The sequence below is a fragment of the Entelurus aequoreus genome, linkage group LG10, assembly GCF_033978785.1.
Source record: "Entelurus aequoreus isolate RoL-2023_Sb linkage group LG10, RoL_Eaeq_v1.1, whole genome shotgun sequence".
Lineage (NCBI taxonomy): Eukaryota > Metazoa > Chordata > Actinopteri > Syngnathiformes > Syngnathidae > Entelurus > Entelurus aequoreus.
Genome location: NC_084740.1, coordinates 72,712,006 through 72,784,094, shown reverse-complemented (window position 1 = coordinate 72,784,094; position 72,089 = coordinate 72,712,006). Strand labels below are relative to the sequence as shown.

At 38.7% G+C, this 72,089-nt stretch overlaps 4 protein-coding genes across 8 annotated transcripts in view; 2 read left to right on the top strand and 2 right to left on the bottom strand.

Moving 5' to 3' along the window:
- The window catches only part of lcmt2 (leucine carboxyl methyltransferase 2), a 19,433-nt gene extending 12,314 nt beyond the window's left edge, over nucleotides 1-7,119 (top strand). The window contains exons 8-14 of one of the 3 annotated variants that reach the window (XM_062061631.1): nucleotides 2,305-2,392; nucleotides 2,458-2,826; nucleotides 3,593-3,690; nucleotides 4,220-4,407; nucleotides 6,573-6,708; nucleotides 6,769-6,929; nucleotides 6,987-7,119. In XM_062061631.1, the coding sequence (XP_061917615.1) occupies nucleotides 2,305-2,392; nucleotides 2,458-2,826; nucleotides 3,593-3,690; nucleotides 4,220-4,407; nucleotides 6,573-6,708; nucleotides 6,769-6,929; nucleotides 6,987-7,104 (1,158 nt within the window). In that variant the 3' untranslated portion in view covers nucleotides 7,105-7,119. Of the gene's footprint in view, nucleotides 1-2,304; nucleotides 2,393-2,457; nucleotides 2,881-3,592; nucleotides 3,691-4,219; nucleotides 4,408-6,572; nucleotides 6,709-6,768; nucleotides 6,934-6,986 lie in introns of those variants that run through there. The other 2 variants (XM_062061629.1, XM_062061632.1) reach the window with 2 other exon arrangements.
- Nucleotides 7,120-8,937: 1,818 nt separating this feature from the next.
- Nucleotides 8,938-15,900, bottom strand: crygs2 (crystallin, gamma S2). Its single transcript, XM_062061628.1, has 3 exons — nucleotides 15,747-15,900; nucleotides 13,969-14,211; nucleotides 8,938-9,238 (listed from the first exon to the last, which is right to left on the bottom strand). Exons 1-3 carry the CDS (start codon nucleotides 15,753-15,755, stop codon nucleotides 8,966-8,968), a joined length of 525 nt encoding a protein of 174 aa, XP_061917612.1. The 5' UTR covers nucleotides 15,756-15,900; the 3' UTR covers nucleotides 8,938-8,965.
- Nucleotides 15,901-19,494: 3,594 nt separating this feature from the next.
- On the bottom strand, nucleotides 19,495-55,730 carry tbccd1 (TBCC domain containing 1). Of its 3 annotated transcripts, none has more exons than XM_062061625.1 (9): nucleotides 55,594-55,730; nucleotides 34,839-34,903; nucleotides 34,494-34,760; nucleotides 34,261-34,419; nucleotides 29,570-29,686; nucleotides 29,243-29,492; nucleotides 28,982-29,168; nucleotides 22,605-23,126; nucleotides 19,495-19,921 (listed from the first exon to the last, which is right to left on the bottom strand). In XM_062061625.1, the coding sequence occupies exons 1-9, from the start codon at nucleotides 55,610-55,612 to the stop codon at nucleotides 19,705-19,707; spliced, it is 1,803 nt and encodes a 600-aa protein (XP_061917609.1). In that variant the 5' UTR covers nucleotides 55,613-55,730; the 3' UTR covers nucleotides 19,495-19,704. The 3 variants fall into 3 exon arrangements, with proteins under 3 accessions (XP_061917609.1, XP_061917608.1, XP_061917610.1); XM_062061624.1 differs by lacking the exon at nucleotides 55,594-55,730 and adding an exon at nucleotides 37,269-37,456; XM_062061626.1 differs by lacking the exon at nucleotides 55,594-55,730 and adding an exon at nucleotides 35,118-35,136.
- On the top strand, nucleotides 41,097-59,377 carry dnajb11 (DnaJ heat shock protein family (Hsp40) member B11). The gene is made up of 10 exons (XM_062061627.1): nucleotides 41,097-41,303; nucleotides 41,591-41,747; nucleotides 45,552-45,649; nucleotides 45,748-45,880; nucleotides 45,945-46,087; nucleotides 49,420-49,502; nucleotides 51,198-51,255; nucleotides 51,319-51,430; nucleotides 55,607-55,766; nucleotides 55,849-59,377. The coding sequence occupies exons 1-10, from the start codon at nucleotides 41,230-41,232 to the stop codon at nucleotides 55,911-55,913; spliced, it is 1,083 nt and encodes a 360-aa protein (XP_061917611.1). The 5' UTR covers nucleotides 41,097-41,229; the 3' UTR covers nucleotides 55,914-59,377.
- Nucleotides 59,378-72,089: the final 12,712 nt, after the last annotated feature.

Sequence of the window (72,089 nt, the reverse complement as noted above, 5' to 3'; positions counted from 1 at the left end):
TCAGTCGTAGTAATTTTAGCACGTTTTTTATGTAATACTTCAACTTTATGCTTTTTTTTTCTTAAAATTATAACTTTGTTGTAAACCTACAACTTTTTCTCATAGAATATTTTTCCCCCCCTAATATGACTATTTTAATCATGTTTTGAATTTATTGTTGTAAAATGACAACTTTATTGTTGTAAAATTTAATATTTTTTCTCATAAGATAACATTATTTTCGTAATATAATGGCTCTATTTGGATCTATATTTTGAATGTATTCTCATAAAATGACATTTATTGATAAAATCACCACATTGTTGTATAATCACAATTTTTTTTTACTGTTATGACTGTATTTTGATTATATTTCACATTTATTTTCAAATAATTACTGCTGTTTCTTCGTGAAGTGGTATTTTTACAATGTAAAAAATTAAAACACAGCTGCGGGCCGGAAAGCACCTCAATTTGGTCACTTCTCAATTATGTTGATCCAAAAGCCCAAATACAATTATTTGGTCGAAAGTTTATTTTTTTTAACTTAATGGTTTGGACTGTATGAGAAAGTAACAAAAAGACTTATCTTTGATCACAAATAACAGTATTAGCACAACAGAACCAGTGTCGTAAACTGCTGAGTCAGCGTGAGCAGCTCTTACTTAACATGTCACTAATTAGCAGTGTTGGGTTAGTTACTGAAAAACAGTTACTAGTTACTTTATTTCAAAAGTAACTCAGTTACTTACACCAAAAAGTAATGCGTTACTGTGAAAAGTAACTATTTAGTTACTTCATCCATCCATTTCTACCGCTTGTTACTTCTTTTTTTATTTTATTTTTAAGGCTCCCATTAATGCCTTTTTAGCCTTCATTTCAGTACTGTTATTGCACTGGAGAATAATACAATCTGTTGATCAACTTGACATGCATTTGCATCACTGAACTCTGCTAAGCAATGTGGTCTACATACAACACACGAAGACAAAGATATGTTTCAAAGGGCCAATTTATTTTGGGCCAGAACAAGTTGACAAAACTATTTTAAATAGCTGCAACATAACCTACATAAGTAACAACAAACTGTATAATAACATGTTACAACATAGCTGTAAACCTGGCTTCACCCAAGGAAGGCACACATGACATGATTATATGTCATGTCACTATATACCGCACACATACTGCTATACACACGCCTAACCAGGCCTTTTTTTCTTTCAAGGAATTGTGAAATAAAATCATGTCTTCAGTGAAGCCCAGAACACTCTACGCATTTCCCCAGTTTTAGTTTAGAGAAAAGGAAAGATTGGCCTGGCCCACTAGCATCCCTCTTTGTTTGTGAACTTTATAGTTTATACATTTAGAGTGATGTGATAATCAAACACTCTAGAAGTATAGAATGAAAGAGTATATAAGAGAATTGACAGTGTGTGTACCTTCAGTGATGAATGATGAGCAGAGGCAGAGTTTGGAGTGTCTTCTTTAGCTTGCTTTCCATTGTTATGTGCTCACTGTCCACTGTGTCCAGGAACTTGGAAAATGTTTTCGTGCCATTTGCTGTTTGACGCCCGCTATCATGCTAATTAGCTGCCTGAAATCGGGTGACTCCACTGTAGAAATAGCCTGCATGTCTTCTAGCACATACCCTGCAATGGCTCTATCAATGTTGTCCTGGCGAGCAGTGCCTCCGTTAAAATCCTTAGGTGGTGGTGGAGCCGAAGTGAAGTGTGTCTCTCTTTACTAGCTTTGTCGAAGCATGTTGCTTTTTTAGCTGTTTCAGCAGATTTGAATTGCTGTTTTGGGCAGTAGATAGGATCTTTGATCCAAGACACAACTTACATTTTACTAAAATTGTATTTTCTTTGTGCTGTACAAAAGAAAAGTAGTGAGAATATCTCCATGTTACTCTGCTTCGGCTCCACCATGATGTCTTGTTAGTAAACACAGACACGCACCCCCCCACACAGCGCCTCTTCTCTTCCTTGTGACACAGAAGGACGACACTGCAGCGCTCCAATAAAACACACTCAGATCTTCTGTTTCTAGCCGATACTACATAAAAAATAACGTAAAATAACGCGTCATGTAGTAACGGTAACTGAGTTACTGAATATAACAAATAATGCGTTAGACTACTAGTTATTGCCGAAAATAACTTTGTAACGTGTTAGTCCCAACACTGCTAATTAGTGATCCTGGTAGTTAATTGCTTTTGTCAATCACACACACCTGGCAACTACAGAAGATTGCTTTAAAATAATTACAGGTGTTCATTGGAATATCTTTGGTAATAACTGCCTTTTTTCCATTTTTTGCCAGGAATGGCACCAGAAATGCTGTCACTACTTCATCCTCACAGCATCTCGAGGTTCTGTCTTAGTGCCGTCCTTGCTCGTCCATCCTCCAGGTGCTCATTATCTCTTTCTTTTCTTTAATGCCTTTGCAGCATAAACTGTGAATTCTTCCCCTCAGTGACCCTAAAAAGTCTGTCTTGGAGCCCCGTTGCCCTCCCAGTGAGGACACTCCCGGTCCGAGTGGAGGGTCTCAGCATGGCCTCCACCTGCTTGGACGTAGGACACGTCCTCCTCACTGGCGGCTCCTGCAGACGTGGCAGAGGAGCTCCAAGTCGACTCCTGCTCAAAGGCCCTGGAGGCTGGACATGTGTGGGTGTCGAACCTTCCACGCATTTGGGTGTCCGCCTGTACCACACGGTCACCTCCACTCCAGGAGGAGGTGCGGTCGTATACGGCGGTCGATGCTCTCCTCTCAAGCCGATCGAGGGCCTCGTCAAAGTGGGCCATCATGGTGGGTCACTTCAAGAGGAGCAGATGGTCTGCACAGGTGAGCGTCCTCCGCTCAGGTGGAGACACACTGCTACTCTGCTCTCTCATAAAGGTAACCCCTTATTTATCTTTTTAATTATTTATTAATGAGAAACTGAATTATGTTGTAATTAGGGATGTCCAATAATGGCTTTTTTGCCGATATTCCGATATTGTCCAACTCTTAATTACCAATACCGATATATACAGTCGTGGAATTAACACATTATTATGCCTAATTTGGACAACCAGGTATGGTGAAGATATGGTTCTTTTTTAAAAAAAATTAATAAAATGAAATAAGATAAATAAATTAAAAACATTTTCTTGAATAAAAAAGAAAGTAAAACAATATAAAAAACAGTTACATAGAAACTAGTAATTAATGAAAATGAGTAAAATTAACTGTCAAAGGTTAGTACTATTAGTGGACCAGCAGCACGCACAATCATGTGTGCTTACGGACTGTATCCCTTGCAGACTGTATTGATATATATTGATATATAATGTATGAACCAGAATATTAATAACAGAAAGAAACAACCCTTTTGTGTGAATGAGTGTAAATGGGGGAGGGAGGTTTTTTGGGTTGGTGCACTAATTGTAAGTGTATCTTGTGTTTTTTATGTTCATTTAATAAAAAAAAAACCATACCGATAATTTTAAAAAACGATACCGATAATTTCCGATTGTACAGGCCGATATTATCGGACATCTCTAGTTGTAATTGTATGCATGTTCGAAATAAAGTGACACCTTAACCATAATTATGTTTTTGTACATAGGAAAAAACCTGCTATTTGTCTTTGGTGGTAAAAATGAGAGTGAAGCGGTGTTGGGCGGTGGCTACTTCCTGGATGTTGATCAGCAGCACTGGGTTGAGGTGAGCCCGGTACATATTGTACATAATTTGCTTTATTTTCATCTTCATATTAGAATGTTTTAATGTATTATTCCGTGATGTCTGAGTGATTTTGTTCCAGTTGGAACAACAAACTGTCGGCAATCGTATTTATTTATTTTACACGTTCGATAATCAACAAAGGCGCTGGCGACCTGATTGTCACATGACCCGAAACAACCAATGGAGGAGCAACCTGACTCAAGGCGGAAGTAAAGCGCATAACTAATCGATACAAGCTAACAATTGTGGAAATTAGTTTTATAAAAATGGAGTTGTGGGGAATATACATGTTTACTTAAGTGTGCCCCACAAGGATGACCACCAACGTGTTGGCAAGAAATAACCACCACAATGAAGTTAGCATGGAAGCTAACAGTTAGCAAAGCTTCTTCTGTGTAGATTTCCGACTGTCTTTAGTGCACAGCGGCGCATTGCTGCCTCCCACAGGCCAGGCCGGGTGTTACATCAACATGTTGAACGTGTAACGTTCAACCTGCGTTTGTTTCAGGTGCCGGTAGAGGGCGCAGCACCAGAAGACCGCCATTCCCACTCGGCGTGTCTCTACCAGGGAGGAGTGGTGGTCTTTGGGGGGCTGGGAAGAAAAGGAGAGCCGCTTGGGGACACCACCATACTGAAGCCCAGAGAGGGAGGCTTCTGCTGGGAGAGGATAGACGTGCAGCCCCCGCCTTGTCCCAGGTGTGTTCATCACAAGGATGATTATTATCAATCTAAATCAGTGGTTCTTAACCTTGTTGGAGGTACCGAACCCCAGCAGTTTCATATACGCATTCACTGAACTCTTCTTTAGTGAAAAACAAAATGTTGTTTTTTTTCAAATTCAAGACAAAGTTATATGTTTTTGGTAACACTTTAGTATGGGGAGCATATTCTAAGTAACAAAGACTTAATTTAGAGTTTTTTGTTAGGGTCAGGGTTAGAGGGTTAGGGTTATAATAAGGCCATGCCGAATAAGGCATTAATAAGTACTTAATAATGACTAGTTAAGAGCCAATATGTTACTAATTTGCATGTTAATAAGCAACTAATTAATGGTGAATATGTTCCCCATACTAAAGTGTTACCATGTTTTTTTTACTGGTGCATAAAATGAACCGTGCATGAACATCACATCTCTCGTTTATGTTTTACTTGGTAAACACTTGAACACAACATTCTTACTATTGATGTACTTGATAGACATTTGAACGCAACAATCTCGTTAAGGTTTTACTTGGTAAACACTTGAACACAACATTCTTACTTTTAATGTACTATGTAGACATTTGAATGCCACACTATTATTTTACTTGGTAAACACTTGAACACACCATCCTTACTATTGATGTACTTAATAGACATTTGAACGCAACAATCTCGTTAATGTTTTACTTGGTAAACACTTGAATGCAACATTTTTACTATTGATGTACTTAATAGACATTTGAACGCAACACTCCCACTATTATTTTACATGGTAAACACTTGAACACAACATTTTTACTATTGATGTACTTAATAGACATTTGAACGCAACACTCCCACTATTATTTTACATGGTAAACACTTGAACACAACATTCTTACTATTGATGTACTTGATAGACATTTGAACGCAACAATCTCGTTTATGTTTTACCTGGTAAACACTTGAACGCAACATTCTTACTATTTATCTACTTAGTAGACATTTGAACGCAACACTCTCGTTTATGTTTTACTTGGTAAACACTTGAACGCAACATTTTTACTATTGATGTACTTAATAGACATTTGAACGCAACAATCTCGTTAATGTTTTACTTGGTAAACACTTGAACACAACATTCTTACTTTTAATGTACTTAGTAGACATTTGAATGCAACACTATTATTTTACTTGGTAAACACTTGAACACACCATCCTTACTATTGATGTACTTAATAGACATTTGAACGCAACAATCTCGTTAATGTTTTACTTGGTAAACACTTGAATGCAACATTCTTACTATTGATGTACTTAATAGACATTTGAACGCAACACTCCCACTATTATTTTACATGGTAAACACTTGAACACAACATTCTTACTATTGATGTACTTAATAGACATTTGAACGCAACACTCCCACTATTATTTTACATGGTAAACACTTGAACACAACATTCTTACTATTGATGTACTTAATAGACATTTGAACGCAACACTCCCACTATTATTTTACATGGTAAACACTTGAACACAACATTCTTACTATTGATGTACTTAATAGACATTTGAACGCAACAATCTCGTTAATGTTTTAATGTTCAAACAACAAAACCAACACAGTACATAAACTCACAACAAATGACACACCTGCAAATCAGTCTGACTTCTGCTGTTGTCGTATCCGTAATACGCCGATAGGGAGAAGTTTGTATTTACACGATGAGTCGGGTGTGTTTTGACCTCCGCCGAACCCCTGAGCCGACTCACCGAACCCCTAGGGTTCCATCGAACCCAGGTTAAGAACCACTGGTCTAAATCAATGCTGCAAACTTTCTTTTAGAGGAGGGTGTTGAACCATGTGACTTCTCACAGCCAATCAGCAAAGACTGCTTTTAATTCAATACAATGAAAGGCATTTGTAGGTTTATCATTAAAATGTGTACTTTTAGTGTAAAATGTATACAACAACAATGTAGTATATATTTATAATATACTATATAGTATGTGTGTGTGTGTGTGTATGTTTTGAGTTTAAATGATTTGAATGAGGAGTGCAGTACTTGGCAGCAACCAGCAGAGGCAGTGTTGATTCAATCTCAAACTAGTTTGCTTTTGTTTAGCAGAATTTGCTTGGAGAAGAAAACAAGTGTTAGATTTGTGTGTACTTTCAGGTACTCTCATTCCGCCCACGTGCTCGGTGAGCAGCTGATTGTGGTGGGCGGAGTTTGGCTGCATTCGGACGGCGTGCCGGGTGTGGCCGTGATGGGGCTGGACACGTGCTGCAGCATGGAGTTCCGTCTGGACACGGTGAGGTTGAAAAGGTTAAAACAGTCACAGCTGGACAGCGAGTGAAAGTGTTGTCCTTAGAGCTCAGTGCCGTACCCGCTGATGTTGCACTCCTTTTGCTCCGAGCTGACGGACCAGAAGGAAGCTGAGCTGCTGCTTATTGGCGGAGGAGGAAACTGTTTCTCCTTTGGGACGCATTTCAACCCTCAGCTGGTTTCTGTGGACCTGCAGCCTGCGATCAGGTAGTGCACCTTTTTAATTAACACATGTGGTTTGTTTCATGCTAACTGTGGTGCTAGTGCACCATCTAGTGCACTGCTTCTTAACCTGGGTTCGGTGGAGGTCAAAACACACCCGACTCATCGTGTAAATACAAACTTCTCCCTATCGGCGTATTACGGATACGGCAACAGCTGACTGATTTGCAGGTGTGTCATTTGTTGTGAGTTTATGCACTGTGTTGGTTTTGTTGTTTGAACAAGGTGATGTTCATGCACGCTTCATTTTGTGCACCAGTAATAAAACATGGTAACACTTTAGTATGGGGAACATATTCACCATTAATTAGTTGCTTATTAACATGCAAATTAGTAACATATTGGCTCTTAACTAGTCATTATTAAGTACTTATTAATGCCTTATACAGCATGGCCTTATTATAACCCTAACCTTCTAACCCTGGGCCTAACCCTCTAACCCTGGCCCTAACCCTAACCAAATAACTCTAAATGAAGTCTTTGTTACTTAGAATATGTTCCCCTAGTGTCCAAATAACTCTAAATGTAGTCTTTGTTACTTAGAATATGTTCCCTAAGTGTCCAAATAACTCTAAATTTAGTCTTTGTTACTTAGAATATGTTCCCCTAGTGTCCAAATAACTCTAAATTTACTCTTTGTTACTTAGAATATGTTCCCCTAGTGTCCAAATAACTCTAAATTTACTCTTTGTTACTTAGAATATGTTCCCTAAGTGTCCAAATAACTCTAAATTTACTCTTTGTTACTTAGAATATGTTCCCCTAGTGTCCAAATAACTCTAAATTTACTCTTTGTTACTTAGAATATGTTCCCCTAGTGTCCAAATAACTCTAAATTTAGTCTTTGTTACTTAGAATATGTTCCCCTAGTGTCCAAATAACTCTAAATGTAGTCTTTGTTACTTAGAATATGTTCCCTAAGTGTCCAAATAACTCTAAATTTACTCTTTGTTACTTAGAATATGTTCCCCTAGTGTCCAAATAACTCTAAATGTAGTCTTTGTTACTTAGAATATGTTCCCCTAGTGTCCAAATAACTCTAAATTTACTCTTTGTTACTTAGAATATGTTCCCCTAGTGTCCAAATAACTCTAAATTTACTCTTTGTTACTTAGAATATGTTCCCCTAGTGTCCAAATAACTCTAAATGTGGTCTTTGTTACTTAGAATATGTTCCCCTAGTGTCCAAATAACTCTAAATTTACTCTTTGTTACTTAGAATATGTTCCCCTAGTGTCCAAATAACTCTAAATGTAGTCTTTGTTACTTAGAATATGTTCCCCTAGTGTCCAAATAACTCTAAATTTAGTCTTTGTTACTTAGAATATGTTCCCCTAGTGTCCAAATAACTCTAAATTTACTCTTTGTTACTTAGAATATGTTCCCCTAGTGTCCAAATAACTCTAAATTTAGTCTTTGTTACTTAGAATATGTTCCCCTAGTGTCCAAATAACTCTAAATTTACTCTTTGTTACTTAGAATATGTTCCCCTAGTGTCCAAATAACTCTAAATGTAGTCTTTGTTACTTAGAATATGTTCCCCTAGTGTCCAAATAACTCTAAATTTAGTCTTTGTTACTTAGAATATGTTCTCCTAGTGTCCAAATAACTCTAAATTAAGTCTTTATTACTTAGAATATGTTCTCCTAGTGTCCAAATAACTCTAAATTAAGTCTTTATTACTTAGAATATGTTCCCCATACTAAAGTGTTACCAAAAACATATAACTTTGTCTTGAATTTGAAAAAAAAAACATTTTATTTTTCACTAAAGAAGAGTTTGGTGAATGCGCATATGAAACTGCTGGGGTTTGGTACTTCCAACAAGGTTAAGAACCACTGCTCTAGTGGAACTGAAGTTGAAGTGGTAGAGAAATTACAATCCTGTTACGTGAGCGTAAATGAACTTGAGTCAGAAACAAGATCATTTGCATTTTGAACAGGCTTTTATTTTGCTGACCTCAGGTCAGAATCCTAAGACTTGTCATTTCCTGTCATAGATCCTAGCCCCTAAGGGTGGACTTATTCGGTGAAGCGCCTAAAGGACTGGACTGCAGCGCTGGCCGCGCCCCAATCGCCCGGCTTGCGGTACTCGCCCTTCTCCAGGAAGTATTGGCGGCCGCGGTAGTTGGGATGCTCATAAAAGACCCACCAGCCATCGAAGACTTTGCACGAGTTCACTTCCCTCCAGCGGAACTTCTCCAGGAGCGAGGGACAGTCCTCCGTGGCCTCGAAGGCTTTGCCGCCAAAGTCAGCCTTCTCGTAAAGCTGCATCTTGTAGATGGTCCCGCTAGTCTGGGAGGATGCAAGACATGGAGAGTAGGTGGTTTTTAAGGACAAACTGCAAAAATCTCTATATTCTTCTTTACTACACCCTAATCAAAGATCCTCTATTTGACAAGAGTCCTTTGCTGATTTTTCAAAAGAGACAAAATTCTAATCATCCATCCATTTTCTACCGCTTGTCCCTTTTGGGGTGCTGGAGCCTATCTTAGCTGCATTCGGGCGGAAGGCGGGGTACACCCTGGACGAGGTGACAGGGCCAATCAAAGATCATATATTAAAGTGTTTCATTATTAAAACTGTAGACTAAAGCGCCAGCATCATACTGCTGGATTTGGAAACTAGGGCCAAAAATGGCAGTTAAAAATCATCTATTTGACAGAAGCTTTCTGCCAAAAACAGTAATATTTAGGGGGAAAAAACACACTCAAAGATCATCTATTAGAAAGTAGAGTCAAGCTGGCTTTAAAAACAAGGGCAACACAGTGCAAACTAAAGATCCTGTATTGAACAGGAACATTCAACTGGTTTTGAAAACTAGGGCCAAAATGGAAACCAAAGATCATCTATTAAACAAGAGCATCCTCTACTGGTTTTGAAAACTAAGGCCAAAACCCTTAAATATCCTTTCATAACTGGTTCAAAAACAAGGGGCAAAATGGAAACCAAAGATAATCTATTAAACAAGAGCATCCTAATGGTTTTGAAAACTAAGGCCAAAATGGAAGCCAGAGAGCATCTATTAAACAGGAGCATCCTACTGGTTTTGAAAACTAAGGCCAAAATGGAAGCCAGAGATCATCTATTAAACAGGAGCGCCCTACTGGCTTTGAAAACTTAGGCCAAAATGGTAACCAAGGATCATCTATTAAACAAGAGCATCCTACTGGTTTTGAAAACTAAGGCCAAAATGGAAGCCAGAGATCATATATAAAACAGGAGCATCCTACTGGTTTTGAAAACTTGGGCCAAAATGGTAACCAAAGATCATCTATTAAACAGGAGCATCCTACTGGTTTTGAAAACTTGGGCCAAAATGGCAAAGATCATCTATTAAACAAGAGCATCCTACTGGTTTTGAAAACTAAGGCCAAAACCCCTAAATATCCTTTCATAGCTGGTTCAAAAACTAGGGCCAAAATGGAAACCAAAGATCATCTGGAAATAGTGTCAAAGCGCTTTGAGTACCTTGAAGGTAGAAAAGCGCTATACAAGTATAACCCATTTATCATTTATTATTATTAAACAGGAGCATCCTACTGGCTTTGAAAACTAGGGCCAAAATGGAAGCCAGAGATCATCTATTAAACAGGTGCATATACTGGCTTTGAAAAGTAGGGCCAACATCAACAGCCAAAGATCCTCTGGTTTTCAAACATAAGGCAAAACAGTGCAAAGCAGATATGGTCAATGATTAAATGATGTTGTACTTGTTCTACAGCTGTTCTACTTTCAAAGCACTTTGACACTACTTCCACATTCACACACTGATGGCGGGAGCTGCCATGCAAGGCCCTAACCACCACCCATCAGGAGCAAGGGTGAAGTGTCTTGCTCAAGGACACATGACGAGGTTGGTAGAAGGTGGGGATCGAACCAGGAACCCCCAGGTTGCTGGCACGACCACTCTCCCAAGCAGCCCTCTATTAGACAGGAGGCTGGTGTTAGTGACTGAGCACACAATCAATGAGTTGCTAATGAAGTGGCTGAGAGCAGATTGATTGATGGTGGCTGCAGGCAGGAGGTCAGCTGATGTTATTTATGATCACATGACCTGTGAGGGACTTTTGTCTCTCATTCACAATCCTGATGGAGGACAAGCACAGGATTTATTGATGCTAAAGTCAGCTAACAATGGCAGGAAAAGGAGTCGCTCCATTCTGACGTTAAACCTCCGTTTGATGTACTCGCTGTAAGTATACATGTCATGTAGTAATATTCATAATAACATGTAATATATACATGATGTAAGTATACATGTCATGTAGTAATATTCATAATAACATGTAATATATACATGATGTAAGTATACATGTCATGTAGTAATATTCATAATAACATGTAATATATACATGATGTAAGTATACATGTCATGTAGTAATATTCATAATAACATGTAATATATACATGATGTAAGTATACATGTCATGTAGTAATATTCATAATAACATGTAATATATACATGATGTAAGTATACATGTCATGTAGTAATATTCATAATAACATGTAATATATACATGATGTAAGTATACATGTCATGTAGTAATATTCATAATAACATGTAATATATACATGATGTAAGTATACATGTAATGTAGTAATATTCATAATAACATAATATATACATGATGTAAGTATACATGTAATGTAGTAATATTCATAACATGTAATATATACATGATGTAAGTATACATGTAATATAGTAATATTCATAATAACATAATATATACATGATATATAGTAATATTCATAATAACATAATATATACATGATGTAAGTATACATGTAATGTAGTAATATTCATAACATGTAATATATACATGTAATATAGTAATATTCATAATAACAATATATACATGATGTAAGTATACATGTCATGTAGTAATATTCATAATAACATGTAATATATACATGATGTAAGTATACATGTCATGTAGTAATATTCATAACAACATGTAATATATACACGATGTAAGTATACATGTCATGTAGTAATATTCATAATAACATAATATATACATGATGTAAGTATACATGTCATGTAGTAATATTCATAACAACATGTAATATATACACGATGTAAGTATACATGTCATGTAGTAATATTCATAATAACATGTAATATATACATGATGTAAGTATACATGTCATGTAGTAATATTCATAATAACATGTAATATATACATGATGTAAGTATACATGTAATGTAGTAATATTCATAATAACATAATATATACATGATGTAAGTATACATGTCATGTACCAACCCCGTTTCCATATGAGTGGGGAAATTGTGTTAGATGTAAATATAAACGGAACACAATGATTTGCAAATCATTTTCAACCCATATTCAGTTGAATATGCTACAAAGACAACATATTTGATGTTCAAACTGATCAACTTTTTTTTTTTTTGGCAAATAATCATTAACTTTAGAATTTGATGCCAGCAACACGTGACAAAGAAGTTGGGAAAGGTGGCAATAAATACTGATAAAGTTGAGGAATGCTCATCAAACACTTATTTGGAACATCCCACAGGTGAACAGGCAAATTGGGAACAGGTGGGTGCCATGATTGGGTATAAAAGTAGATTCCATGAAATGCTCAGTCATTCACAAACAAGGATGGGGCGAGGGTCACCACTTTGTCAACAAATGCGTGAGCAAATTGTTGAACAGTTTAAGAAAAACCTTTCTCAACCAGCTATTGCAAGGAATTTAGGGATTTCACCATCTACGCTCCGTAATATCATCAAAGGGTTCAGAGAATCTGGAGAAATCACTGCACGTAAGCAGCTAAGCCCGTGACCTTCCATCCCTCAGGCTGTACTGCATCAACAAGCGACATCAGTGTGTAAAGGATATCACCACATGGGCTCAGGAACACTTTAGAAACCCACTGTCAGTAACTACAGTTGGTTGCTACATCTGTAAGTGCAAGTTAAAACTCTACAATGCAAAGCCAAAGCCATTTATCAACAACACCCAGAAACACCACTGGCTTCACTGGGCCTGAGCTCATCTAAAATGGACTGATACAAAGTGGAAAAGTGTTCTGTGGTCTGACGAGTCCACATCTAAAATTGTTTTTGGAAACTGTGGACGTCGTGTCCTCCGGACCAAAGAGGAAAAGAACCATCCGGATTGTTATAGGCGCAAAGTGTAAAAGCCAGCATGTGTGATGGTATGGGGGTGTATTAGTGCCCAAGACATGGGTAACTTACACATCTGTGAAGGCGCCATTAATGCTGAAAGGTACATACAGGTTTTGGAGCAACATATGTTGCCATTCAAGCAATGTTACCATGGACGCCCCTGCTTATTTCAGCAAGACAATGCCAAGCCACGTGTTAGAACAGCATGGCTTCATAGTAAAAGAGTGCGGGTACTAGACTGGCCTGCCTGTAGTCCAGACCTGTCTCCCATTGAAAATGTGTGGCGCATTATGAAGCCTAAAATAGCACAAGGGAGACCCCCGGACTGTTGAACAACTTAAGCTGTACATCAAGCAAGAATGGGAAAGAATTCCACCTGAGAAGCTTCAAAAATGTGTCTCCTCAGTTCCCAAACCTTTACTGAGTGTTGTTAAAAGGAAAGGCCATGTAACACAGTGGTGAACATGCCCTTTCCCAACTACTTTGGCACGTGTTGCAGCCATGAAATTCTAAGTTAATTATTATTTGCAAAAAAAAAAAAAAAAGTATGAGTTTGAACATCAAATATGTTGTCTTTGTAGCATATTCAACTGAATATGGGTTGAAAAGGATTTACAAATCATTGTATTCCGTTTATATTTACATCTAACACAATTTCCCAACTCCTATGGAAACAGGGTTTGTAGATGAGTATTGTTGGTGCTTGTTCAAGAGTTTCTATACTCCCGTCAGCCACCTTGTACTTGACGTAAATGACAAGTTCCAATGCGTTATAAAAAGTCTTCTCATCTTAAATAATGAATAATAGGCAACATTTAAAAAGGTGCACTTCCCCTTTAAGAAGAAAAAGGAGCATGTGACTTACAAAGTGGACCATCTTGCAGGAGCTGAGGCGGTCGTTGAGTCCCATCCAGCGCTGATACTCGGGGTACTCACCCCTGGTCAGCACGTACTGGTAGCCCAGGTAGTTGGGCCGCTCGTACACCACCCAGGCACCGCTCTCCACCCGGATGGAGTTGCAGCGACTCAGGTAGGTGTGGAAGTCGGAGCAGTCGCTGTCACACTCGTAGCGACGACCCTGGAAGTTCTTGTCCTCGTAGAAGACGATCTGCACCACACAGCACACCTTCAACACTTTCTCTTCTACTTATCTTGCCCACGCTCGCTGGAGTCTATCCCAGCTGACCTGCTCACCAGTGTTCTACACCTGGATCATCTACTTTTCTAGCACTTTCACCTTAGATGCTGGAGTCTATCCCAGCTGACCTGCTCACCAGTGTTCTACACCTGAATCATCTACTTTTCTAGCACTTTTACTTTAGATGCTGGAGTCTATCCCAGCTGACCTGCTCACCAGTGTTCTACACCTGAATCATCTACTTTTCTAGCACTTTTACTTTAGATGCTGGAGTCTATCCCAGCTGACCTGCTCACCAGTGTTCTACACCTGAATCATCTACTTTTCTAGCACTTTTACTTTAGATGCTGGAGTCTATCCCAGCTGACCTGCTCACCAGTGTTCTACACCTGAATCATCTACTTTTCTATCACTTTCACCGTAGATGCTGGAGTCTATCCCAGCTGACCTGCTCACCAGTGTTCTACACCTGAATCATCTACTTTTCTATCACTTTCACCGTAGATGCTGGAGTCTATCCCAGCTGACCTGCTCACCAGTGTTCTACACCTGGATCATCTACTTTTCTAGCACTTTTACTTTAGATGCTGGAGTCTATCCCAGCTGACCTGCTCACCAGTGTTCTACACCGGAATCATCTACTTTTCTAGCACTTTCACCGTAGATGCTGGAGTCTATCCCAGCTGATCTGCTCACCAGTGTTCCACAGCTGGATCATCTACTTTTCTAGCACTTTCACCTTAGATGCTGGAGTCTATCCCAGCTGAACTGCTCACCAGTGTTGTACACCTGGATCATCTACTTTTCTAGCACTTTCACCTTAGATGCTGGAGTCTATCCCAGCTGACCTGCTCACCAGTGTTCTACACCTGGATCATCTACTTTTCTAGCACTTTTACTTTAGATGCTGGAGTCTATCACAGCTGAATTGCTCACCAGTGTTCTACACTTGGATCATCTACTTTTCTAGCACTTTTACCTTAGATGCTGGAGTCTATCCCAGCTGACCTGTTCACCAGTGTTCTACACCTGAATCATCTACTTTTCTAGCACTTTTACTTTAGATGCTGGAGTCTATCCCAGCTGACCTACTCACCAGTGTTCTACACCTGAATCATCTACTTTTCTAGCACTTTCACCTTAGATGCTGGAGTCTATCCCAGCTGACCTACTCACCAGTGTTCTACACCTGGATCATCTACTTTTCTATCACTTTCACCTTAGATGCTTAAGTCTATCCCAGCTGACCTGCTCACCAGTGTGCTACACCTGGATCATCTACTTTTCTATCACTTTCACCGTAGATGCTGGAGTCTATCCCAGCTGACCTGCTCACCAGTGTTCTACACTTGTCTCATCTACTTTTCTAGCACTTTCACCTTAGATGCTGGAGTCTATCCCAGCTGATTTCAAGCTGACTATGGAGTGGAAATAATTCTACAAAGTACAAGCATGAGAGTGGAGGCTGGAGCCTACACTTCTACAACAAAGGAGGATGAACTCACTCTGCCCATGTTGGAGGAAGGACTTGTGGGTGGTGGTGGTGGTTGCTTCTCCCCGCAGGTGTGGATGCAGCGCGGGGATGGCGGGCGCTGCCTTTTATAGCGCTGCCTCGCCACGCTTGGAAGGCGAAAGGGGCAACAATCGCTTTGTCATGAAAGTGAGATCCAAAAATTGAGTCAGTGATTCTAGCGCTATTCAGTTTTTCCAGAAAAGCGAGGAAGGATTACGGCATAAAGGCCGGGTGTCGGGTTGGCGTCCAATGACCCCCCCGCACCCCCGCACATGCCAGCTTGCCCCCACCTGGCGAGGGAGGGCCTGCCAAGTCAGGACTTATTTACGTGACTGCAATGGCCGCCATCTTTTTTCTTCCTTCAAAATCTCACATTGGTTTCGAAATGTCAAGTTATTATGCAATCTTTGAAGATGGTAAAAAGTAGAAAAGTCCTTAAATTAAAAACAATATAAAATAATAAAAATATCTTTATTGGAGGAATTTATGTTTAAAATCAGCCCAGTTTTTTATTTACCGTATTTTTCGGAGTATAAGTCGCTCCGGCCAAAAATGCATAATAAAGAAGGGAAAAAACATATATAAGTCGCATTTTTGGGGGAAATGTATTTGATAAAAGCCAACAGCAAGAATAGACATTTGAAAGGCAATTTAAAATAAATAAAGAATAGTGAACAACAGGCTGAATAAGTGTACGTTATATGAGGCATAAATAACCAACTGAGAACGTGCCTGGTATGTTAACGTAACATATTATGGTAAGAGTCATTCAAATAACTATAACATATAGAACATGCTATACGCCAGACCTGGGCAAATTAAGGCCCGGGGGACACATGCGGCCCGTTGAGCTTTTCAATCTGGCCCGCCAGACATTCCCAAATAATTTGTTTAGATGTTTAAGATGTAAAGTGTAGCCGCCATTATGATGTGCACTCATGTTTTCTAATGACCGTAAGTCTTCAACTATACTAAGTATTTCAATGGTTGGAATCTGCGCTTATGGATGATATACTAGTTACTATGGTCATCTAATTAGTTACTATGGTCATCTAATTAGTTACTATGGTCATCTAATTAGTTACTATGGTCATCTAGTTAGTTACTATGGTAATCTACGTCACAGCAGCTCAGACGAGTAGTGTGGGTGGGAAGTGTTTCCAGAGACGCGGAAGGAGATTTTCACAACAAAGTTCTAAAGCTTAGTGATGTATCAGATTGTAGGTGGGGTTTATTTTGTACCCTTCACGTTCATATGTCACTGTTTGTTGCATTTTTGTTGCGTTTCACTTGATTGTAAAATATGTCGATCGAAAGGGGGTGTGACGTTCATATTTTGTCAATATTCAGTGTTTTATCGTTCATAGAAAAATGTAAAATTCCATTACAATTTTTAAGGCGGTCTGTCATAACGTTTTGAGCATTCAATCAGACATAATAGTGAGGTTTTGTATTAGTGTTCCTAAAAATAGATATACCGGCCCCCAGACAAAAATTTTCTCTAAATGTGGCCCCCCGAGTTAAAATAATTGCCCAGGCCTGCTATACGTTTACCAAACAATCTGTCACTCCTAATCGCTAAACCCCATGAAATCTTATACGTCTAGTCTCTTACGTGAATGAGCTAAATAATATTATTTGATATTTTACGCTAATGTGTTAATAATTTCACACATAAGTCGCTCCTGAGTATAAGTCGCGACTTACCGTATTTTTCGGACTATAAGTCGCAGTTTTTTTTATAGTTTGGCCGGAGGTGCGACTTATATTTAGGAGCGACTTATGTGTGAAATTATTAACACATTAGTGTAAAATATCAAATAATATTATTTATCTCATTCACGTAAGAGACTAGACGTATAAGATTTCATGGGATTTAGCGAATAGGAGTGACAGATTGTTTGGTAAACGTATAGCATGTTCTATATGTTATAGTTATTTGAATGACTCTTACCATAATATGTTACGTTAAAGGCCTACTGAAAGCCACTACTAGCGACCACGCAGTCTGATAGTTTATATATCAATGATAAAATCTTAACATTGCAACACATGCCAATACGGCCGGGTTAGCTTATAAAGTGACATTTTAAAATTCCCGCCACACTTCCGGTTGAAAAACTCCTTTGGATATGATTTATGCGTGTGACGTCACAAAATCCACGTAAGTGGTTGGACCCCATCGGACCCGATACAGAAACATCTTGTTTTCTTCGACAAAATTCCACAGTATTCTGGACATCTGTGTTGGTGAATCTTTTGCAATTTCTTTAATGAACAATGGAGGCTGCAAAGAAGAACGTTGTAGGTGGGATCGATCGGTGTATTAGCGGCTAAGTACAATACTTACAGCAACACAACAAGGACTACTTACTTAGCAGACGCCGAGCCGATGCTTGCCGCCAAACCCACGGATGAAGTCCTTCGTCGCGCCGTCGATCGCTGGAACGCAGGTGAGCACGGCTGTTGATGGGAAGATGAGGGCTGGCTGGCGTAGGTGGAGCGCTAATGTTTTTAGCATAGTTCTGTGAGGTCCGGTTGCTAAGTTGCTAAATTAGCCTTAGCGTCGTTAGCAACAGCATTGTTAAGCCTTACCAGGCTGAGAATTTTTAACTGTGTATTACATGTTCATGGTTTAATAGTATTGTTGATCTTCTGTCCATCCTTCCAGTCAGGGGTTTATTTCTTTTGTTTCTATCTTCATTTGAGAACGATGCTATCACGTTAGCTCAGTAGCTAAGTGTGTCACCGATGTATTGTCGTGGAGATAAAAGTCACTTTAAATGTCCATTTCGCGTGCTCGACTCTCATTTTCAAGAGGATATAGTATCCGAGGTGGTTTAAAATACAAATCCGTGATCCACAATAGAAAAAGGAGAGAGTGTGGAATCCAATGAGCCAGCTTGTACCTAAGTTACGGTCAGAGCGAAAAAAGATACGTCCATCACTGCCTCTCGAGTCCTTCACTGTAACGTTCCTCATCTACGAATCTTTCATCCTCGCTCAAATTAATGGGGTAATCGTCACTTTCTCGGTCCGAATCTCTCGCTCCATTGTAAACAACGGGGAATTGTGAGGAATACTAGCTCCTGTGACGTCACGCTACTTCCGGTACAGGCAAGGCTTTTTTTTTTATCAGCGAGCAAAAGTTGCGAACTTTATCGTCGATTTTCTCTACTAAATCCTTTCAGCAAAAATATGGCAATATCGCAAAATGATCAAGTATGACACATAGAATGGATCTGCTATTCCCGTTTAAATTTTAAAAAATCATTTCAGTAGGCCTTTAACATACCAGGCACGTTCTCAGTTGGTTATTTATGCCTCATATAACGTACACTTATTCAGCCTGTTGTTCACTATTCTTTATTTATTTTAAATTGCCTTTCAAATGTCTATTCTTGGTGTTGGCTTTAATCAAATAAATTTCCCCCAAAAATGCAACTTATACTCCAGTGCGACTTATATATGTTTTTTTCCTTCTTTATTATGCATTTTCGGCCGGTGCGACTTATACTCCGAAAAATACAGTAACTAGAATTGATGTGTATTGTGTCTTATGTTGAACAGGTTTAGTTAGTATGAGAATGTATTGTATATTGCTATGTGAATGGCTCAACCTGCTGTAAAATATTGAAAGTATTGTATTCAAAAGTGTTGGGACACACGGGACACTTCATTAGGTACGGCCCATGAATACAGTAGGGAAGTAAACGCTACATACGGACGTATGAAACCTGTCCATTTTTCAGAGTCATGTTTAATTTTTAGCAATACAAAGGTGCTGTGTCAGCAGTGCTACATATTATATTCCATTCATTTTGACAGTAAAGTCATCTTTTAGGATGACAAAAATGCGTGCGCTAACAGGAAGTGACGACGTACATTCGGCGGTGTGCGAAGTGCAAAAAAACGACGTGAAGTGAAGTTCTGCTGCAGCAGCTTCCAGTTCAACACGCCATCGGCGAATGCCCTACCCCCCCTTTACTTGTAAGGTACGCCGCCATGTTGACGGGCAGCTGGTCTCCCGGGGGCCCGCCGTCGGGGAACAGTAGGGTTGACATGGGGTTTGGGATCAGGCTGTCCAGTTCCTGTCTTTGACCCGTCTCCAGCAGCCACTCGTGGAACTTGGCCTCCACCAGCTCCTGGAACTTGTGCTTCTGCTCCCTACACACACACACACACACACACACACACACACACACACACACACACACACACACACACACACACACACACACACACACACACACACACACACACACACACACACACACACACACACACACACACACACACACACACACATGCATATTAAAGTGTGTAGTTAGTAATGTAGCAGGATCCTGGCACCTTAGACTGGTTGAGGTCAGAAACCCTCAAGCCCACATGTTTTAATGACTGCTATTGTGACAGTAGATGTTATATTTGATACAGAATAATGCATTAATCAACTGTGTTGTCATGGCGACCACTGACTTTTTCCCCCATTGATCGATGGGCAGTTGTGATCGATAGACATTGTGATCGAGGCCAGCAAGTTCTGCCTAGCAACAAGGACCAAACAAACGTGTGTGTTCATGCTGCTGCACCTGCTGGCAAGAAATTTACTCAAAAATCACATGCTTGTGCCTTTATAGCATGTCTTCAACAGGGTGTCCGTGACCCCTGGCGGTCTGCATTGGTACTGCAGGGGGGGGGTTAGAGTTTTAATTGCCAGCTAGCGATTAGCAGTTCTAATTTCTAGCTGGCGATTAACAATGCTAGTTTCTAGCTAGCAATTAGCAGTGTTAGTTTCTAGCTCGCGATTAACAAGGCTAGATTTGGCTAGCGATTAGCAGTGCTAACTTTTAGCTAGCGATTAACAATACTAGTTTTCTGCTAGCGATTAGCAGTGGTACTATCTACCTAACTATTAACAACGCTAGTTTCTAGTTAGCGATGAAAGATGGTAGTTATAGGCTAGATATGAGCAGTGGTAGTTTCTAGCTAGCAATTAGCAATGCTAGTTTCGATCTAGCAATCAACAGTGCTAGCAGAGAATACTTTCGCCACACCTAGTGTGTGTGTGACAATCATGGGTACTTTAACTTTTTCAGTTACCAGCTAGCGATTAACAAGGCCAGTTTTCTGCTAGCGATTAGCAGTGCTAGATTCTAGCTAGCGATGAACAATGCTAGTTTTCAGCTAGCGATTAGCAGTGGTACTATCTACCTAACTATTAACAACGCTAGTTTCTAGTTAGCGATGAAAGATGGTAGTTATAGGCTAGATATGAGCAGTGGTAGTTTCTAGCTAGCGATTAGCAATGCTAGTTTCGATCTAGCAATCAACAGTGCTAGCAGAGAATATTTTCGCCACACCTAGTGTGTGTGTGACAATCATGGGTACTTTAACTTTTTCAGTTTCCAGCTAGCGATTACCAAGGCCAGTTTTCTGCTAGCGATTAGCAGTGCTAGATTCTAGCTAGCGATGAACAATGCTAGTTTTCAGCTAGCGATTAGCAGCGGTAGTGTCTAGCTAACGATTAACAATGCTAGTTTCTAGCTAGCTATTAACAATGCTAGTTTTCGGCTAGCGGTTAGCAGTGCTAGTTTATAGCTAGCTATAAACAATGCTAGTTTTCGGCTAGCGGTTAGCTGGGATAGTTTATAGCTAGCGATGAACAATGCTAGTTATCGGCTAGATATGAGCAGTGGTAGTTTCTAGCTAGCAATCACAAATGCTAGTTTCTAGATAGCAATCAACAGTGCTAGTTTCCAGCTAGCGATTAACAAGGCTAGTTTTCTGGTAGCGATTAACAGTGGTAGTTTCTAGCTAGCGATTAGAAATAGTAATTCTCAGCTAGCGATTAACAATCCTAGTATTAAGCAAGTGATTAATGGTGCTATATTGTATTACCGGTATACTGATATCTTAGTATTGCACAACAACAAGGTACATTTAGTTTAAAACACAATTTTATACAGGATAAATACATTATAGATAGAATGAAGGATAGATAAAATATTGGGTCCCTGCTCCATTAGTTAAGGGGTCCTTAGCCCGGAAAATGCTAAAGTGCCCTGCTTTATACATTTCTTTTTATAAGTAAATGACTAAATTCAGCCTTTCACTAAAATGGCTGCCAGTATATTCCATCAATAAAAGCTGATGAGTAAGCAGGGCTGTGAGTACCGTATTTTTCGGAGTATAAGTCGCTCCGGAGTATAAGTCGCACCGGCCGAAAATGCATAATAAAGAAGGAAAAAAACATATATAAGTCGCAGTGGAGTACAAGTCGCATTTTTTGGGGGAAATGTATTTGATAAAAGCCAACACCAAGAATAGACATTTGAAAGGCAATTTAAAATAAATAAAGAATAGTGAACAACAGGCTGAATAAGTGTACGTTATATGAGGCATAAATAACCAACTGAGAAGGTGCCTGGTATGTTAACGTAACATATTATGGTAAGAGTCATTCAAATAACTATAACATATAGAACATGCTATACATTTACCAAACAATCTGTCACTCCTAATCGCTAAATCCCATGAAATCTTATACGTCTAGTCTCTTACGTGAATGAGCTAAAAAATATTATTTGATATTTTACGGTAATGTGTTAATAACTTCACACATAAGTCGCTCCTGAGTATAAGTCGCACCCCGGGCCAAACTATGAAAAATACTGCGATTTATAGTCCGAAAAATACGGTACTATTTATTTGGGAATGATGTCCATTAAACGTGCCTTGAAGCAGAAAGGAGTGCACTTCCTAACTGCGACCAGCAGAGGCGCTGTAGATTCAGCATAAAGATGAAGTTGTGTCTTATGCAACAATTCAGACTCCTGGTTTCACTCACTTGTTTAGCTGCGCCTCCATCACAGTCTTCTGCCATTTTTGTATCCTCCTCTGCTTCTCTTCGATGGCCATCTGGTAGCAGGACGCCAGCTCGCCCGGCACCTCGCACGTGTCCCCCTTCATCTGGAACGGCACCACCATGGTGTGAAAGTCCTCCGGGGGCAGCAGGCGGTAGCAGGCCGGCTCAGGGTTGGCGTCCGAATCCTTGACGAGGCCGTCGGTCCCCAGCAGCAGGGGCTGGTCCCACATGTTGGGCACCACTGCCAGCCCCACGCTGCCCATGTGGTCCTCCAAGGTGGGGTAGAAGGTGTGGTAGGGGCCCAGGGTGATGTCGGCGTTCCCGGGCAGGAGCAGGGGACGGGTGGGCGTCAGGGCGTGCACCGTGCAGCGCGACGAGGCGCCGACGATGATCCTGCCTGCCACGCACACCACGCGCACGCTCTGGCAGCTGTGCACGTGGACGCTGGTCTCCACGGGGCCAAGGACCACCGTGCAGTCTCTGCATTTGTCCACGCTGACGGACCTGCAGAGTACACAACAAACACCTTCTAGCTGCTATTTCCGTTCTGGTACTAAAAACCACGTAAGCACCAACAGAACGTCAATGGAAGGTTGGGTTGTTGTACCAAAGAGTTGACTTGAGTCCAACAGGACAAAGTAAATAAAATATGCATGATTCTGATCAGAGATCCCCAGGACGCAGATTTTTTTTATTTAATTTTTGTACTGAACATGCCTTCTCCGAGTCAAAACTCCGGTTTGCTGGGTTTTTTTTAGCGATTATCGCTTTCCGCCGGTGTTTTGTTTTGTTTAAATTTGCCGGTGTCGTGCGAAATTCTGTATCTCTGAAATATTTTGTGGAGCTGTATTAATTTATCAAAACTATAATAATCTACTTGTTAATGTACTGTTAATTAGAGATGTCTGATAATGGCTTTTTTGCCGATATTCCGATATTGTCCAACTCTTAATTACCGATTCCGATATCAACCGATACCGATATATACAGTCGTGGAATTAACACATTATTATGCCTAATTTTGTTGTGATGCCCCGCTGGATGCATTAAACAATGTAACAAGGTTTTCCAAAATAAATCAACTCAAGTTATGGAAAAAAAAATGCCAACATGGCACTGCCATATTTATTATTGAAGTCACAGAGTGCATTATTTTTTTTATAACATGCCTCAAAACAGCAGCTTGGAATTTGGGACATGCTTGAGGAGGTTGAGGTGGGCGGGGGTTGGGATGGGGGGTAGGGGATAGCGGGGGGGTGTATATTGTAGCGTCCCGAAAGAGTTAGTGCTGCAAGGGGTTCTGGGTATTTGTTCTGTTGTGTTTATGTTGTGTTACGGTGCGGATGTTCTCCCGAAATGTGTTTGTCATTCTTGTTTGGTGTGGGTTCACAGTGTGGCGCATATTTGTAACAGTGTTAAAGTTGTTTATACGGCCACCCTCAGTGTGACCTGTATGGCTGTTGACCAAGTACGCCATGCATTCACTTGTGTGTGTGAAAAGCTGTAGATATTATGTGATTGGGCCGGCACGCAAAGGCAGTGCCTTTAAGATTTATTGACGCTCTGTACTTCTCCCTACGTCCGTGTACCACTCCATACAGCGGCGTTCTAAAAAGTCATAAATTTTACTTTTTGAAACAGATACCGATAATTTCCGATATTACATTTTAAAGCATTTATCGGCCGATAATATCGGCAGTCCGATATTATCGGACATCTCTACTGTTAATACCTGGTTACTTTGTTTTAACATGGTTGTAGCCACACTTCTTTTAAAATATAATAAACATTTACTCCTCTCTTGTTGGATACTTTACATTAGTTTTGGTGATACTACAAATGTGGGTATCGATCCAATACCAAGTAGTTACAGGGGCAGTACTGCTCATATCAATGCTGATACTACTAATAATAATAATAATAATAAAACACAGAATGGCAGTGTAACAATATTAATTAAATATTGAAATTATTTTACTACTATTGGCTCTGATTTAAATCATTTGAGGAACTGCACTTTTTGGGGGAATTTTGACCATCATTCACAATCCTTATGTAAGAGAAGAACACATATTTTTTATGTTTTTTTTAATGTATTCTAACTCGTAAATAAACAATAGCAAAAGTCAGCTAACAATGGAGCCAATGGGAGTTGCTCTATTTCAATAAATGCAAACTATGAACATAATAAAACAATCACTTAGTGTACAATGTCTGCTCTTAAATAAATTAAATTAAATCTTCCCATTTGGATGGAGAATTAATTATAATTGCACAAACGGACGCGTTGAATGTCAAAGTTGACCAACATCTCGGTTTCTACTATCTAGGTAAGAGGCATGATTTATAACCTAGAATTAACTATCATCAACTCAGAGGCGATACAGCAGCTCATCGACACAGTATGTTAATATAGCAGCATAAACTAGTCAGCTCTCTGTGATCACGGCGCTACTAAAAGTAGTTCCTCTGCGTTAGTGCGTATAATAAAAATATCGCTAATACTTGGTTAATATTCAGGTCAGGAGATGTAAATGGAGTATTGATAGCGGTTTTTGGATGTTTATTTGGTGGGCTTTGGGGGCGGAATAGTGTACTCCCATTAGCTGCATTGTTAGTCACCCCGTACTTGCCGTATTTAACGACTTGGAATGCATAAAAAAATGAAGAACACACGTGTGCAGGTCCCCTTTAAAGCCTCCCTGTGTCCAGGACTCCAGGGACTTATTTCTTAAGGTTTGTAAGCAATAACAAAAACATTTTTTGATAATAAAAAATATTGTTGCACCTCCTTTTATCGACCATATAATGATACCGAATATAGTATCGTTACTGTCAATATTTGTATCGATTAGCCAACCAATGTTTACATTCATGATTCATGTCCTTCTATTGTGTGTGGTGTAGCATGTTTAGCTATTCCTCACCCTCAAGTAGTGATACTTGTAGGAATTGTAGTTTATTTGCCACCATGGAGGCAGGGGTGGCTGTCTTAGCAGTGGCTTTGCACTGTGGAGGGACGGTAGCCGCTAGCAAGAATGCTACATGCTGCATACATTGCGTTTCTTTGCTTGACACTGTACAATTTGCAGGACAGGACAGAGCTAGAATGTGTCTTCATCAAGCATTATCACAGTATTACAATTCATATTGTCTGCCAAAATAATATAACTCATATTGTATATCTTCTACACCACGCAACCCTAATTGAGTGGTTTAAAAAATTGAACTTTGACCATTTTTCAACATTTATGAGCTACAGAATTGTGGGTTTTTATTAGTCGAACTATAATCATCAAAATGTTTAAAAAAATAAACGTTTCATTATGTGTCTTTAATGAGTGGGTCCTGCAGCCAAATCCGTTGAGAACCACTCACTACAATTCCATGTATTAGATTAGTCAGATTTCTCAAATAGTTTAGTTTTTTGTATTTTGGCACCTTCGTGTGAAGTCCAAGTGTTCACGCACACTCGCGATTCATTTGAGTTTGATCACATTGATCAGCTGTTAGCATATTTCCTCGATCAAACATGGTGGACGTGTCTGTTCAAATTTACCGCAGTAGTAAACAGTAGGGAAGCGATGATTCTTGGATTAATGCTGCACGGAACAATCCACCTTTATTGACCGTGATCCTGTATGTCTGTGAAAGTGTGTGTACGTTTGTGTTTGTGTAAAAGTGTGTCCGTGTACACGACTATCTTGTTCCACCGTCGCGAAAGTCAGTCTACCTACGACTTAATTAATGTTCAATCACATCGTCTCTCTTCCCCCTTACACAGCTGGAAGTGCAGCCCAGAAGAACAAAATAATGAAATATGACTAAGACTAGCACAGAAGTTGAAACAACATTTAAAAGAAGCAGCTTTAGTTTTACTATCTGCTGCAGCTCACCAGTAATCCTGCCCTGAATGCGGACTTGCAGGCACTAAGAGAACGTCTATGTGACTGTATTGGTCCAGACAGGGAGAATCAACACTAATTTAATCAGAAACTGCATTTTTAGATCTAAATATTTCTAATCATACTTTTTGTTTAGGTGTCTGCAAAGATTCCACTCCTCGGATTATAACATGTGCTAAAAAAAAAAGTGTCTCTGCTGTTGCAGTAACAAGCATAATAGTGCCAGTATACCGATGAAAAAAAACAAAACAAAAAACTCTGCAGACAGACTTTTTTGTTTGTAAATAAAAAATTGTTTTTGTTCCTGACAAAATCGAAAAAATTGTTTTATGTGTTGGTACTAATGTTGTCCCGATACCAATATTTTGGTACCGGAAGCGGTACCAAAATGTATTTCGATACTTTTAGGTACTTTTCTAAATAAAGGGGACCACAAAAAATTGCATTATTGGCTTTATTTTACAATCTTACGGTACATTAAAAATATGTTTCTTATTGCAAGTTTGTCCTTAAATAAAATAGTGAACATACAAGACAACTTGTCTTTTAGTAGTAAGTAAACAAACAAAGGCTTCTAATTAGTCTGCTGACATATGCAGTAACATATTGTGTCATTTATTATTATATTATTTTGTCAAAATTATGACAGTCACTTATTCTTCTGTTTGGATACTTTACATTAGTTTTGGATGATACCACAAATTTGGGTATCGATCCGGGTATTGAGCCGATACTAAGTAGTTACAGTAGCATATACATCGGTCATATTCAAAGTCCTCATGTGTCCGGGGACATGTTTCCTCAGTTTATAAACATAATATAAATGTTAAAAAAACGAATGAAGATTTTGCGATGCTAAAAAACATCAATAAAATCATAGTAGTATCGACTAGATACGCTCCTGAATTTGGTATCATTACAGTGGATGTCTGGTGTAGATCCACCAATGGCGTTTGTTTACATTCGGGAATGCGTCATTAGCTGTGAAGCCGGTGAGCTACAGTGTGTAGTGAAGCATGTTTAGCTATTCCTCGTCCTGCCATGGAGGCAAGGATTAGTCATTTAGATGTAGCTAGGACATGGACCGGTACGCTTCAGAGGCGGTGTAGTACAGAATATGATTCAATAGTATCGCGCCACTATACCAATACCGGTATACCGTACAACCATATTTGGTACACATTATTTTACAGTACTTCATATTCGAAGTGCTCTTGAATGTATTTTCATTTAATATAAGTTTGCCAAAGCCCTGGAGAGAAACACTGATAAAGTAACTAAATAATACAAATAATAATTTACCATTTGAAAGTGGTAAAAAATAACTTGAAATAAAAGTTTCATGGTATTGACTACACCAATTATTGTTTGTTTACTGCAGAATGTTTGTAATGACGAGCAAAAAAAACAAAATAACTTGGAGAGGAAAAAAAAACCCAGACAAAACGTACCGAAAAAGCAAAACCATGTTCCTAAAACCAGGTACTGACCGTCTGGTGGGTCACCTATACTGTTGCACCTCTAGTAAACACAAATGTATTTATGAACAAAATGACATTTGTCAGCTGTTAGAATATATTACCTTAATCAAACATGGTGGGAATGTCTGTTACAAGATACTGCAGTAGTAAACAGTAGGAATGCGCTACGCCGTATAATCCTGCATGGAACAATCCGCTTTAATTTTTAAAAAATGGTGATGTTAATCGAGATTGGATGCCAAATTGCCCAGCCCTAACCACAGGTGAATCAAACAACGCACTAGCCGACTGCAGATAGGCTAGCGCAATAGTATAGTAAGCAGAAGCGATGGAACAGGGTTGCATAAGAAGCCTCCTGATTGACAACCAGTGACAGGTGTGCTCGATGATTGTCAATCAGGAACAGGAGTGTACTTTAGCAGAACAGGAAGTAGAACAAAAAAAAGAGAGGAGCGCAGAAAAAGTAATGAATGCGAAAACACAGGTAACTAATAAAGTTTAACCTGTCACGACACATTTCACCAACATGTATAATATGTAAATGTGAATACTGTCTCAAACTGCCCAGCATATGAATTGGCTAATTTGACAAAGATATACGTGTCTAAACATCTCCAGTGGGATTTTTCCATGATCAAATCCAATGTTAAATGTGTAATCTGGTTCAGATCCATATCAAATATGGCTCAAAATTACAGCTCTGAGTGGACAGAAAACAGTTGAATGAGATTTGACAGTGATGCGTCTGACCATGTTATTTTATGGAGTATGTGCAATGAGGATCTGATCCAGATTAGTTCCAAACCTATTTACACACAACATATTTGGTTTCAGTTTGCCAGAATCTAACAGTAGCATTTTTAAAATAAAATCTGTCATAATAAATTAGTTGATGGTTACAAACAAACTACACCTTCTTCAAAGTTTAAAAAGAAAAAGCATTTTAAGCACGATGTCTGAACTTTGACCTTACCTGAGAGGTGAGAGGAGGTAAATGAATGCATCAGAGCATCGATGGATCTTAATGTTGGCCCCTGTCAGCTTGTCTGAGGTCTTGGCGAGGGTCTGCTTGTAGACCTGAGACATGAGCACTATCTTACTGCCAGCTGGAGCCATGTGAGTGTTCCGGGCTATCTTGGCTCGTTTCATGTTACCCTCCACTAGACAAGAAGAAGAACGTAGGAGAAAGCGTACACAAGGACAGGATTTAAGACCTGTAAAAGATTTAGGGTACCTTGTTGGGCCCAGGCCAGTTTCTTCCCAGAGCGCAGGCAGGCCTTTATCCCAAAAGGATTGAGAGTGAGGTTGTGCTGGAGACAAGAGAGCAGCTGGTACAAAGGGAAGGAGCGCTTCACTGCACAGTAGCCCGCTTGCATCTGGAGAGGATCTTTGCTTAGAAGTCTGTGGAGGGGCTGGACGGACCAGTTCAGTTGGGTTGAGCCCTCCAGGAGGAAGTCAAGGCTGTACAAGGCCTCCAGGGATAACTGGGAGACAACGTGGCAAGGGTCTGTCAGCGCAAACGTGCTGGAAGCTAACACGATAATGGTGGAGGTCCACATACCTGACAGTCACGCGGGGCCAGTCCAGACTCTGACAACTGGCCGGGATCCACCAGCAGCTCCAGAAGCTCAGCGAGGCGGCTCTGCACGAATGATAATTGGGCCTGGTCGTCCCAGTTCTAAGAGTGACATCGTAAACGGTTAGGTTATACCTGGTGGTGTAGATCAGGGGTGTCCAAAGTGCGGCCCAGGGGCCATTTAGCTTGTAGCTCATTTTTTTAGCAGCCTGCGACACAACCAGTAGCATTCTAATGTTAGCATGCTAGCTTTTTTGCAGGTATGTAGGCTCAGCCTCAAATATGTTGTTGCTTGACGAATGATACCGGTTAGAATGCCAATATTGGTATGCTAATTTATTTGTTAATTTTGTAGGTATATACCTCAGTCATATTTTGGTACTTGATGCATGCAAACGTTAGCAGACTAATATATATATATTTTTTAATTTTAGGTATCGGTACACACCTCAGAGTAATACATCTTTGTCCTGGTACTTGTCAAGAATGCTACCATTAGCATGCTAGATTTTTTTTTTGCTGATTTACTAGGTAAACACATCAGTGTCATATATTTTGGTATTTCACTGACGCTAACTGTAAGCATGTTAGCATAGTACTGTTAGTATGCTAGATTTTTTTAGCTCATATTTTTTGTTACTTGACACTATCTGGCCAACGTGTTTACCATTAGCATTTCAGTTCGGCTTTGGCATTCACACAAAATTTCTATCGAAATGGCATTTTTTATTACTTTAAAAAAAAGTCTACATATTGTATTTGTTTAAAGGTGAAAACTACCAAAGTGTCCATTTGCATCCTTTGATTTGTCAGTCCGTGGCCGTCAGTGGCAAAAGTTCGGGCAGCCCTTGTGTATATATTTGTGCATTGCATGATGTACCTCCTCTAAGAAAGCTCTAGTAACTTCCACGATACTTGATAGAAGAGGTGGGAGCATACCACAAATGTTTGCACTTATTTTATTGCGGTGGCTTTACACAAATAGATTTGGCGCTACCTTTAATTGCAACTCTGATTCTCAAACACAGCTCATACAATCCTGGTCTGCCAGAGCATAAAACGCAGCAGAAAGGATCAGTGACTTCAGTAGCTTTGTTGCTATATTTAGCGAATATTCAGACGCTTCTACATACTAAGAGTGTAAGAATGATGTACCGTATTTTTCGGACTATAAGTCGCAGTTTTTTTCATAGTTTGGCCAGGCGTGCAACTTATACTCAGGAGCGACTTATGTGTGGAATTAACACATTACCGTAAAATATCAAACAATATTATGTAGCTCATTTAAGTAAGAGACTAGACGTATAAGATTTCATGGGATTTAGCGATTAGGAGTGACAGATTGTTTGGTAAACGTATAGCATGTTCTATATGTTATAGTTATTTGAATGACTCTTACCATAATATGTTACGTTAACATACCAGGCACGTTCTCAGTTGGTTATTTATGCCTCATATAATGTACACTTATTCAGCCTGTTGTTCACTATTCTTTATTTAATTTGAAATTGCCTTTCAAATGTCTATTCTTGGTGTTGGGTTTTATCAAATAAATTTCCCCAAAAAATGCGACTTATACTCCAGTGTGACTTATATATGTTTTTTTCCTTCTTTATTATGCATTTTCGGCCGGTGCGACTTATACTTCGGAGCGACTTATACTCCGAAAAATACGGTATTTGGATTTAGGTTTTTTTGGTCCCAAGTCTATACTTCGACCCCAAATTCCAAAAAAAGTGAAAAACAGGCAGTGCTTCTTGCGTCATGCATTTCCGAATCAAATACTGTGGAACCTCGATTTACGAATCCTACTTCTTGTAAAAGTTTAGATCGAACCAAATATGCCTCTGTGTGCGAACCACGTCATGGCGTACGAGCGCTTCATTAATTTTGTGTGCCGCTGGATGCCTTGGGGTGCAGCCATTTTGGGGACGTCACATCCTGTGCAGTACAGTGCACAAAGGGCCCAGTTATTTTGGAGCGGCTATTGTGTTTACGCAGTCCGTTACTCGCCAGCGCGGGTTTCTTTTCTCAACATTCACCAAGTTTTGTCTATTTAGCTTACTCAATATGGGTCCAAAAAAGCAAAAAAAAACAGCCTCATAAGGAGGGGGAAATCCCTGTGGACTTAGACTTGTAGAGGAGAGGGAACCCCAAAGAAGAGGACTCTCATTCTGACTGTGTCCAATTTGACCGGTCTTTGCTTGAATTGTTGGAAAAAATATATTTAATTTAAGAACGGGTGATTATATGATCATTAATTGCAATTAATTTGAGTTTGATCACAGTGATCAGCTGTTAGCATAATTACTCGATCAAACCTGGCATACATGTCTGCTGGAGGTTACCGCCGTAGTAAACAGTGGGGAAGCAATTATGCTTGGTATACGCACAATCCGCCTTTATTGACCGTGATCCTGTGTGTCTGTCAATGTGTGTGTTTGTGTGAAAGTGTGTCCATGTGCGTGACCTCCAATTCCACCGTCGCGAAAGTGAGGCTCGTCATATGTAAATAATTTTCAATTAGCGATGTACCCCTTCCCCATGCAGCCCAGAAAAACAAAAAGAAATATGACTAACACTAGGATAGAAGTTGAAACACAACATTGAGAAGGAGCAGCAGCTTTAGTTTCACTACCTACTGCAGCTCACCAGTAATCCTGCCCTGAATGCAGACTTGCAGGCACTCAGAACATCTATGTGACTGTATTTGTCTTGACTGGGAGAATCAACACACCCACTAATTTAATCAGAAAAGGCGTTTTTATATCTGAATATTTGTTTTTATCAAACTTTTTGTTTATGTGTCTGCAAAGATTCCACTCTTCTGATATACCATGTACTTAAAAACTCTGCAGATAGACACTTTGTGTTCTTTTTGTTTGTGGATAAAAAAACTAACATTTTGTTCATGAAATAATCATTGAAGTTGTTTTGTGTGTTGGTACACATTATTTTTACAGTACCCCAAATTCATACTGCACTTTAATGTATTTTCATTCAATATAAGATACAGAATTTGAGTTTTAATAACTCCGCAATGTGGGTCACCGCTGGTTTGCTAAAGCACTCGTGAGAAGCACTGATGTATACAAGTAATTAAAAATACAAATAATTTACCATTTGAAAGTGTTGTTTAGTAAACGTTCACTTTAAATAAAAGTCTTATAGAATTCACTACACCAATGATACTTTTGTTTACTGCAGAATGTTTGTGAGGACAAGCAAAAAAATAAAAAATAACTGAGGCAAAAAAGTTGTCCTGTTTACCCCCCCCCCCAAAACGTACCAAAAAATAAGAAAAACCATGGCCCTAAAACCAGGTATGGACCATAGCGTGGTTTACCTGTACTGTTGCACCCCTAGTAAGCACAATCATAGATATGAAAAAAATGACAGTTGTCAGCTGTTAGCATATATTACCTCAATCAAACAAACCCGGTGGAAATGTCTGGTACAAGATACTGCGGTAGTAAATAGTAGGGGTGTAACGGTAGACAAAAATTTCGGTTCGGTACGTACCTCGGTTTAGAGGTCACGGTTCGGTTCATTTTCGGTACAGTAAGAAAACAACAAAATACACATTTTTGGGTTATTTATTTACCAAATTTGCAAAATCTTCCACCAAAAATATTTTTCTTAGTGAAATATTTTATGTGAAATAATGGGAACCTTGGATAAGCCAATAATTCATAATAACATTGATTTTTATTCAATATTATGTTTTGAGCAATGACAGTTTGAAAAAAAAAAACAGCTTTCTTTTATTAGTCAACATTGCAACTTTTTCTAAATTACATTTAACCTTTAAGCTTTTTTATTTCACTTTTGTTATGTTTTTGTTTATTTTAATAGTATTTTTAGAATGTGCCGTGGGCCTTTAAAACATTAGCTGTGGGCCGCAAATGGCCTCCGGGGCACACTTTTGACACCCCTGCTATAGATAATAAAAAATTAAATCTGATAAATCTATGGATAAAAAGCAGAGCCTGGTGACGCATGCACGTTTATCATAACTCTCTCGCTCTCTCTGTCTCTGCCCCTCCCTCACCAATGCTGCTGCGCGCGCAATTTGTTTTGTTTTTAACCCCTTCTTAACCCTGAACGTACATTGAAAATACACGCAACCCTAACTCAAAATGCCGGACATTTGAGGCATTTAAGAAACTCCGCCCTGACAGCCCCGCAAAAGAGGACATGTCCGGTGAAAACAAGACGTATGGTCAGTCTATCGTAGCCCGTTAGCTGCTAGCGTGCCGTGTGTTGTGCCTCGGTGTGCATTGTTTACAACAACGTGCGTTACGCTACTTAATATGTCCGTGTAGAAACTCGTTCGGTACACCTCCGAACCGAACCAGAACCCCCGTACCGAAACGGTTCAATACAAATACATGTACCGTTACACCCCTAGTAAATAGTAGGAATGCTGTACTCGCAATAATCCTGCATGGGACAATCAGCTTAAAAAAAAAAAAAAGTATCAAGATCGAATGATAAGAACAAAATAATCATGGTCATTTTATTACCTTATCGCCCAGCCCTAATTTAACTTCATTTTGTATGCACCGATAAAGGTGTAAAATTTGGTAAGTAGAATTACCATGACAGCTTGAGACCGTGGTGTACCTAATGTTGAGGCCTGAGTGTAAGTGTGTCTTGTGAACAAAGATGGTGACCTTGTTTTGGGAGCTAGTCTTGGACTCTCTGTCTGATGAAAACATGGTGCGCGTTCGATGGATGGGCCACTCTTCGCCAATCAAAGAGCTACGCAGAGACACTCGGTTCAGCTGCTGAATGTAAAGGAAGAGGATGAACTGCAGCGTGTCCACAGACATCTGGAGAGCAAAGACAAAGGTGAATCAAGCAGCTAAATGCTGCAAGACATTACAGTAAATACAGTCATTTATACCTTATTCCTCTGCTGTTCCAGCTCACTTTTGTTGGAACACTGTGACAGACAATCCACCCTCTCCAGCCGCTCCCCAGGCGAGTTGCTGGTGAATAGGTCAAAGGTTTCAAAGTAGATCCAGGCCAGCTCTTCTGGAAGCTGCAGCTTCCCGCACGCGATGTGCCTCCACATGGGCCAGCCCAGGGAGGGGAAGCAGCCGTCGCGGCTCTGCACGTAGGTGGCCATCTTGCGGAGGTAGTGCAGGCTGAGCTTGGAGGTGGGTGCCACCTATAACCAGGCATCACACCAAGCTTTGAACCAATATTCTAGGAGACGGCAAGAGTGTTTGATCGCTGGGGACATTACCTGAAGAGCACCCAAGAGGAAGGGCTCCATACGTGGCCATATGTTCACACTGTTTGTATCCATGTCTAAATAAATGGATTAAAGCAATTGAATATAGTGTTAAATATAGTCGTACACAACTGCAACCACAATAAAAAAAGATTTTGCTGAATAAATACTACTCTAAAAGTGAGACTTTTTGTATTAAGTCTTGTATTGAGGTGTATTTAATGGTATGTCCAGTATGTGTATTGTAACAGATTTTCTTTTCTTTCACTATAATGGTGCGTTCCCATTTACCTCGGAAGTTGGGGTGCTGGAAATGACGTCACAACCGAGTTGTGAGCGTTCCAGTTACAAGGTCAAAAATCAAGATAGCCACATCCACGAAAGGTATTTTTGCCTTGTTTGAATATAAACAATTTATGGGAAAACATGCATTTCTGCAACCTTCAAACACGGTGAATGAAGAGGAAACAGACACCCTTGCTAGCGATGTAGGATTTATATGTACCACATCAATGACAAATACATGAAGTGACGTTACCGTGTATAAACGTTCCACAATGCAATGTATATGGCTAATTTAGTGTGACAAAAACTAATCAGAAGTGCCAATAACAATAATATAAAAGTGTACCGCACCGGCCGAAAATGCATAATAAAGAAGGGAAAAAAACATATATAAGTCGCATTTTTCGGGGAAATGTATTTGATAAAAACCAACACCAAGAATAGACATTTGAAAGGCAATTAAAATAAATAAAGAATAGTGAACAACAGGCTGAATAAGTGTACGTTATATGAGGCATAAATAAGCAACTGAGAACGTGCCTGGTATGTTAACATAACATATTATGGTAAGAGTCATTCAAATAACTATAACATATAGAACATGCTATACGTTTACCAAACAATCTGTCACTCCTAATCGCTAAATCCCATGAAATCGTATACGTCTAGTCTCTTACGTGAATGAGCTAAATAATATTATTTGATATTTTACGCTAATGTGTTCACACATAAGTCGCTCCTGAGTATAAGTCGCACCCCTGGCCAAACTATGAAAAAAACTGCGACTTATACCCCGAAAAATACGGTATATAATTGTCTACATTAAGAGCATCCATCTTTGAAGCTAACTCAGGGTTTGTGAGAATGTTCCAACTTTCCAAATTGGAAATCCGACCACAAGGGACGTTCCAGTGGAAATCCCGACCAGGAACTCTGACATTTTGACTTCCCAGTACGAATGGAACGCACCTTAAACCTCCCTCTGGTATATTCACTGCTCGGTAGTGGTGCGTAGTGTTTTTTTTTAAGACTATTTATTCCAAAAATATAGGATTTGCAAAAAAATTTACATACCGTATTTTTCGGACTATAAGTCGCAGTTTTTTTCATAGTTTGGCCGGGGGGTGCGACTTATACTCAGGAGCGACTTATGTGTGGAATTATTAACACATTAGCGTAAAATATCAAATAATATTATTTATCTCATTCACGTAAGAGACTAGACGTATAAGATTTCATGGGATTTAGCAATTAGGAGTGACAGATTGTTTGGTAAACGTATAGCATGTTCTATATGTTATAGTTATTTGAATGACTCTTACCATAATATGTTACGTTAACATACCAGGCACCTTCTCAGTTGGTTATTTATGCCTCATATAACGTACACTTATTCAGCCTGTTGTTCACTATTCTTTATTTATTTGAAATTGCCTTTCAAATGTCTATTCTTGGTGCTGGATTTTGTCAAATAAGTTTCCCCAAAAAATGCGACTTATATATGTCTTTTTCCTTCTTTATTATGCATTTCCGGCAGGTGCGCCTTGTACTCCGAAAAATACGGCAATCTGCATATCCATCCATCCATTTTCTACCACTTGTCCATTTTGGGGTCACGGGGGGTGCTGGAGCCTATCTCAGCTGCATTTGGGCGGAAGGCGGGGTACACCCTGGACAAGTCGCCACCTCATCACAGGGCCAACACAGATAGACAACATTCACACACTCACATTCATGTTGCATTTTAATTAATTTCCACTAAATAAAGCTGCTGTATTTTGTTTAATAAATAATTCCAACACACCCAAGAATAAGCAGTATAGAGGTAGAATGGCGATGCTCGGGATCTAACTGCCAAAAGGAAAAGACAACAACTGTAACATTTAATAACATGTGAAGAGGGTAGACGTCTAGTGACGTCACTTAATGCTGCCATGGCAACCTGGCTGAGATGAACCCTTCACGTGAAATGCCGACTGAGTCACCGTCGACTTTTACCATAACTACAGCTGCAAGAAACACATTTAGTTGTAAAAATGGTATTGGTCGAAGAGGAAGTGAACAAGTTAGTCTCAGATGCGTTCTTTTGTTCGCTCCAACTCGACTCGAAGCTAAGCTAGCGAGGCTGACGAACACCACTCGTATTATCTTACTTACTTTGAGCCTGCGTCGAGGGCCAAACGTGCTGGTGTCGTCGTTCCATTTCAGCGTGAGAGCGCTTCGTCAACGAGTTCAAGACATTTAAACAATTTAGTTTCGTTTGGAAGCGCGGCCATCCATGTTTGTGAAGAACTACTTCCTATTTGGCGCCCGCCACAATGTCCACAGCCCAATTTTGAGCCCCGCCCCGCCCCACCGGTTGTCGCGCATGCGTAGTCGAGCTGTCAAGCATCGGGGAGTATATTTGGTACACTTGCACAATTTAAATTAACCCAGTGGTTCTTAACCTTGTTGGAGGTACCGAACCCCACCAGTTTCATATGCGCATTCACCGAACCCTTCTTTAGTGAAAAATAAAATGTTGTTTTTTTTCAAATTAAAAAAAAAGTTATAAGTTTTTGGTAACACTTTAGTATGGGGAACATATTCTAAGTAACAAAGACTTAATTTAGAGTTTTTTGGACACTAGGGGAACATATTCTAAGTAACAAAGATTTAATTTAGAGTTATTTGGTTAGGGTTAGGGTTAGAGCAGTGGTTCTTAACCTTGTTGGAGGTACCGAACCCCACCAGTTTCATATGCGCATTCACCGAACCCTTCTTTAGTGAAAAATAAAATGTTTTTTCAATTCAAGAAAAATGTAGATGTTTTTTTACTGGTGCACAAAATGAACCGTGCATGAACATCACCTTGTTCAAAGAACAAAACCAACACCGTGCATGAACTCACAACTAATTACACACCTTACACACATTACCATGAATTGATTAACGTGGACCCCGACTTAAACAAGTTGAAAAACTTATTGGGGTGTTACCATTTAGTGGTCAATTGTACGGAATATGTACTGTACTGTGTAAACCAGGGGTCACCAACCTTTTTGAAACCAAGGGCTACTTCTTGGGTACTGATTAATGCGAAGGGCTACCAGTTTGATACACACTTAAATAAATTGCCAGAAATAGCCAATTTGCTCAATTTACCTTTAACTCTGTTATTATTAATAATTAATTATATTTATCTTTGTGGAAACACTGATCATCTTAATGATTTCTCACAATAAATATATATAGAAACAGATAAATATCCATATGCAAAACTTTATTTTTATATTTTCTCTAAGTGCACATTTTTCAAATTGAACATTTTCAAATGATCACTTCTAAGACTGTCTTGTGAAATCACAATACCCCATTTTAACTAGCTAGCCACTAACATTTTTTAACAAATCATGAATTACTTTGCACCATGTTTGTAAAAATAATAACTCATGTAAAATACAAAATTCAACTGTCAAATTTTTAAATAAATCATGTCACACTTTGAACTGGACACCAAATCTGTTATCTGTTTCTTTGTCAGTTAGTGAAGACCAAGTCTAAAATATTTTCTTGGATTTTCAAATTCTATTTGAGTTTTGTCTCAGAATTAAAAATGTTGAGCAAAGCAAGACCAGCTTGCTAGTAAATAAATACAATGTAAAAAATAGAGGCAGCTCACTGGTAAGTGCTGCTATTTGAGCTATTTTTAGAACAGGCCAGCGGGCTACTCATCTGGTCCTTACGGGATACCTGGTGCCCGCGGGCACCGCGTTGGTGACCCCTGGTGTAAACTGTACTGTTTCATATAATGTATTCTCTTCCTTTGCAATCTACTAGTAAAAGTTTCAATCGATCAATCAAAAAACCTGCAAATCAGATGGAAAATTAGAGGGAACATTGTTTGGGGGTATCCATAATACGCTGATAGGGAGAAGTTTTTATTTACACGATAAGTCGGATGTGTCTTTACCTCCGTGGCGGAAGCTCCGCCGAACCCCTGAGGCCGACTCACCGAACCCAGGTTAAGAACCACTGGGTTAGAGGGTTAGGGCCAAGGTTAGAGGGTTAGGGTTATAATAAGGCCATGCCGAATAAGGCAATAATAAGTACTTAATAATGACTAGTTAAGTGCCAATATGTTACTAATTTGCATGTTAATAAGCAACTAACTAATGGTGAATATGTTCCCCATATTAAAATGTTACCATGTTTTATTACTGGTGCACAAAATGAAGCGTGCATGAACATCACCTTGATCAAACGACAAAACCAACACAGTGCATAAACTCACAATAAATTACACACCTGCAAATCAGTGTGACTTCTGCTGTTGCCGTATCCGTAATACGCCGATAGGGAGAAGTTTTTATTTACACGATGAGTCGGGTGTGTCTTGACCTCCGCCGAACCCCTGAGCCCGACTCACCGAACCCCTAGGGTTCCATCGAACCCAGGTTAAGAACCACTGAATTAATCCAATCGAAGAGCTGTATGGAATATTACAGAAGATAATAATGCTCGCAGAGGCGGTAATTTTCTGTTGTAGTTTAAATCAGTGGTCCCCAACCACCGAGCCGCGGCCTGGTACCGGTCCGTGGATCGATTGGTACTGGGCCGCACAAGAAAATTACAAAAATTAAATAAATGTTTTGTATTTATTTTTTATTAAATCAACATAAAAAACACAAGATACACTTACAATTAGTGCACCAACCCAAAAAAAACCTCCCTCCCCCATTTACACTCATTCGCACAAAAGGGTTGTTTCTTTCTGTTATTAATATTCTGGTTCCTACATTATATATCAATATATATCAATACAGTCTGAAAGGGATACAATCCGTAAGCACACATGATTGTATTTTTTTAATGACAAAAAAAACAAAAACAAAAAATCATCCCCCCCGGTCCGAGGGACACATTTTCAAGCGTTGACCGGTCCGCAGTTACAAAAATGTTGGGGACCACCGGTTTAAATGGTACAAGTGGGAAAATCAATCTCGTCAACCATCTAAGGCGTGGGTGTCCAAAGTGTGGCCTGGGAGCCATTTTCGGCCCGCAGTACAGGTTTTGTTGGCTCGCAGCATATTCGCGAAATAAAATGTAGTAAAAAAAGAACCAAAATATGTATTGTAAGGAAAGAAAGCTACATTTTTGTAATAATAATTATAATTAGTGAAACTAATAATGATATACATAGCCATCTACTGTATAGCGCAACGTTGACACAACTATTTGTTTTAAAATATGTATAATTTTCCTGAGGGAACTCTCCTGAACAAATCAATAAATCACTGTCTATCTAACTAATGTCTGTTTATAGGATTAACATTTTTTTTTTTTTTTTTTACAAAATAAAATATCAAAATGGACTTTTTTGTTGCGGCCCCTGGGTGGAAAAAGTTTGGACACCCCTGAGCGAAGGCTTCATTCCCACAAGGAGAGTACAAAAGCCCTTAAATTGATATCTTTGTTAAAAACATTTAAAGTAATGTAGCTAGCCCTTTTTGTCTTTTTTTTTTAGTATTATTACTCTCTGTATTTGCTTTTGTTTTCTTTCCTTGATGTTGAAAGTGCCTTGACTTTTGTGTGAATTATAAATGTATGTTTGTTGTTCAATAAATTTAAAAAAAATAAAACAATTAAAAAAAACTTCTGCTACAAATGATGTGAACGAGCCCTTGACCAGACCTGGGCAAATTAAGGCCCGGGGGCCACATGCGTCCCATTGAGCTTTACAATCTGGCCCGTAACACTAAGCTTCATCACTTTGACTTGTAATAACTCTAATTCTGGTGGTGTTTTATGCTTTTTTTCTTTTTGGAACATGTACTATACATATAATACAATAAAGTCCCATATAAAATGATGTTTGTAGCATTATTTTAATTTTGCCTTTGAAAGTAACACTCCAATGTCCATTAGTGGAGCTGTACACTGCTGTATCTCTTTAAATGTGGGCGGGGTTTGGACCTGCCCGACAGCCACTGGGCGGGACTTCCTTGACAAGGCGGAAGAAGGCTTCAAGTGACTGGCAGCTACTTGGTCCAACCTTCAAAAGAAGCCGGCTCTTCTTTCCACGCTTATTTTTGTTAAGTATATTTGTTGCGGGGATTTATATGCTATATATACATATATGGCTGCCAAAGGGATGAACCTGTGCAGGGTGTGCTGCTTGATCCTCTGGGCTATCACGGCGGTGTTCGCCGGGTAAGTAGTGAGGCTTTGGGCTCGGTGTAGCAGCACCGCCAGCTGGTACACATGTTCCACTGTGATTGGTTCATGCAATGCAGTGGACGAGGAGATCAAATGTTATTTTTTTTAAATGTCTTTCATATATTCTGGCCGTGTCGTTGCGTTGAACACACGCTGACAATGGCGATAATGATGAGAACTGTGTTTTAGCCAACTATTTTGCTAGCCCTTTCATGACAACAAAGCTTGATGTTATTGTGACATCAAACACGTTTTGTTAAAGGCCATTTTCCTTCCCGTAGGCGAGACTTTTACAATATTTTGGGTGTGAGCAAGAGCGCGTCGATCAGGGACATCAAGAAAGCGTACCGGAAGCTAGCTCTCCAGTTACACCCCGACAGGAACCAAGACGACCCCAAAGCTCAAGATAAATTCGCCGACTTGGGTGCAGCTTATGAGGTAAGAGACAATTGTTATATGTCTACTGGGCGTCAGAGGCGGTCATTTTAAACGAACCGTCATGCTTTTGTTGTGAAACGTGTCCCGGAAGAGTCCCTTTGTGTGCGTGTGTGTGCTGGCTAGCTCGCTGCTCGGTTGCCGTGGGAAACACTAGGATCATTGTGATTGGTCAACTCAACCAACGCTGGCTGCATTTGATTGGTTGACGTCACTGCCGTCACACAACTTAGAGGTGGGATCTTGAGGAGCCGTTCCTTGTTTCTCAATACCCGACCTGTTTTTTGTGCCTTTTAAAAAAGAATCAGAACTCTACGTTAAAGGCCTACTGAAATGAATTTTTTTTATTTAAACGGGGATAGCAGATCTATTCTATGTGTCATACTTGATCATTTCGCGATATTGCCATATTTTTGCTGAAAGGATTTAGTATAGAACAACGACGATAAAGATTGCAACTTTTGGTATCTGATAAAAAAAAGGCTTGCCCCTACCGGAAGTAGCGTGACGTAGTCAGTTGAACATATACGCAAAGTTCCCTATTGTTTACAATGATGGCCGCATGAAGTGAGAGAGATTCGGACCGAGAAAGCGACAATTTCCCCATTAATTTGAGCGAGGATGAAAGATTTGTGGATGAGTAAAGTGCAAGTGAAGGACTAGTGGGGAGTTGAAGCTATTCAGATAGGGAAGATGCTGTGAGAGCCGGGGGTGACCTGATATTCAGCTGGGAATGACTACAACAGTAAATAAACACAAGACATATATATACTCTATTAGCCACAACACAACCAGGCTTATATTTAATATGCCACAAATTAATCCTGCATAAAAACACCTGCGTGTTTGTTACGCTAGCTCCTAGCTCCTCTGCTAGCTCCTAGCTCCATAGAACACGCCAATACAATTCAAACACCTGATCAACACACACAATCACTCAGCCCAAAAGACCGTTCACCTAACCCAAGGTTCATAAAGCTTATATATTTTTTTAAAGTTACGTACGTGACGCGCACATACGGTCAAGCTATCAAATGTTTAGCAGCCAAGGCTGCATACTCACGGTACCTGATATTCAGCTGGGAATGACTACAACAGTAAATAAACACAAGACATATATATACTCTATTAGCCACAACACAACCAGGCTTATATTTAATATGCCACAAATTAATCCTGCATAAAAACACCTGCGTGTTTGTTATGCTAGCTCCTAGCTCCTATGCTAGCTCCTATGCTAGCTCCTAGCTCCATAGAACACGCCAATACAATTCAAACACCTGATCAACACACACAATCACTCAGCCCAAAAGACTGTTCACCTAACCCAAGGTTCATAAAGCTTATATATTTAAAAAAAGTTACGTACATACGCAAAAAAAAGTTGCGCACATACGGTCAAGCGATCAAATGTTTAGAAGCCAAAGCTGCATACTCACAGTAGCACGTCTGCGTCTTTGTCATCCAAATCAAAGTAATCCTGGTAAGAGTCTGTGTTGTCCCAGTTCTCTACAGGCGTCTGTGTATCGAAGTCAAAAGTCCTCCTGGTTAGAGTCTCTGTTATCCGAGTTCTTCCATCTTGACTGCATCTTTCGGGAATGTAAACAAAGAAGTGCCGGCTGTGTACTGTTGTGGCTGACTACGTTCGAAAAATACGTCCATTTCGCACCGACAACTTTCTTCTTTGCTTGCTCAGCTTCCTTCTCCATAATGCAATGAACATGATTGAAACAGATTCACGAACACAGATGTCCAGAATACTGTGGAATTATGAAATGAAAACAGAGCTTTTTCGTATTGGCTTCAATGTGGAAGGCATACCCGTGTTCCCCGGTCTACGTCACGCGCATACGTCATCCTCAGAGGCGTTTCGAACCGGAAGTTTAGCGGCAAATTTAAAATGTCACTTTATAAGTTAACCCGGCCGTATTGGCATGTGTTATAATGTTAAGATTTCATCATTGATATATAAACTATCAGACTGCGTGGTCGGTAGTAGTGGGTTTCAGTAGGCCTTTAAAGGCCTACTGAAATGATTTTTTTTTATTTAAACGGGTATAGCAGATCTATTCTATGTGTCATACTTGATCATTTCGCGATATTGCCATATTTTTGCTGAAAGGATTTAGTATAAAACGACGACAATAAAGATCGCAACTTTTGGTATCTGATAAAAAAAAGGCTTGCCCCTACCGGAAGTAGCGTGACGTAGTCAATTGAACATATACGCAAAGTTCCCTATTGTTTACAATGATGGCCGCCAGAAGTGAGAGAGATTCGGGCCGAGAAAGCGACGATTTCCCCATTAATTTGAGCGAGGATGAAAGATTTGTGGATGAGGAAAATGCAAGTGAAGGACTAGTGGGGAGTGGAAGCGATTCAGATAGGGAAGATGCTGTGAGAGCCGGGGGTGACCTGATATTCAGCTGGGAATGACTACAACAGTAAATAAACACAAGACATATATATACTCTATTAGCCACAACACAACCAGGCTTATATTTAATCCCGCATAACACCTAGGTGTTTGTTATGCTAGCTCCTAGCTACTAGCTACTAGCTAGTTATAGCTCGAGCGGGTAATATGGACGGGATCCCGTATATATAACCCGCCAATACAATTCAAACACCTGCACAACACACACACTCACTCAGCCCAAAGGACCGTTCACCTAACCCAAGGTTCATAAAGCTTATATATTTAACCAAAGTTACGTACATGACACGCACGTACGGGCAAGCAATCAAATGTTTGGAAGCGCGCGGGTGGGACCTGATATTCAGCTGGGAATGACTACAACAGTAAATAAACACAAGACATATATATACTCTATTAGCCACAACACAACCAGGCTTATATTTAATATGCCACAAATTAATCCCGCATAACAAACACCTAGGTGTTTGTTATGCTAGCTCCTAGCTACTAGCTCGAGCTGGTTATAGCTCGAGCGGGTAATATCTATTAGCCACAACACAACCAGGCTTATATTTAATATGCCACAAATTAATCCCGCATAACAAACACTAGGTGTTTGTTATGCTAGCTCCTAGCTCGAGCTAGTTATAACAAGCGATCAAATGTTTGGAAGCACAGCTACGTACTCACGGTATCGCGTCTGTGTATCCAAATCAAAGTCCTCCTGGTTAGAGTCTCTGTTGTCCGAGTTCTTCAATCTTGACTGCATCTTTCGGGAATGTAAACAAACACCGGCTGTGTTGTGTTGATGACTTCCTGTTGTTCACTATTCTTTATTTATTTTAAATTGCCTTTCAAATGTCTATTCTTGGTGTTGGCTTTTATCAAATAAATTTCCCCAAAAAATGCGACTTATACTCCAGTGTGACTTATGTTTTTTTCCTTCTTTATTATGCATTTTCAGCCGGTGCGATTTATACTCCGGAGCGACTTATACTCAGAAAAATACGGTATATATTGCGTTCTATTTTAGTTACGTTATTGAGTTTACAACCCCCTGGCGCTGTTTTGTACTGTTTTTGTACTTATTATTATTTTTCAATTGTTTGTAAATGTTGCAATTTATAAATAAAGGTTTATAAAATTAAAAAAAGGGGGAAAAAAGAGGAGGCGTTCCTTTCAAAGAACCGTTCAAAAGATTGGCTCGTTGTTATAGTTTTTTTAAATCAAGGAAATAATCCCAAGTATAAAATGTGGATGGGAATATTTTAAATTTACATGAATGAGTTTTGAAGATAAACTACCAAAATGGCCCCACTGATCCATTGATTAGTCAGTCAGTCTGGCCCTAGTACAGTATATGACTACTAGACTATTTAATTTTGCAGGTTCTGTCAGACGAAGAGAAGAGGAAACAGTATGATGCGTATGGCGAGGACGGTCTGAAGGAAGGACACCACAGCTCACACAATGACATCTTCTCCAGGTCAGTCTCGGGGAGGCAACAGGATTATTACCACACTTTAAAAGCAATATTGTGTCACCATATAATTCTCGCATTAAGCGCTCTGTCCCCCTCTGCAGTTTCTTCGGCGACTTCGGCTTCATGTTCGGCGGCAACCGGCAACAACAAGACCGAAACATCCCCAGAGGGAATGACATCATCCTCGACCTGGAGGTCACGCTGGAAGAGGTCTACTCAGGGAACTTTGTGGAGGTGAGGAAAAACTATCTTAAGCAGTTTTAATCATGTTAAAGTTGTTTTTTACCTTGTGGACCAGGTGGTGCGTAACAAGCCCATAGCCAAAGAAGCTCCTGGCAAGAGGAAGTGCAACTGTCGACAGGAAATGAGGACCACGCAGCTCGGACCGGGTCGCTTCCAGATGACCCAGGAGATGGTGTGTGACGAGTGTCCCAATGTGAAGTGAGTCCATGACGCACATCGCTTTATGATACTGCGCCGTATGACCGCCACCTTCATTTGTGTTTTCTATCACTGAGGGTGGCGGTTATCATCAACTGGCGAGCTGTATCAGTCACATGACTTGTCTATTTTGAGCGCTCAGGCACAAAAGAGCCTGGGTTATTACTACAGATGTGTGATAATGGCTTTTTTGCCGATATACGATATTCTGATATTGTCCAACTCTTAATTACCGATTCCGATATCAACCGATACCGATATACACAGTCGTGGAATTAACACATTATTATGCCTAATTTTGTTGTGATGCCCCGCTGGATGCATTAAACAATGTAACAAGGTTTTCCAAAATAAATCAACTCAAGTTATGGGAAAAAAATGCCAACATGGCACTGCCATATTTATTATTGAAGTCACAAAGTGCTTTTTTTTTTTTTTAACATGTTTCACAGCAGCTTGGAATTTGAGACATGCTCTCCCTGAGAGAGCATGAGGAGGTTGAGGTGGATGAGGTTGGGGGGGGGGGGCTGGGTCTTTAGGGGGTAGTGGGGGGGTGTATATTGTAACGTCCCGGAAGAGTTAGTGCTGCAAGGGGTTCTGGGCACCGTATTTTTCGGAGTATAAGTCGCTCCAGAGTATAAGTCGCACTGGCCGAAAATGCATAACAAAGAAGGAAAAAAACATATATAAGTCGCACTGGAGTATAAGTCGCATTTTTTGGGGAAATGTATTTGATAAAAGCCAACACCAAGAATAGACATTTGAAAGGCAATTTAAAATAAATGAAGAATAGTGAACAACAGGCTGAATAAGTGTACGTTATATGAGGCATAAATAACCAACTGAGAACGTGCCTGGTATGTTAACGTAACATATTATGGTAAGAGTCATTCAAATAACTATAACATATAGAACATGCTATATACGTTTACCAAACAATCTGTCACTCCTAATCGCTAAATCCCATGAAATCTTATACGTCTAGTCTCTTACGTGAATGAGATAAATAATATTATTTGATATTTTACGCTAATGTGTTAATAATTTCACACATAAGTCGCTCCTGAGTATAAGTCGCACCCCCGGCCAAACCATGAAAAAAACTGCGACTTATAGTCCGAAAAATACGGTACATACATCCACACTCAAAGTTCGTACATCCACACGCACATTCACTGTACCAACGTACACTACCGTTCAAAAGTTTGGGGTCAACCAAACAATTTTGTGGAATAGCCTTCATTTCTAAGAACAAGAATAGACTGTCGAGTTTCAGATGAAAGTTCTCTTGTTCTGGCCATTTTGAGCGTTTAATTGACCCCACAAATGTGATGCTCCAGAAACTCAATCTGCTCAAAGGAAAGTCAGTTTTGTAGCTTCTGTAACGAGCTAAACTGTTTTCAGATGTGTGAACATGATTGCACAAGGGTTTTCTAATCATCAATTAGCCTTCTGAGCCAATGAGCAAACACATTGTACCATTAGAACACTGGAGTGATAGTTTCTGGAAATGGGCCTCTACACACCTATGTAGATATTGCACCAAAAAGCAGACATTTGCTGCTAGAATAGTCATTTACCACATTAGCGATGTATAGAGTGTATTTCTTTAAAGTTAAGACTAGTTTAAAGTTATCTTCATTGAAAAGTACAGTGCTTTTCCTTCAAAAATAAGGACATTTCAATGTGACCCCAAACTTTTGAACGGTAGTGTACGTATACACATACTGTAAATATACAAGTACATATACATACACACACTAATGCATACAATCATGTTTCATCAAATATATATTAACATTGTTACCCTAGGGCAGTGGTTCTTAACCTTGTTGGAGGTACCGAACCCCAGCAGTTTCATATGCGCACTCACCGAACCCTTCTTTAGTGAAAAATAAAATGTTGTTTTTTTCAAATTCAAGACAAAGTTATATGTTTTTGGTAACACTTTAGTATGGGGAACATATTCTAAGTAACAAAGACTTAATTTAGAGTTTTTTGGACAATAGGGGAACATATTTTAAGTAACAATTATTTATCATTTATCATTATAACAAAGACTTAATTTAGAGTTATTTGGTTAGGGTTAGGGTTAGAGGATTAGGGTCAGGGTTAGAGGGTTAGGGTTATAATAAGGCCATGCTGTATAAGGCATTAATAAGTACTTAATAATGACTAGTTAAGAGCCAATATGTTACTCATTTGCATGTTAATAAGCAACTAATTAATGGTGAATATGTTCCCCATACTAAAGTGTTACCATGTTTTATTACTGGTGCACAAAATGAAGCGTGCATGAACATCACCTTGTTCAAACAACAAAACCAACACAGTGCATAAACTCACAACAAATTACACACCTGCAAATCAGTCTGCTGTTGCCGTATCCGTAATACACCGACGAGTCGGGTGTGTCTTGACCTCCGCCGAACCCCTGAGCTCGACTCCCCGAAGCCCTAGGGTTCCATCGAAACCAGGTTAAGAACCACTGCCCTTGGGGAAAACGGGGTAACACGTGGCACATTGACAAAGCTTAACCTATATTACTATAACAATCTACAAGGTTAATGCAGTTCGCTTCGCCTTCTTCCCCTCCATTTATCTGCTTTCTTTGGTAATTGAAGTTATCATTACATATATGTATTGTTGCATTTGAAACAATTGTAATAGAGGTAAATTATTGTTATTTATTATCAATAGTGCTATTTCTGTTGGTATTTGTATTGCTCCATTTGCAGTGTAATAATGCTCATTGTCATTTCTGTATTATCATTTACTTCACTAACTGCTTCTTTGATATCACTTTTACTATCATATTTGTACATATCCTTGTCTGTCTGTCTTATCCCACTTTTGTCCCCACAATTTCCCCCCTTTTTGTTCTCTTCCTATCCTCTCTTGCTCCGGCCCGGCTGCACTAAATAATAATAATATAAATCCATTGAATAATGTCAAATACAAATAAGGCAACAAGAGAAGTATCCCACACTTCTCTTTTCTAAATAAATATTTACAGCAGATATGGGCATCTACATCAACTATATGATTTGCCTGAGTGGCTGGACAGGACAAAATAGAAAGGAAAAAAAAAGAAGCTGAAGCGCATCTCGAATCAAGAGAGTTCATCTCCACTTTGAACACATTGATAGCTGATAGCAGTCTCAGTTAGCTTGAAGTGCAGCGCGGACTGTCCGACGCTACGTTACGCTGTTGTCTTTTAATATCGCTCTTGTCAATGTGGAGATGTGCTATTGATGAGGCAGGAGTTGAAGATGCAGTCCATGAACTTGGTGGGTTATGTGGCACGTGTTGTTTTTTTTCCAACACCTCAGGCTGGTGAACGAGGAGAGAACCTTGGAGGTGGAAATCGAACAAGGGGTGAGAGATGAGATGGAGTACCCATTCATCGGAGAAGGTAAGCGCAGTCGCCGCTTGTTTTGTTTTAAATGGATGTACTAGAGATGTCTGATAATATCGGCCGATAAATGCTTTAAAATGTAATATCGGAAATTATCTGTATCGGTTTCCACCTTCCGATTTTCCCGGGAGACTCCCGAATTTCAGTGCCCCTCCCGGAAATCTGCAGGGGCAACCATTCTCCCAAATTTCTCCCGATTTCCACCCGGACAACATTATTGAGGGCGTGCCTTAAAGGCACTGCCTTTAACGTCCTCTACAGCCTGTCGTCACGTCCGCTTTTCCTCCATACAAACAGCGTGCCGGCCCAGTCAAATAATATATGCGGATTTTACACACTCATAAGTGAATGCAAGGCATACTTGGTCAACAGCCATACAGGTCACACTGAGGGTGGCCGTATAAACAACTTTAACACTGTTACAAATATGCGCCACACTGTGAACCCACACCAAACAAGAATGACAAACACATTTCGGGAGAACATCCGCACCGTAACACAACATAAACACAACAGAACAAATACCCAGAACCCCCCCATGTCCCGAATTTGGTTGAAGGTTGGCAAGTATGCTCTAGTATACTCTGGACTGAAGCTGTGTGCCTTCATTGTTTTTGTAGCTGTTGTTTTGAGGCATGTTTAAAAAAAATAAAATTAAAAAAATAATGCACTTTGTGAAAGTCAAAGTATAGTATTTCCCATAGTTGTAGTGGGTATCAGGATTATCTCAGGGAGAGCATGTCCCACATTCCAAGCTGCTGTTTTGAGGCATGTTAAAAAAAATAATGTACTTTGTGACTTCAATAATAAATATGGCAGTGCCATGTTGGCACTTTTTTCCATAACTGGAGTTGAAGTTGTTCTCTTATTTTGGAAAACGTTGTTTTTGATTGATTGATTGAAACTTGTATTAGTAGATTGCACAGTACAGTACATATTCCGTACAATTGACCACTAAATGGTGACACCCGAATACGTTTTTCAACTTGTTTAAGTCGGGCTCCACGTTAATCAATTCATGGTAATGTTACATTGTTTAATGCATCCAGCGGGGCATCACAACAAAATTAGGCATAATAATGTGTTAATTCCACGACTGTATGTATCGGTATCGGTTGATATCGGAATCGGTAATTACCGTATTTTTCGGAGTATAAGTCGCACCGGCCGAAAATGCATAATAAAGAAGGAAAAAAACATATATTAGTCGCACTGGAGTATAAGTCACATTTTTTGGGGGGAATTTATTTGATAAAAGCCAACACCAAGAATAGACATTTGAAAGGCAATTGAAAATAAATAAAGAATAGTGAACAACAGGCTGAATAAGTGTACGTTATATGAGGCATAAATAACCAACTGAGAACGTGCCTGGTATGTTAACGTAACATATTATGGTAAGAGTCATTCTAATAACTATAACATATAGAACATGCTATACGTTTACCAAACAATCTGTTTGGTAAACGTAGCTAAATAATATTATTTGATATTTTACGCTAATGTGTTAATAATTTCACACATAAGTCGCTCCTGAGTAGAAGTCGCACCCCCGGCCAAACTATGAAAAAAAACCTGCGACTTACCGTATTTTTCGGACTATAAGAGTTGGACAATATCGGATATCGGCAAAAATGCCATTATCGGACATCTCTAGTATGTACGTATTTAAAAGAAGATAAATGCCTGCAGGAGAACCTCACGTCGACGGAGAACCTGGAGATCTGCGCTTCCGCATCAAAGTGCTAAAGTAGGAGCCCACTATAGGCAATGTGTTGTGGGGTTATGCTAATGAGATGTTTGTCTTTTGTAGACACCGAGTGTTTGAACGTAGAGGAGATGACCTCTACACCAACGTCACCATCTCCCTGGTGGAGGCCATGGTGGGCTTCGAGATGGACATTGTCCACTTGGATGGACACAAGGTACTCTCATGCTTCCCTTACCTTTTTGGAACCCGCTTGAGTCCACGTCCACTAACTTTATGAACGTTGCTGCGTCAGCAGGGGTGAAATGTGCATAAGTAACTTCCACTGCCAACCAAAAATGTCTTGCATAGAAGGTAGCATATTGATGCGCAGCCTTTTCACTGGTTTTTCTGGCACGGGAATCGGCAACGCCCAATGGTGTCACATGAACAAACACATAGCATGTGTCAAGTACCCTGAGGTGTATGGCTCCAAAATTAGCTAAAAAAAATATATATATCATGCTAATGTTGGCATGATATCAGCTAACGTTGGCATTTTAGTAGAACGTAGCAGAAATGATCCTGATCAGGCCCAAAATATAATCAATTGTTCCTCTTTAACAGACAGTCAAACCAAACAGTGAGGATTTAACTAACGTCCCCTTTTGTCGACGTCAACACACATGGCCAGCCGCTTTGGTTCCGTAGCAGAACCTCCAGGTTCTGTAACAGCTCCTTCCCTCAGGCCGTAAGACTCTTGAACGCATCATAATAATCCCCTCAATTCCCCCCAAAAATGGATTAACTCGCTGGAATATAAAAGACAATATAACATGCATCCATAAACCTGGATGCATAAGTGTACAGCTCCACTAATGGACATTGGAGTGTTACTTTCAAAGGCAAAACTGAAGTATTGCTAGAAACATAATTGTATATGGGACTTTATTGTATTATATGTATTGTACATGTTTCAAAAAGAATTAAAGCTGCAAGCAGCGTTGGTCGGGCCCGCATATTTGGCAGGTGCTAGTTGCTGAAGGATGTCAATCTATGAAATGTAGGTCTAAAAGAGACCTACACAGAGGTTTTTGTTTCATGTCTCTAAGACGTTCCTACCGGAAGTTACAAGCAGTTTTGTCTGTGTTTTCCTCCGAGGAGCAGTTTTGTCTGTGTTTTATTCCTAGGGGGCGCTAGAGCGCAATTTTGAGTCTTGGGGTTCGTTTTTTTTATTAGATCGCAATTTCCGCCAGTCCTGATGTGTGTAAAAAGTTTGGTGAGTTTTGAAGTATTTTAAGGGGGTCACATTACAGCTCAAAGAGGCAAAAATGAGTGTTTTTATGAAACTTTTGTTTTGAAGGGGTGATTGCCAACTTCCTGTTGATTTTTGCTGAAGGATGTCAGTGTATGAAATCTAGCTCTAAGTCAGACCTACATAGATGTTTTTGTTGCATGTCTCTACGATATTCGTACTGGGAGTTACAGGAAGTTGTGTCTGTGTTTTTTTCCTAGGGGGCGCTAGAGCGCAATTTAGATTTTTGGGGTTTGGTTTTTCCACTAAAGAGTTTTGTTCGCGTTTTTTGATGTGTGTATAAAATTTGGTGAGTTTTGAAGCATGTTAAGGGGGGCAAAGTAGTGTGCAAAGCTGCGGAAGAATAATAAGAAAGAAAGAAAGAATAATAATAATAATAATAAAACCTTACAGATTCAATAGGTCCTTTCATCCCATTGCAAAAGGACTCCCTTTGGGATTCCTTTGACAAGGGGCTGTGCGGGCCCTAAAAAAGCACAAAACACCACCACAATTAGAGATATTACAAGTCAAAGTGATGAAGCTTAGTTTTACGCTCATGACTTGGTGTAACTAAACATTACCCTATAAGATGATGGCAATTGCATTTTATTGATATTTGAAATGTATTCAATGTTTATAAATGAATATTTAAATATACTAAATGTAAAAAAGGAAATAAATATTCAAAATAAGATAATTAAATGAAATCTAGTTTGGTTACACCATCATGAGCGCAACACAAGGTTGTAAAAGTTTAAACTACAATTCTAAATAAGATGTCAAAAGCAAACTGAAATCAAATACACACAGCTTAAAGACTGATCAATACCTATTTCAATTTAGTAATACATAAATATGATGATTTATCAAAATACAAAAGAAATATACCTGAACAGAACGCTCATGATGGTTACACCAAAAAGTAACGCTATGAATCGCGTTTTTTCCAAGTTTTTGGGGCATTTTTATGCTATTTCCAAGCATCTCCTTTTTATTATCGTTGATTTTAAATGGTCAAACTAATGCATATTATATATGCATGCACTAGTAAACAAAAAAAAGTCATATTTATTTTGATTGTTACATTTTGAAGTACATTTGTGCAGGTGGCTGCGAATGTTCCCATTACCAGAGCTGTACACATGTGCAAAAGTGCAATATATTTATTTGTACAGTAATCTATTTATATCTGCACCTTATTGATTTTTTTATCCTGCACTACCATGAGCTAATGCAACAAAATGTTGTTCTTATCTGTACTGTAAAGTTCAAATTTGAATAACAATAAAAACAAAGTCTAAGTCTTTTGTCGACACAAGTTTGAGAGCCAAAGGAGTGAGTCCTATGACAATTGGTCTGTGTGTCAACATGTTGTACATCAATATCACTTGGTACCACAACTGCTGTCTAATTAAAACAAGCACACACAGACTTCCCGTTCAATGCATAATACACTTCAAAATAAAAGCATGGCTGGATTACATGGTTTCTACACACTTTTTATCTGTGTCTTTAGGGGTTTTTTCAGGCAAAGAAAGGCAGATTTTCCGCATGTATGAAAGCTTTATGGACATTATAATCAATACTAAACTAGCGCAGCAGCTCTGTCAGGAAAGTAGGGATTGGTTCAAAAGTCGGTACTTTTATAGGCACCGACCAAATTCTGCCGGTACTACAGGGTATCGATTCACGTAAAATAAAACAATGCCATATTTCCATGTTGATTTTCAACAGCAACAAAGCAAGTCAGTAAAAACTGTTTGAATGGAAACGAAGGCTCCAATGCTAATTTACATTGGATTCGCCATAGACAGGCTAATGTTAGCATTAGCGAGTTTACATGGCCATTTCAACACCCTCACATTTGGTAATGAAAAGTACAACGAAGATGAATGTGGCAATCAAACACAGCTGGTGTGTGATAAGCACAATAGTTACAGTATAAACACTTTGTAGGGTGCAACATAACACGTCCTAGTTAGATAACATACACTATACAGAACTGATGTTTTGGAAGTGTAATTGATGAAAACCAGATGTAACAATTGGACAGCACATTATCTCAATCAGCTCATTTTTTACATAAAAATTAGAGATGTCCGATAACGGCTTTTTTACCGATATCGTCCAACTCTTAATTATCGATTCCAATATCAACTGATACCGATATATGGAATTAACACATTATTATGCCTAATTTTGTTGTGATGCCCCGCTGGATGCATTAAACAATGTAACAAGGTTTTCCAAAATAAATCAACTCAAGTTATGGGAAAAAATGCCAACATGGCACTGCCATATTTATTATTGAAGTCACAAAGTGCATTTTTTTTTTTTTAACATGCCTCAAAACAGCAGCTCGGAATTTGTGACATGCTCTCCCTGAGAGAGCATGAAGAGGTTGAGGTGGGCGGGGTTTTGAGGTGGGGGGGGGGGGACCGGGGGGTGTATATTGTAGCGTCCCGGGAGAGTTAGTGCTGCAAGGGGTTCTGGGTATTTGTTCTGTTGTGTTACTGGATGTTCTCCCGAAATGTGTTTGTCATTCTTGTTTGGTGTGGGTTCACAGTGTGGCGCATATTTGTAACAGTGTTAAAGTTGTTTGTACGGTACCCTCAGTGTGACCTGTATGGCTGTTGACCAAGTAGGACTTGCATTCACTTGTGTGTGTGAAAAGCTGTAGATATTATGTGACTGGGCCCGGCACGTGAAGGCAGTGCCTTTAAGGTTTATTGGCGCTCTGTACTTCTCCCTACGTCCGTGTACACAGCGGCGGTTTAAAAAGTCATACATTTTACTTTTTGAAATCGATACCGATAATTTCCGATATTACATTTTAAAGTATTTATCGGCCGATTATATCGGCAGTCCGATTATTATCGGACATCCCTAATAAAAATACAATTTTACTATCAAACTATTATCATTTATTAACACACACAAACTGGTTACCAGGTACCAGGAATTAGTACCGCATGGGTTCAAATGTGAACGCTACTAATCTATTTAGATAAGAGTATCAAATATTGTCATACCCGCAGGATGACTGTTTTTACATCTATTGGTGTCTACTTATCAACACTATTCCAAAAAGACAAAGTATTTACCGTTGTCCATCAGGTGCATATCATGCGAGACAAGGTGACCAAGCCCGGTGCCAGGATGTGGAAGAAAGGCGAGGGCCTGCCCAACTTCGACAACATCAACATCCGAGGCTCCCTCATCATCACCTTTGACGTGGAGTTCCCTCAGACGCAGCTGGACGAGAAGCAGAAAAAGGGTGAGGGTCCATGGATGGCGCTCTTTAATAACATGAGGTTGTGATATATTGTTAGCGTTGTTTGACACGGGTGTTGCCGCAGGTATACGAGATCTCCTGAAGCAAGGCTCTGTACAGAAGGTGTACAATGGACTCCAAGGATACTAGCATCTCTGGTAGTGCTGCTCCCCACTGACTTGTACAAGAAACGACACAAAGGAGGACCGGCGTCATCTCTCCAGGCCACATTCTATTTATGCTTTTCAAACTCAGGATAACTTGGATCCTTTTGTTTTTTATATATTTTTTTCTTTTTTTAAAACCACATCCTTTTGAAAGTTAAAGGTTCCATAAATAGGCTTGAATGAGAGAAATGCTGATTTGGTCGTCCATCGCCACACCACACAAAAATGTCTAAATGAAGTCAAAAATATCAATACTACAGTAGCATCAAAGGTGCTGTTCAGCCTCAGGCAGCATTACTATTGGATTAAACAGTTCATGTCTAGAGGGAAAAAAGGTTGTACACATGTAGCTATGAAAATATTTCATTTATAATTACTAATTCCAGAGATTTACCGCATTTTTCGGAGTATAAGTCGCTCCGGAGTATAAGTCGCACCGGCCGAAAATGCACAATAAAGAAGGAAAAAAACATAAGTCGCACTGGAGTATAAGTCGCATTTTTTGGGGGAAAATTTATTTGATAAAAGCCAACACCAAGAATAGACATTTGAAAAGCAATTTAAAATAAATAAATAATAGTGAACAACAGGCTGAATAAGTGTACGTTATATGAGGCATAAATAACCAACTGAGAAGGTGCCTGGTATGTTAACGTAACATATTATGGTAAGAGTCATTCAAATAACTATAACATATAGAACATGCTATACGTTTACCAAACAATCTGTCACTCCTAATCGCTAAATCCCATGAAATCTTATACGTCTAGTCTCTTACGTGAATGAGATAAATAATGTTATTTGTGTTAATAATTTCACACATAAGTCGCTCCTGAGTATAAGTCGCACCCCCCGGCCAAACTATGAAAAAAACTTGCGACTTAAAGTCCGAAAAATACGGTATTTGCCACAGTCAGGCCCAGAACCAATTGACAGCAATAAAGGATGGTTTACCGTAAGTGAACTGAGTCGAGGGATATTTAATAATAATTAATGTCGCCCCCTGTTGGCTGTCAATTACAATGCAGGTTTTAGAGCACAGGTGTCAAACTCAAGGCCTGGGGGCCAGTATTGGCCCGCCACATCATTATATGTGGCCTGGGAAAAGTGTGTTAATAAAATACTTCATTTTTTTTTTACTAAATGAATATACTTATTTCGGTTTTGACAGGAAAAAATGCGTACCGTACTTTTCGGAGTATAAGTCGCTCCGGAGTATAAGTCGCACCGGCCGAAAATGCATAATAAAGAAGGGAAAAAACATATATAAGTCGCACTGGAGTATAAGTCGCATTTTTTGGGGGGAATTTATTTGATAAAAGCCAACACCAAGAATAGACATTTGAAAGGCAATATAAAATAAATAAAGAATAGTGAACAACAGGCTGAATAAGTGTACGTTATATGAGGCATAAATAACCAACTGAGAACGTGCCTGGTATGTTAACGTAACATATTATATTAGTTATAAATAACTATAACATATAGAACATGCTATACGTTTACCAAACAATCTGTCACTCCTAATCGCTAAATCCCATGAAATCTTATAAGTCTAGTCTCTTACGTGAATGAGCTAAATAATAATATTTGATAATATGTGTTAATCATTTCACACATAAGTCGCTCCTGAGTATAAGTCGCACCCCCGGCCAAACTATGAAGAAAAACTGCGACTTATAGTCGGAAAAATACGGTATTTGCCACAGTCAGGCCCAGAACCAATTGACAGCAATAAAGGATGGTTTACCGTAAATGGACAGAGTCGAGGGATATTTAATAATAATTAATGTCGCCCCCTGTTGGCTGTCAATTAGAATGCAGGTTTTAAAGCACAGGTATCAAACTCAAGGCCTGGGGGCCAGTATTGGCCCGCCACATCATTATATGTGGCCTGGGAAAAGTGTGTTAATAAAATACTTTTTTTTTTTTTTTACTAAATGAAAATACTTATTACGATTTTGACAGGAAAAAATGCGTATCTTTTAAATGTTATCTAATGCCAAATATTACATATAGTGCAGTGGTTCTTAACCTTGTTGGAGGTACCGAACCCCAGCAGTTTCATATGCACATTCACCGAACCCTTCTATAGTGAAAAATAAAATGGTTTTTTTTCAAATTCAAGACAAAGTTATATGTTTTTGGTAACACTTTAGTATGGGGAACATATTCTAAGTAACAAAGACTTAATTTAGAGTTATTTGGTTAGGGTTAGAGGGTTAGGGTTATAATAAGGCCATGCCGAATAAGGCATTAATAAGTACTTAATAATGACTAGTTAAGAGCCAATATGTTACTAATTTGCATGTTAATAAGCAACTAATTAATGGTGAATATGTTCCCCATACTAAAGTGTTACCGTGTTTTATTACTGGTGCATAAAATGAAGCGTGCATGAACATCACCTTGTTCAAACAACAAAACCAACACAGTGCATAAACTCACAACAAATGACACACCTGCAAATCAGTCTGACTTCTGCTGTTGCCGTATCCGTAATACGCCGATAGGGAGAAGTTTTTATTTACACGATGAGTCGGGTGTGTCTTGACGTCCGCCAAACCCCTGAGCCTGACTCACTGAACCCCTAGGGTTCCATCGAACCCAGGTTGTGTATTACAAAAATATGTTAGTAAAGATAAAAATAAACAGTTGAATATTTGCTTGTCACCTTTTATGTATGATTTGTACGTGAAACAATCTAATAAGTGCATAGGCAATAATGTAATATGAGGTGATAACTGGTACACATTCATATCCATCCATTTTCTACCGCTTGTCCCTTTTTGGGGTGGCGGGGGGTGCTGGAGCCTATCAGCTGCATTCGGGCGGAAGGCAGGGTGCACCCTGGACAAGTCGCCACCTCATCACAGGGCCAACATAGACAATATTCAGACTCACATTCACACACTAGGGCCAATTTAGTGTTGCCAATCAATCTATGATTTAATCACCGGTGCCGCGTGCATAATTTTAATGAATAAAAAAGCATCCCTATGAAGGCAGCCATTACTGCGATGTGGCCCTCGATGAAATAAGAGTTTAGAGGCATTGTCAAGTCCCTGTCGCCATCTTTGACGTGGTCTTTTGTTGACCGCTAAGAAATCCACAGTAGAATACTGTAATATATAAGCACTAACATGGAATATTTCCCTGTTTAAAATGGCCCTAATTCTACAGGAGTGTTTTATTTTGAAGGAAGGCTTTACACTTCCTACAGTGCCTCTTTTTACTGACCCCCTTTTTCTGGTCTTGACATTAAATAAAAAGACTTTAAATATCAAATGTTTCCTAAAAAAAAAAAAAGTGCTTTTAGGATAAAAGTCCCTTCTTTTGTGTCGTATGTATAAACGCTGCCCCCTTTGTTTGTATGACATTGCAACAGCCATCAATGTGAATCTTGTTTTGTTTTTTTTGGTTTGGAAGGAAAAATAAAAGATTTATACCAATTGTAGTGAGGGTGCTGTTACCTTGATCCACCAGTAGAAGGCGCTGGAGTACCATATAAAGTAAAAAGGACTTTTAACGTTGTTCATGACTACACTGCAAAAAGTCAGTGTTCAAAAACAAGAAAAAAACAAACAAAAATGAGGGGTATTTTATTTGAACTAAGCAAAATTATCTGCCAATAGAACAAGGAAATTTGGCTTCTCAAGACTTTCCGAAACAAGTAAAATTAGCTAACCTAAATGAACCCAAAAATACCTTAAAATAAGTTTATTCTCACTAATAACAAATGTACTACTACATGAGTACGTATTTTCTATTGTTTCATTGCAAATAAAACAGCAAAGTTAATTTGGCTGTCATCTGTTTTAATTATGAGACACAATTGTGTCAGTCATGATTTTTAATTTTTTTACATGCTTGAAATAAGAAATTATTACTTCAAAAAAGTCGTTTTATACTTGTGAGTGTTGATGACACAGCTTTGCAACAGTTGACATTCTAGTTTCAAGCATGTTTTACTCAATATACACTACCGTTCAAAAGTTTGGGGTCACCCAAACAATTTTGTGGAATAGCCTTCATTTCTAAGAACAAGAATAGACTGTCGAGTTTCAGATGAAAGTTCTCTTTTTCTGGCCATTTTGAGCGTTTAATTGACCCCACAAATGTAATGCTCCAGAAACTCAATCTGCTCAAAGGAAGGTCAGTTTAGTAGCTTCTGTAACGAGCTAAACTGTTTTCAGATGTGTGAACATGATTGCACAAGGGTTTTCTAATCATCAATTAGCCTTCTGAGCCAATGAGCAAACACATTGTACCATTAGAACACTGGAGTGATAGTTGCTGGAAATGGGCCTCTATACACCTATGTAGATATTGCACCAAAAACCAGACATTTGCAGCTAGAATAGTCATTTACCACATTAGCAATGTATAGAGCAGGGGTCACCAACCTTTTTGAAAGCAAGAGCTACTTCTTGGGTACTGATTAATGCGAAGGGCTACCAGTTTGATACACACTTAAATAAATTGCCAAAAATAGCCAATTTGCTCAATTTACCTTTAACTCTATGTTATTATTAATAATTAATGATATTTACACTTAATTGAACGGTTTAAAAGAGGAGAAAACACGAAAAAAAATGACAATTAAATTTTGAAACATAGTTTATCTTCAATTTCGACTCTTTAAAATTCAAAATTCAACCGAAAAAAAGAAGAGAAAAACTAGCTAATTCGAATCTTTTTGAAAAAATTAAAAAATTATTTATGGAACATCATTCGTAATTTTTCCTGATTAAGATTAATTTTAGAATTTGGATGACATGTTTTAAATAGGTTAAAATCCAATCTGCACTTTGTTAGAATATATAACAAATTGGACCAAGCTATATTTCTAACAAAGACAAATCGTTATTTCTTCTAGATTTTCCAGAACAAACATTTTAAAAGAAATTCAAAAGACTTTGAAATAAGATTTAAATTTGATTCTACAGATTTTATAGATTTGCCAGAATAATTTTTTTGAATTTTAATCATGATAAGTTTGAAGAAATATTTCACAAATAGTCTTCGTCGAAAAAACAGAAGCTAAAATGAAGAATTAAATTAAAATGTATTTATTATTCTTTACAATAAAAAAAATAAATTACTTGAACATTGATTTAAATTGTCAGGAAAGAAGAGGAAGGAATTTAAAAGGTAAAAAGGTATATGTGTTTAAAAATCCTAAAAATCATTTTTAAGGTTGTATTTTTTCTCTAAAATTGTCTTTCTGAAAGTTATAAGAAGCAAAGTAAAAAAAATAATGAATTTATTTAAACAAGTGAAGACCAAGTCTTTAACATATTTTCTTGGATTTTCAAATTCTATTTGAGTTTTGTCTCTCTTAGAATTAAAAATGTCGAGCACAGCGAGAACAGCTTGCTAGTAAATAAATAAAATTTAAAAAATAGAGGCAGCTCACTGGTAAGGGCTGCCATTTGAGCTATTTTTAGAACAGGCCAGCGGGCTACTCATCTGGTCCTTACGGGCTACCTGGTGCCCGCGGGCACCGCGTTGGTGACCCCTGGTATAGAGTGTATTTCTTTAAAGTTAAGACTAGTTTAAAGTTATCTTCATTGAAAAGTACAGTGCTTTTCCTTCAAAAATAAGGACATTTCAATGTGACCCCAAACTTTTGAACGGTAGTGTAGGTCATCAAATCTCAGCAACAAGCTGTAATACCTTACTGAGATCATTTAGGACCAAAACCCTTAAAACAAGTAAAACACTCTAACATAAAATCTGCTTAGTGAGAAGAATTATCTTATCAGACAGAAAATAAGCAAATATCACCCTTATTTGAGATATTTCATCTTACTTAGATTTCAGTTTTTGCAGTGATAGGCAAAAAAGAATTGGCTTAAAAATACTAAACAAATGATAATGAATAAGGCTGTTTCTATAACATGCAAACATTTAACAATACAGTCTACATGAAAATAGAACAATTTGGTTGTGTAACTTAACTTAAAAACCCCTTAAAATGATAGAAATATATAAAAATAGGGGTTATTAACATTTTTAGGGCCGTGGTAACCGTTGACAGGAAGTGACGTGATCCAGAACGCATGGATCGGTCAGGTTTTCCGGCCCCGATCGCACTCAAGGCCCAAATTTGGGTCAAGAAACACTAATAGAACAATGTATTAATACGGTGATTCTCCAACTGATACACGGACTCCAGCTCGTGGTACGACAAACAATCACTTCAAGTACAGTGTTTTATTTTCTTATATTCAAACAGTGTTACTGTTCAAACCGTGTGTAGGTTACAGCGGCCAAATATATTAAATCAGTGGTTCTTAACCTGGGTTCGATGGAACCCTAGGGGTTCGGTGAGTCGGGCTCAGGGGTTCGGCAGAGGTCGAGACACACCCGACTCATCGTGTAAATAAAAACTTCTCCCTATCGGCGTATTACGGATACGACAACAGCAGAAGTCACACTGATTTGCAGGTGTGTAATTTGTTGTGAGTTTATGCACTGTGTTGGTTTTGTTGTTTGAACAAGGTGATGTTCATGCACGCTTCATTTTATGCACCAGTAATAAAACATGGTAACACTTTAGTATGGGGAACATATTCAACATTAATTAGTTGCTTATTAACATGCAAATTAGTAACATATTGGCTCTTAACTAGTCATTATTAAGTACTTATTAATGCCTTATTCGGCATGACCTTATTATAACCCTAACCCTCTAACCCTGACCCTAACCCTCTAACCCTGACCCTAACCCAGTGGTTCTTAACTTTGTTGGAGGTACAGAACCCCAGCAGTTTCATATGCGCACTCATCGAACCCTTCTTTAGTGAAAAATAAAATGTTATTTTTTTTTCAAATTCAAGACAAAGTTATATGTTTTTGGTAACACTTTAGTATGGGGAACATATTCTAAGTAACAAAGACTTAATTTAAAGTTTTTTGGACACTAGGGGAACATATTCTAAGTAATAAAGACTTAATTTAGAGTTATTTGGACACTAGGGGAACATATTCTAAGTAATAAAGACTTAATTTAGAGTTATTTGGTTAGAGGGTTAGGGCCAGGGTTAGAGGGTTAGGGTTATAATAAGGCCATGCCGAATAAGGCATTAATAAGTACTTAATAATGACTAGTTAAGATTAGATTAGATTTAGATTAGATATAGATTTATTGGTCCCCTTGGGGAAATTCATTGTCACTGCCGTACATTTGAACAATAAACATTACACATCACAAAAAATAACAAAAAGACATCATACATGACCAACACATTTACAGGCTTGTCAGACAGGTCGGCCGGGCCTCCTGTTAAGGGCGGTTATAGCTGCAGGGATAAGGCTTTTCCTGAGGTGGGCCCTGATGGTAGTGGGATGATGTATTGGTGTAGTGGGTGTGTGATATCCTGGACTATTGTTTTTGCCAGTCGAGTGATGGACCTGTGGTTTAAGTCTGAAATGTTGGGTGTGGGTAGGCCGATGATTTTAGCTGCTATGTTTGTAATGCGTGTGAGTTAAGAGCCAATATGTTACTAATTTGCTTGTTAATAAGCAACTAATTAATAGCGAATATGTTCCCCATACTAAAGTGTTACCATGTTTTTTTTACTGGTGCACAACATGAAGCGTGCATGAACATCACCTTGTTCAAACAACAAAACCAACACAGTGCATAAACTCACAACAAATGACACACCTGCAAATCAGTCAGCTGTTGTCGTATCCGTAATACGCCAATAGGGAGAAGTTTGTATTTACACGATGAGTCGGGTGTGTCTTGACCTCCGCCGAACCCTTGAAGCCGACTCACCGAACCCCTAGGGTTCGATCGAACCCAGGTGAAGAACCAGTGCTCTAACCAAATAACTAAATGAAGTCTTTATTACTTAGAATATGTTCCCCTAGTGTCCAAATAACTCTAAATGAAGTCATTGTTACTTAGAATATGTTCCCCGTACTAAAGTGTTACCAAAAACATAACTTTGTCTTGAATTTGAAAATTTTTTATTTTTTATTTTTCACTAAAGAAGGGTATGCGTATATGAAACCGCTGGGGTTCGGTACCTCCAACAAGGTTAAGAACAACTGTATTAAATATATTTGTTGAATAAAACCTCTGCCTTGTTTTTGATGAATTCTTAGGCCTACAGCGCTACTGTATTTAGAAGTTAGCCATTATTATGGGCCTGCTGCAATGCAAGCAGCCCATATTATTCTTCATACTTCAACTTTTATTATTATAGTTCTGCACGTTTCTCTTACGATCAATACGAGACGGATCGGCCAACGTACCCCCACATGTCATATCATCGGAAAGGTCTCACTCGTGCCTACGGCGCTACTTTAAGTTGGGAACATTTCGTGTTACCATGGTGACGCTATTCACCAATAAAAAAAAAAATGGGCCAATTTAATGGGGACATACCCTTTTAATCGATGACTGCTTTGAGACAAACGCCAAAAAGACGAGATGACCTCTTGTAGCTCAGCCATTCTTTCACGTAGCTCGGTGTTCAACGTCTCATTTTGTTCACACACTTGTCTACTTTCCACACAAGCCGACTGATAGCATGCTAACGTTAGCTTGCTTGCATGCTAACATAAGCATGATGGGGTTTTTTTGGCTAAATTTGCTTTCGTTTACCCCAGAGTCAAATAACTTGGTACGTGACACTTGTTAACTGTTAGCATGCTAGCAAGCTAGTATTAGCATGCTAACATTTTTTTTGCAGTTTTTTCACTTTTTTCCTCTACTTCCGCAGCCGTACACCGTACAGCCGTGTTACTTGATATGTGAGACATGTTAACTGTTAGCATGCCGTTGTTAGCACACATGCTAAGTGTTATGTTTTAATGTAAGCATTCTAATGTTTTAGGCTAGCTGCAGTGTTTCCCACACATTCATTTATTTGTGGCGGCCCGCCACGAAAGAATTACGTCCGCCACAAATTTAAAAAAAAAATTAAAAAAAAAAAAAAAAAAAAAAAAAAAATACAAAAATAATAATAATAATTTTTATTTTATTTATTTATTTTTTGTCCTCTCCAGCTTCTCAGGCAAATCATATAGTTGATGTAGATGCCCATATCGGCTGTTCAGATTTACTTTACAAAAGAGAAGTGTAGGATACTTCTCTTGTTGCCTTATTTGTATTTGACTTTATTAAATGTATTTATATTAGAAACACAACATGTGTATATAACAAAGGGTGCAAAGTCTGCAGGCAGTAGGAAACACATGGTTAAGTGTAGGGAGTAAAACTGATGGCAGTCTAAAGTTCAAGATTTTTGGAGCTCTTTGTTCAGTGGATCAGATGTTTGATGAAGCTCTGTGTCTATCTACCACCACTACTGTTTTCTGTTTATTTGTTACTGACTGTGGCAGGACACCTCTGCCTCTGTTTCACTTTATGTTGCTGGTAAATAATATGGTTGTAGTAGTAGGCTAAAGTTAAATTATTTAGTATGCACTAATTAAAGGGGCAGAGCTTTGAGACATTTTAGCTTTTATATTTTATAAGATATATTTTTTGTAAGAACCACAATTAATAAATATATTTCAGTGAATAACTTATTGTTCAAATCTGTATATAAATATGTACATAAAGTGTTGTAATTATATTGTAAAATGGATGGATGGATGGACGTTTAAAACAAAACTGTTATTATTAATTAGTAAGTATACATTTTTTGAGCCTTTTTAGAGAAAATCATATCATTGTAGTAAATTATGCAAATTACCCGATGATGTCATGGTGACCACGCCCATAGCCACGCCCCCACAGCCACAGGTATCTGGGCAGTTTATGGGAAACACTGAGCTCTATAGCTAATTTTGTACAGTTACACCTAAAACTCACGGATTCAGACACTCAAAACCATCTTAAAAGTACGGCGTCTTCCAGAGGTCCAGGGCACAGATGGCAGGCCCATCAAAATTTCAGCGGGAATTTTCCATTTATTGTGTGACTGCTCCAAAGCATTCACACACATGGTTTTGTACACTAAAATTAATCTATTTATTCAACTTCAACTTATTATCCTTCTTCTCCAGATTTTGGCGAGCTTTACCTTCCACATTTTTCATCCGATTCAAACCGTTCCAACTTTAAAAAGTTCAGCCTATTCAGGAATCGCGGACTTTCCCTTGACAGATTCCAAAAATTCCCAGATTTACAAGAATTCCAGGTTTTCCGGGGACATTTTTCAATTCAAAATGAATTGGCCATTTTTCAAACTTTCACATTTTTCAACCTATTCAAACCATTCCGCCTTCAACACATACCGTCCATTCTGGAGGTGTTTATTATAATTTGGGGAGAGTCCGCTGCCTGATGCTTACCTGCTGAACGCTAAGCACTGACTACATGCGCTCTGAATACGCACTGCTGATTGGCTGTTGCCGCTCTGTTTGTAACCAATCAGATGGTTGTGTGGGTGGGACAATGCTGTGTAGAGCAGTGTTTTTCAACCACTGTGCCGCGGCACACTAGTGTGCCGTGAGATACAGTCTGGTGTGCCGTGTGAGATTATCTAATTTCACCTATTTGGGTTAAAAATATTTTTTGCAGACCAGTAATTATAGTCTGCAGATGACGTGTTGTTGTTGAGTGTCTGTGCTGTCTAGAGCTCGGCAGAGTAACCATGTAATACTCTTTTGGGTTAGGGTTAGGTGTGATTGCTTTGTAGATGTGGGAAACAGCGGGAGGCAGTGTGCAGGTAAAAAGGTATCTAACACTTAAACCAAAAATAAACAAAAGGTGAGTGCCCCTAAGAAAAGGCATTGAAGCTTAGGGAAGGCTATGCAGAACAAAACTAAAACTGAACTGGCTACAAAGTAAACAGAAACAGAATGCTGGACGACAGCAAAAACTTACGGCGTCCACAAAGTACATCCGTACATGACGTGACAATCAACAATGTCCACACAAAGAAGGATAAAAACAACGTAAATAGCCTTGCTTGCTAACACAAAGCAGGTTCACGGAATATTGCTCAAAGGAAGACATGAAGCTGCTACAGGAAAACACCAACAAAACAGGAAGGGCCACCAAAATAAGAGCGCAAGACAAGAACTAAAGCACTACACGCAGGAAAACACCAACAAACTCAGAATAAGGCACCTGGTGGAGTTAAATTGTTTCCTGCTGGTGGTGTGCCTCCGGATTTTTGAATGAAAAAAATGTGCCTTGCCTCAAAAAAGGTTGAAAAACGCTGGTGTAGAGGACTGATAGAGACAGGCAGAAGGAAGCGGAGCAGCTTGTTAAGATTTTAGCTTAGCTTAACATGTCCGTGTGGAAACTCGTTCGGTACACCTCCGAACCGAACCGAAACCCCCCGTACCGAAACGGTTCAATACAAATGCACGTTCCGTTACACCCCTAATTTTGTGTGAAATATGAATAAATGCATTCCTGATAATTCATACATTTCAAGGCAAAATCAAACAATATTTGGCACTGCATTGGCTTCGGCTGCTTTGTGTGCCCCACCTCTGTATTAAATATAATGCAGGCATCCTTCACATGATTATTGGGGGGTCTGTCTGCATGGGCGGGGCCACCCTGGCCACACTAACTACTATGGCAGTTCATTTATAGCCCAATGACTGATGTGCACATCTGCCTGAAACACAATGAATTACTCTTTGTCTTTATTGCTGTGTGTGTGTGTGTGTGTGTGTGTGTGTGTGTGTGTGTGTGTGTGTGTGTGTGTGCGTGTGTGTGTGTGTGTGTGTGTGTGTGTGTGTGTGTGTGTGTGTGTGTGTGTGTGTGCGTGTGTGTGTGTGTGTGCGTGTGTGTCTGTGCGTGTGTGTGTGTGTGTGTGTGTGTGTGTGTGTGTGTGTGTGTGTGTGTGTGTGTGTGTGTGTGTGTGTGTGTGTGTGTGTGTGGAACTCCCACAGAGATAGCAGAGTTGTGGTGAAGGGAGTTGTCTCTTCAAGCGTCCTATAGTCAAGTTTCGCACACACACAACAACTTTGGGGGTGGTGGTGCCGCACAGACAGTAAAATAATTTGTGCACGTTTTGCTTTGTCTTTGGCCTTTTTTTTCTTTTTTTTTAACAAGAGAAGAAGAATATACGCATGGAGGCGGTTCACTTATTTTTACACTTGCATAGCATTCCAAAATGTTGTGTAGTTCATAAAGGTTTTGATGGTTGAGATGGACTTTGGGATTGGCAGGGGTGCAATTCTTTTTACACTTTAACACATTTCCAAATGTTAATGAAGAAAGAACGCCTGTACAGTTAATACATGTTTTAATACAGCAATGACAAGTTGACTATGGAACAAAAGTGAAAAGTTTAGACTACATTTAATAATAATAGGGATTAGGGAAGGGCGATACGGCCTAAAATCTATATCACCATATATTATTTAGCATGTAAAAGATAATGGAAGCATTTCAAAACAAAACATATGCAGTAACATATTGTGTCATTCCCAGTTGAATTATTTGTCAAAACTATTATTAATCTACTTGTTAAACTACTGTTAGTTTCTATTGTAACATGTTTCTATCCACACTTCTGTGGTGATACTACAAATGTGCACTGCAAAAACTGAAATCTAAGTAAGATGAAATATCTCAAATAAGGGTGATATTTGCTTATTTTCTGTCTGATAAGATAATTCTTCTCACTAAGCAGATTTGATGTTAGTGTTTTACTTGTTTTAAGGGTTTTGGTCTTAAATTATTATTATTATTACAGCTTGTAGCTGAGATTTGATGCCCTATATTGAGTAAAACATGCTTGAAACTAGAATATCAACTGTTGCAAAGCTGTGTCATCAACACTCACAAGTATAAAACTACTTTTTTAAAGTAATAATTTCTTACTTCAGGCATGAAAAAAAAATCATGATGCCGAGCGCATATCATTATGTCAAGATAATGGCACCAGCATTTACTTAATTTAAGAATATTTTTCAACATATTGAGCAAAACGGTCTCTTTTTTTTTTTTTCTACCAGGAAAAGTGCACTTGTTATTAGTTATAATATACTTATTTTAAGGTATTTTTGGGTTCATTGAGGTTTGCTAATTTTATTTGTTTTGGAAAGTCTTGACAAGCCGAATTTTCTTGTTGTATTAGCAGATAATTTTGCTTAGTTCAAATAAAGTACCCCTATTTTTAGTATTTTTTTTTCTTGTTTTTGAACACTTTACTTTTTGCAGTGTACTGCAAAAACTGAAATCTAAGTAAGATGAAATATATCAAATAAGGGTGATATTTGCTTATTTTCTGTCTGATAAGATAATTCTTCTCACTAAGCAGATTTTATGTTAGAGTGTTTTACTTGTTTTAAGGGTTTTGGTCCAAAATGATCTCAATAAGATATTACAGCTTGTTGCTGAGATTTGATGACCTATATTGAGTGAAACATGCTTGAAACTAGAATATCAACTGTTGCAAAGCTGTGTCATCAACACTCACAAGTATGAAACTATTTTTTTAAAGTAATACTTTCTTACTTCAGGCATGAAAAATAAAATCATGATGCAGAGTGCATATCATTATGTCAAGATAATGGCACTAGCATTTACTTAATTTAAGAATATTTTTCAACATATTGAGCAAAAAGGTCTCTTTTTTTTTCTACCCAAAAAAGTGCACTTGTTATTAGTGAGAATATACTTATTTTAAGGTATTTTTGGGTTCATTGAGGTTTACTAATTTTACTTGTTTTGGAAAGTCTTGACAAGCCGATTTTTCTTGTTGTATTAGCAGATAATTTTGCTTAGTTCAAATAAAATACCCGTCATTTTTGTATTTTTTTTTCTTGTTTTTGAACACTTTACTTTTTGCAGTGCACTGCAAAAACTGAAATCTAAGTAAGATGAAATATCTCAAATAAGGGTGATATTTGCTTATTTTCTGTCTGCTAAGATAATTCTTCTCACTAAGCAGATTTTATGTTAGAGTGTTTTACTTGTTTTAAGGGTTTTGGTCCAAAATGATCTCAGTAAGATATTACAGCTTGTTGCTGAGATTTGATGACCTATATTGAGTAAAACATGCTTGAAACTAGAATATCAACTGTTGCAAAGCTGTGTCATCAACACTCACAAGTATAAAACTACTTTTTTAAAGTAATCATTTCTTCAGGCATGAAAAAAAAAATCATGATGCCGAGCGCATATCATTATGTCAAGATAATGGCACTAGCATTTACTAAATTTAAGAATATTTTTCAACATATTGAGCAAAAAGGTCTCTTTTATTTCTACCAAGAAAAGTGCACTTGTTATTAGTGAGAATATACTTATTTTAAGGTATTTTTGGGTTCATTGATGTTAGCTAATTTGACTTGTTTTGGAAAGTCTTGACAAGCCGAATTTTCTTGTTCTATTGGCAGATAATTTTGCTTAGTTCAAATAAAATACCCCTCATTTTTGTATTTTTTTCCTTGTTTTTGAACACTGACTTTTTGCAGTGTGGGTATGGATCCGACACCAAGTAGTAACAGGGGCAGTATTGATCATATCAATGCTGATGCTAATACTTCAAAATGTCTATACCATTGAACATAATATAATTATAATCATGATCAGACAAAAACACAGGATGGAAGTATAAAAATATCAAATAAATATTGTACTTATTTCCCACTATTGGCTCTCATTTAAATCCTTTGTGTGTTTTTTTTTCTGCCTCATGTGTTCAATGGACGTATTTCCTGATATTGTAAACAATAACAATAAAATATATTTGTGACAATAAAAAAAGTCTCCATCAAGTCACTGTAGTATCGACCGTATCTTGATATTACACTTGGTATCGTTACTGTCGATATTTATATTGGTCCGCCCACCTTTGTTAACATTCAAGAACCTACAGTGAACAGCATGCCTGGGAAATAATTTTGCCCAAATTTAGAAAAAAAAACGTGTCTGGGGGCCGGTATATAACTTAATACAAAACATCACAATAATGTCTGATTGAATGCTGAAAACGTTATGACAGACCGCATTAAGAAACGAATGGAATTTTAACTTTTATTACTGAATGAGACACCCAGAATGTATGTGGAAATAAAGAATGTGGTATTTACAATATTAACTATGAAGGATAAAACACTGAATAATGACAACATATGAACGTCACACACCATCTCCATCCACATATTATAAAAACGCAACAAAAATGCAACAAGCACAGCGAAATATTAATAATTTCAAAAGTAACTCGGTTACTAACTCAGTTACTTACACCAAAAAGTAATGCGTTACTGTGAAAAGTAACTATTTAGTTACTTATATATATTTATTTTTATTTTTTTAAGGCCCCCTTTAATGCCCTTTTAGCCTTCATTTCAGTACTGTTGTTGCACTGGAGAATAATACAATGTGTTGATCAACTTGACATGCATTTGTATCACTGAACTCAGAAAGCAATGTGGTCTACATACAACACACAAACAATGTGGTCTACATACAACACACAAACAATGTGGTCTACATACAACACACAAACAATGTGGTCTACATACAACACACAAACAATGTGGTCTACATACAACACACAAACAATGTGGTCTACATACAACACACAAAGACAAAGATATGTTTCAAAGGGCCAATTTGTTTCAGGCCAGAACAAATGGACAAAACTATTTTACATAGCTGCAACATAACATACATAAGTAACAAACAGCATACTAACAATATAGCTGTAAACCAAGGAAGGCACACACTATACTAAGGGTTTTGGTCTCTTGAGGAATTCTGAAATAAAATCATGTCTGAAGCCCAGAACACTCTACACATTTCCCCAGTTTTAGTTTAGAGAAAAGGAAAGATTGGCCTGGCCCACTAGCATCCCTCTTAATGCTTGTGAACTTTATAGTCTATACATTTAGAGTGATGTGATAATCAAACACTCCAGAAGTCTAGAATGAAAGAGCAACAGTACCGTATTTTTCGGAGTATAAGTCGCTCCGGAGTATAAGTCGCACCGGCCGAAAATGCATAATAAAGAAGGAAAAAACATATATAAGTTGCACTGGAGTATAAGTCGCATTTTTTGGGGGAAATGTATTTGATAAAAGCCAACACCAAGAATCGACATTTGAAAGGCAATTTAAAATAAATAAAGAATAGTGAACAACAGGCTGAATAAGTGTACGTTATATGAGGCATAAATAACCAACTGAGAACGTGCCTGGTATGTTAACGTAA

Coding starts and splice junctions, on each gene's coding strand:
- tbccd1 (XM_062061624.1), bottom strand. CDS start 37,314: ATGGAACGACGACACCAGCACGTTTGGCCCTCGACGCAGGCTCAAA. Junction 34,904..37,268: donor GCCCTCGACGCAGGCTCAAA/GTAAGTAAGATA, acceptor CCATTTATTTAG/ACATGGATACAAACAGTGTG. Junction 19,922..22,604: donor ATGGAGGCGCAGCTAAACAA/GTGAGTGAAACC, acceptor GTGTGTGTGTAG/GGAGCAGAAGCACAAGTTCC.
- crygs2 (XM_062061628.1), bottom strand. Junction 9,239..13,968: donor CCTGCAAGATGGTCCACTTT/GTAAGTCACATG, acceptor GCATCCTCCCAG/ACTAGCGGGACCATCTACAA.
- dnajb11 (XM_062061627.1), top strand. CDS start 41,230: ATGGCTGCCAAAGGGATGAACCTGTGCAGGGTGTGCTGCTTGATCCTC. Junction 46,088..49,419: donor GACGAGTGTCCCAATGTGAA/GTGAGTCCATGA, acceptor CCAACACCTCAG/GCTGGTGAACGAGGAGAGAA. Junction 49,503..51,197: donor GTACCCATTCATCGGAGAAG/GTAAGCGCAGTC, acceptor AAATGCCTGCAG/GAGAACCTCACGTCGACGGA.